The 72,089-nt window shown below is 44.2% G+C and overlaps 2 pseudogenes; both read left to right on the top strand.

Annotated features, from left to right (window-relative positions):
* The first annotated feature begins 27,083 nt into the window (after nucleotides 1-27,083).
* Nucleotides 27,084-54,276, top strand: LOC138423383 (histone-lysine N-methyltransferase PRDM9-like; annotated as a pseudogene).
* Nucleotides 28,317-28,528, top strand: LOC138423237 (large ribosomal subunit protein eL39-like; annotated as a pseudogene).
* Nucleotides 54,277-72,089: the final 17,813 nt, after the last annotated feature.

The following is a 72,089-nucleotide window of genomic DNA, read 5'->3' as shown; positions in this document are numbered from 1 at the left end:
GATTATACAGTGGAAGTGAGAAATAGATTTAAGGGACTATGCCGGGAGTCAGCGTGAGGAATCCCACCTGTGACAAGGTCATGCGGCAGAGATCTGATGGGCAAGGTCGAGTCAGATCTCAGGGCTTCCCCCTGGTATTTCCTGAGCATGTACCCAAAAAAAACAAAGTCTGCCAGCCTTTGTACTCTGCTTTTCCACTCTTCTGACACACTCTGGAAAAAGTCATCTCAAGGCTTTAGTCTTCTGCATTTGAAAGGGTGTTTCAATCCAAAAACCCCTCTGATGGCTTTCTAGCCTGCCTGCAGGACTCGTACAGCTGCATATGTGATTGTTTGAGGCCTGCGGACTGCGGGAGGCACAGGAAGCTTAAAACATCCTAAGAATGCAGGGGCTTCTGAGGAGTCAAAATCATTAGAATAGGACTGATTAAAGGTTTCATTTGTTGAGCCAATACCTGCTGCCAAATTTTCATATCTTTTATTTTTAGATATAGTTGGTATATAGAAAAACAGTTAGTGGACCTGGTATTAGCAACATTAGATCTTTCAGTTAAGTGCTTTCTTTGTTATAACCCACTGCACCTTTGTTCTACAGGAATGTAACTTTATTTAGTACTTTGAGGGTGATGCAGAATAAAGAAAAAACACTTCTAGGGAAAACGAGTTTTCTGGTTGATAGACAATTATCCAGGAAAAGAGCCATAAAAATGTTAACAGGCCTCTTAGCCAGAAGATAATGTAAGCCACCTGAGACCTTTTGTATGCGGGAGGGTATGCAAAAAGAAAGCCTGGTCTCAATGAGGGTCAGGACTGCTGCCCCTGTATAACTCTGCATATTCCATTATTTCTTTATGTACAACTTGGGGTATATAAGCTGATTTTGAAAAATAAAGTTTTTGGAGTCTTGCACCAATGCTGGGCTTCCCCATGTCATTCTTTTCTCCCCTTTTTCGGCTGAATTCCCATCTGGAGCGGGGAGGCTCACCACGTTTACTTAACTTGCCCTGGCTGCTAAGATCAACGTGAAAGGGAGCCTAAGGCGGGGCACCCTTCGATATTCAAGTGGGGGCCGGTGGCCTAACGTAGATGGTGCAAACCTCTTGTCTCAAGGTTTTATTGGTTTTCCCCATAAACCAAGTTATTCAGCCTCCTTTTCTCCATCTAAATTTCCTACTATACTATTTCTTCCTAAATCTAATCTTATATCTCTAAGTAAGTTTTTCCTCGCCTACGCCATCCCCGCTTCGAATCAGCCTGGATCCACTGGGGCTGGACCCCTGCAGGACTAGATCTGATAGACAGAGTACCTGATGAACTATGGACAAGAGACAGGGATCAAGACCATCCCCATGGAAAAGAAATGCAAAAAAAGCAAAATGGCTGTCTGAGAAGGCCTTAAAAACAGCTGTGAAAAGAAGAGAAGTGAAAAGCAAAGGAGAAAAGGAAAGATATAAGCATCTGAATGCAGAGTTTCCATTACAGTGTGCTTATTAAATTGTCTAAAGATGAGGGGAAAAAAAGCAGAGTCTTGGATTTCAGGTCTCACAGGCAGAAAAGCTCCACTTCCACTCTGGGTCTCTGCTGCCTTGCTGGCATGAAGTGGGGCCTCAAAGGAAGATCATTAACATTTTTTTTTAGATATCATGTCTCCTACGGCAGGGTCTGCTATACTATCCCCACTGTCACTAAGGGAGAGAAATAGAGCTCTCCCTTCAGCAGACCCAGACTTCTTATCTACTCTGACAAATATTCACTCAGGAAATCATGGTAGTCCACTGCATCATTTTCTGTTTTCCTCCTAAAATGTTCTGGCCAGTCGTTTTTCTAAAACCTTCCCACAACACTAACACTTACTAGTGTTAGTCGCTTCAGGCGTGTCTGACTCTTTTCGACACCACGGACCGTAGCCAGCCAGGCTCCCCAGTCTGTGGGATTTCCCAGGCAAGAATACTGGAGTGGGTTGCCATTTCCTCCTCCAGGGGATCTTCCTGACCCAGGGATTGAGCTCACATCTCCCACAGTGCAGGCAGATTCTTTACACTTATTAAGGAGCAACTATATCCCAGGTATTGTTGAGTGTTTTATAAGACTAACTTCTTTAAACCTCATGACTGCACACTGCTATTCCCAAGTCAAGCATAGGGATCTGAGACCCTGAAAAGTAGAGATATCACAGACCATTTTCAGAGTTCTGTTGAAGTCTGGGGTTGGGGTAAACCTGGGGTTGGGGACTTCTAGACCAAAGGCTATCTACCATTTATGTGATACCTGACCAGTACACAGCAGATGGCAATGCCCTTACTACTCTGAGTATGTTAGACATCACTCATTTTATTCAGGTATCATAAAGGCATTCTTTTACAGGCTTCTCTTTATCCATTTGACCAGCCTCTCAGAATCAAGTGGTTTTCCTTTCCCCCTACAACACCACAACACCCAGTACTTATGTCTTTCATTTCTCTCTCCTCTTTCTTCTTTTGCCTCTCCTCTTCCTTCTTTCTCAACTCCTCATCATCCTTTTTCCTCTCCTCTTCCTTCTGTTTCCAATGTTCCCTTTGCTGTGCTAAGTGCTATTTTTTGCACTGCAGCTCAGCTTTAACTCAACTTTTGTTAGACATCTGTTTCCTTTCAGTAAAAGAAGAAAAAAGTGAATACACAAAATAACTTTTCTGTATTATCATTGCAAAAATCATTCAAAAGGAAATCAAGCTTGAAAATAGACCTGTTGAGCAGTAAAAGACTGTACATCTTAGCCTCTGTTGAAGAATCCAATAAATTAAGTTTGATCTGGTCTCCCTCTATATAAAATCATCCCTTTTCTTGTACACATAAATATCTGAAAAAAAATGTTATAATCTACTCTGGCCTGAAGAATAATAGCAACTTATTTTAGAATAGGTAACACATTTTTTCTATACAAGTTTCTTAACAAGTATACAAAAAGTAAATAATAAAAGAATCAAAAAGAACAATTATCATGATTTCCAATTTAGACAAGAATGGACTCATTCATCCTCACACTGAGAAAAGAAAATGGGCTGTCATAAACTCTAGAGACATGGCCTACTCAAATTTCTATGGCTCAATAAACATTCCTCCACTGAGCTTGGGCACATAGGGATTTCATTTTGTCCAACATTATACACATCAGTCAAGATAGCCACTGAAGACCTCATATGTTAATCTTCTTTTCCTGTAAAACTCCTCCTGAACTGTCACAGTTAATTTCATCTCCATACAACCTTATCTCTATAAAACTTTTATTTGCATAATGAATGCAATATTGATTATCCTGGCACTTTCTCTTCAATGCAAAAGACATTTGTGAACACATGAATTAGGAGGTAACACCATGACATGTTCTTGGGAAAATTTATCTGAAAGAGATTTTTTAATCTTAATGGTAAGGATGATCCTAGTGGTGATGGTACCAGAAATTTCAAATAAAGTGAGTTTGGAAAAGACTCTCATCAATGATCAGTGATTATATTTGTCTCTTTTCTGCTTTCAACTGGAAACTAACAAATGGAAGCACTGAGAAATAAAGAACCCTTCTCCAACCCAAATGAACAGGAAATAGGCAATCTCCCAGAAAAAGAATTCAGAGGAATGAAAGTAAAGATGAACCAAAATCTTGGAAAGAAATGGAGGCACGGATAGAGAAGATGCGAGAAATGTTTAACAAGGAGTTTGAAGAATTAAAGAATAAACAATCAACAATGCAATAACTGAAATAAAAAATACACTGAAGAAACCATGGTTGAAAAAGACACATGTACCTGAGCGTTCACTGCAGGACTATTTACAACAGCTAGGACATGGAAGCAACCTAAATGTCCATCAACAGAGGAATGGATAAAGAAGTTGTGATACATATATACAATGGATATTACTCAGCCATAAAAAAGGAATGCATTTGTGTCAGTGCTAAAGAAGTGGATGAACCTAGAGCCTATTATACTGAGTAAAGTAAGTAAGAAAGAGAAAAATAAATACTGTATATTAACGCATATATAGGGAATCTAGAAAGATGATACTGAAGAACCTATCTGCAGGTCAGCAATGGAGACAAAGACATACAGAACAGACTTATGGACACGGAGGCATGGGAAAGGAAAGGGTGGAATGAATGGAGAGAGTAACGTGGAAACATATACACTATTATATGTAAAATAGACAACCAGTGGGAGTTTGCTGTATGACTCTACATACTGCATGCTGTAGGGCTCTATGACAACCTAGAGGAGTGGGATGGGGTGAGGGGTGGGAGGGGGGTTTTTAAGCAGAAGGGTACACACGTTTACCTAAGGCTGATTCATGTTAATCTATGGCAGAAACAATACAATATTGTAGAGAAACTATCCTTCAACTAAACATAAGTAAATTAAGGAAAAAATTCACTGGAGGAAACCAACAGTAGAGTAACTGAGGCAAAAGAATGTATAAGTCAGCTGGAAGACAATGGTGGAAGTAACTGAAACAGAGCACAATAAACAAAAAAGAATAAAAAATAATGAGGACACTCTCAGAGACCTACAGGACAATATTAAATATAACAACATTACAGTCATAAGGGTCCCAGAAGAGAAAGACAAAAGGATAGACCATGAGAAAATATTTGAGGAGATTATAGTTGAAAACTTCCCTAAAATGGGAGGGAAATAGCTACCCAAGTCCACAAAGCCCAGGAGTCCCATATAGGATAAACCCAAGGAGAAACATGCCAAGACACATATCAAACTAAGAAAAATGAAATACAAAGAAAAATATTAAAAGCAGGACGGGAAAAGCAACAAATAACATACAAGGGAATACAGGCCCAAAAGGCTACCAGCTGATCTTTCAACAGAAACTCTACAGGCTAGAAAGGAATGGCAGAACATACTTAAAGCGATGAAAGGGTAAAACCTGCAACCAAGATTGCTTTTTCCAGCAAGGATCTCATTCAGATTCAAAGGAAAAATCAAAAGCTTTACAGACAAGCAAAAGCTAACAGAATTCAGCATAACCAAACCAGCTCTTCAACAAATGCTAAAGGAACTTCTCTAGACAGGAAACACACAAAAACAGAGGCCTACAAAAACAAATCCAAAATGATAAATTAAGTGGTAAAAGTATCATACTTACCAATAATCACCTGAAATGTAAAGAGCTAAATGCTTCAACCAAAACACACAGATTGGCTGAATGTATACAAAAACAAGACCCCTATATATGCTGTTTACAAGAAACCCACCTGAGACCCAGGGATGCATACAGACTGAAAGTGAGGGGCTAGAAAAAGACACTCCATGCAAATGGAATCAAAACAGGAGTAGCAATTTCATCTCAGAGAAAAAAAATTTAAAGACTGTTACAAGACACAAAGGATGCTACATAATGACCAAGAGATCAATCCAAGAAGATATAACCATTATAAATATATATGCACCCAAAGTAGGAGCATCTCAATATGCTAACAACTATGAAAGGGGAAATCGACAGTAACACAATAATAGGGGGGACTTTAACACCCCACTCACACCAATGGACAGATTATCCAGACAGAAAATAAGGAAACACAGGCTTTAAATGATACACTGGACTAGTTGGACCTAATTGATATCTACAGACTATTTGATCCAAAAACAATAGATTTCACTTTTTTCTTAAGTGTACATGGAATTCTCCAGGATAGATCAGATACTGGGCCACAAATCAAGCCATGGTAAATTTTTAAAAACTGAAATCATTTCCAGCATCTTCTCTGACCACAACAATATGATTAGACATCAACTACAGAAAAAAAAACCTATTAAAAAAACACATACACATGGAAGTTAAACAACATGCTTCTCAATAACCAACATACCACTGAAGAAATCAAAAAGGAAATCTAAATATGCATAGAAACAATTAACAATGAAAACACAACAATGCAAAACCTATGGGATGCAGTAAAAGCAATAATATGAGGGAAGGTTATGGCAAAACAAACCTATCTCAAGAAACAAGAAAGACTACCAAATAAACAATCTAATCTTACACCTAAAGCACTTAGGAAACAAACAAACAAAACAAAAGAAAAAAACCCCAAAGTTAGTAGAAGGAAAGAAATCATACAGATCAAAGCAGAAATAAATGAAAAAGAAATGGAGACAACAGCAAAGATCAATAAAACTAAAAGCTGGTGCTTTGAGAAGATAAACAAAACTGACAAACTGTTAGCTAGACTCATCAAGAAAAAAAGGCAGGGGGAGGGAGAAGATGCAAATCAATAAAATGGGGAAAGGAGAAGTTAGAGAAAGTAGAAATGTAAAAGAAGTTCCAAAAGATAACACAGAAATACAAAGGATCAATATGATACTATGAGCAACTATATGCCAATAAAATAGACAAACTGGAAAGAAAGACAAATTCTTACAAATGTTTTGCCTTCTAAAACTGAATCAGGAAGAAATAGAAAATAGGAACAGACCAGTCACAAACATGAAAATTGAAACTGTAATAAAAAAATCTTCCAACAAACAGCAGGCCAGGGCCAGCTGGCTTCACAGGCAAATTCTACTGAAACCTTAGAGAAGAGCTAGCACCTATCCTGCTCAAACTCTTCCAGAAAATCGCAGAGGAAGGAAAACTCCCAAACTCAATCCATGATACCAAAACCAGACAAATACACCACACACACAAAAAAGAAAGTTATAGGCCAGTATCACTGAACATAGATGCAAAAATCCTCAACAAAATTCCAGCAAACAGAATCCAACAACACATTAAAAGGATCATACATCATGGTCAAGTGGGGTTTATCCCAGGGATGCAAGGATTCTTCAATATATGCAAATCAATCAATGTGATACACCATATTAACACATTGAAAGATAAAAACCATATGATCATCTCAATAGATGCAGAAAAAGCCTTTGACAAACTTTAACACCCATTTATGATTAAAAAAAACTCTCCAGAAGGTAGGCATAGAGGGACTATACCTCAACGAAACAATGGCCATATACAGTCTATCCACAGCGAACATTATTCTCAATGGTGAAAGCCCTCTTTTCATGTCTCTGCTGTTAAAATGAGGCCATCAATATTAGGATATTTTGCTCCATTGTGCTTTTTTTTTTAGTTACTCTTGCAATGAAAATGAAACACAGCAAGCATTTTCTCTAAAATCAGGAACAAGACAAAGTTCCACTCTCGCCATTAGTATTCAACATAGTTTTGAAAGTCCTAGCCACAGCAAAAGAAATAAAAGGAATCAAGATTGGAAAAGAAGAAGTAAAACTCTCACTGTTCATAGATGATGTGATGCTTTACATGGAAAACCCTAAAGATACCACCAGAAAATTACTAGCACTGATCAATGAATACAGTAAAGTCACATATAAAATTAATATACAGAAACTCCTTGCATTCCTATACACTAACAATGAACAATCAGAAAAAGAAATTAAGGACACAATCCCATTCACCATTGCAACAAAAAGAATAAAATTCTTATGAGAAGACTTCCAGTTCAAGATGGCGGAGTAGAAGGACTTGCACTCTCCTCCTGCAAGAGCACCAAAATCACAACAAGCTGTTGAACAACCATCCACAGGGGGACACTGGAACCTACCAAAAAAAAAAAAGATACCCCATGTCCAAAGACAAAGAGGAAGCCAGAGCAAGATGGTAGGAAGGGCACAATCACAACAAAATCAAGTCCTATACCCGCAGGGTGGGTGAATCACAAACTGGAGAGCAATAATACCAAAGAAGTTCTCCCACTGTTGGGAAGGTTCTGAACCCCAGGTCAGGCTTCCCAGCCTAATGATAGGACAAAGGGACTGGGAATCCCCAGGGAATCTGACCTTGAAGGCCAGCAGGATTTGATTACATGACTTACACAGGACTGGGGGAAACAGACACTCCAGTCTTGGAGGGCAAAAATAAAACTTGCATGCACCAAGACTCAGAGGAAAGCAGCAGTGACCCCACAGGTTGTTGTTCAGTTGATGAGACGTGTCCAACTCTGCGATCCCATATATTGCAGCATGCCAGGCTTCCCTGTCCTTCACCATCTTACGGAGCCCACCCAAACTCATGTCCATTGAGTCCATGCCATCATGGTTATCTGGGTCATTAAGATCTTTTCTGTATAGTTCAGACCCCACAGGAGACTGAACCTAAACTACCTGCTAGTGTTGGAGGGTCTCCTGTGGGTGTGGGTTAGCAGGGGCTCACAACAGGGATGGGACACCAGTCTGGGAAGGTCCCCCTTGTGTGAACCCTCTTGTAGGCCACTATTAACCTAACCACAGAGCTCATAGACCTGAGGGCTGGGTCCCCAAGGACCAAAAAACTACCACAGAGGACGCATAACCCCATCCATCATCAGACAATTGGATTAAAACTTTACTGAGACCCTGTCCACCAGAGCAAGACCCAGTTTTTCTTACTACCAGTGCCTCCCACCAGGAAGCTCACACAAGCCTCTGAGCATCCTCCCTCAGAGAGTAGACAGAAGCAAGAACCACAGTCCCACAGCAACTAATACAAAAACCACATTACAGAAAGGTAATCATAATGAAAAAGCAGAAAGTTTTGTCTCAGATGAAGGGACAAGATAAAATGCCAGAAAAACAGCTAAATGAAAAGGAGATAGGCAACCTTTCAGAAGAAAAATTCAGAATAATGATAGTGAAGATGATTCAGGACCTTAGAAAAAGAATGGACACAAAGATTAAGACGACGCAGGAAAAGTTCACCAAAGACCTCAAAGAACTAAAGAACAAACAAACCGAGGCGAATAAAACACTAGAAAGAACAAGTAGCAGAATAACTGAGGCAGAAGAACAGATAAATAACCTGGAAGACAGAATGGTAGAAATCACTGCCATGGAACAGAATATAAAGAATGAAAAGAAATGAAGACAGTCTAAGAGACCTCTGGGACAACATTAAACTCACCAACATTCACATTATAGCGGTCCTAGAAGAAGAGACAGAGAAAGGACCTGATAAAATATTTGAAGAGATAATAGCTGAAAAGTTCCTTAACATGGGAAAGAAAATAGTCATTCAACTCCAGCAAGCACAGAGAGTTCCAGGCAGGATAAACCCAAGGAGGAACACATCAAGACACACAGTAATCAAACTGACAAAAATTAAAGACAGATAACATATTAAAAGCAACAAGGGAAAAACCACACATAACATACAAGGGAACTCCCATCAGGCTATCAGCTGGTTTCTCAACAGAGACTCTACAAGCCAGCAGGGAAAGGCATGATATATTTAAAGCTATGAAAGGGAAGAGCCTACAACCAAGAATACTCTACCCAGTAAGACTCTCCTTCAGATTTGATGGAGGAATAAAAAGTTGTCCAGACAAGCAAAAGTTAAGAGAGTTCAGCACCACCAAACCAGCCTTACAACAAATGCTAAAGGAACTTCTCAAGACCTATGTAGAGAAAATAAATCCAAAACAATTAAGAAAAATGCAAATGGATTAAATGCACCAACCAAAAAACAGACTGGCTGAGCAAATGAAAACATGTGCATGTATGCACTTTCACTTACCACATCACTCTGCTTGACTCCACAAATTGTATGCAATTATTTTATATTATTAGGTTAAACATGTTCCCATTATGGTATACAACTGTAATCATTTTTGTTTTTTATCTGGCTATTGATTGTGAAAACTGATAAAAATCTTTTACTATTGTGATTCAGTCAGTCAGTCAGGTCAGTTGCTCAGTCGTGTCTGATTCTTTGCGACCCCATGAACCGCAGCACGCCAGTGAATAGTGAATGGTGAAGTCATGTCCGACTCTTTGCGACCCCGTGGACTGTAGCCTACCAGGCTTCTCCGTCCATGGGCTTCTCCAGGCAAGAATACTGGACTGGGTTACCATTTCCTTCTCCAGGGGATCTTCCCAACCCAGGGACTGAACTCAGGTCTCCCGCATTGGAGGCAGATGCTTTAACCTCTGAACCACCAGGGAAGCAGCACGCCAGGCCTCCCTGTAAATCACCAACTCCCAGAGTCCACCCAAACCCATGTCCATTGAGTCGGTGATGCCACCCAACCATCTCATTCTTTGTCGTCCCCTTCTCCAGTCCTCAATCTTTCCCAGCATCAGGGTCTTTTCAAATGAGTCAGTTCTTCGCATCAGGTGGCCAAAGTACTGGAGCTTCAGCTTCAACATCAGTCCTTCCAATGAACTCTCAGGACTGACCTCCTTTAGGATTAACTGGTTTGATCTCCTTGCAGTCCAAGGGACTCTCAAGAGTCTTCTCCAACACCACAGTTCAAAAGCATCAGTTCTTTGATGCTCAGCTTTCTTTATAGTCCAACTCTCACATACATACATGACCGCTGGAAAAACCATAGCCTTGACTAGACGGACCTTTGTTGACAAAGTAATGTATCTGCTTTTAAATATGCTGTCTAGGTTGGTCATAACTTTCCTTTCAAGGAGTAATCATCTTTTAATTTCATGGCTGCAATCACCATCTGCAGTGATTTTGGAGCCCTGAAAAGTAAAGTCAGCCACTATTTCCCCATCTATTTGCCATAAAGTGATGGGACCAGATGCCATGATCTTAGTTGAGCTTTAAGCCAACTTTTTCACTCTGCTCTTTCACTTTCATCTAGAGGCTCTTTAGTTCTTCACTTTCTGCCATAAGGGTGCTGTCATCTGCATATCTGAGGTTATTGATATTTCTCCCAGCAATCTTGATTCCAGCTTGTGCTTCATTCAGCACAATGTTTCTCATGATGTATTCTGCATATAAGTTAAATAAGCAGGGTGACAATATACAGCCTTGACATACTCCTTTTCCTATTTGGAACCAGTCTGTTGGTCCATGTCCAGGTCTAACTGTTGCTTCCTGACCTACATATAGTTTTTTTAAGAGGCAGGTTAGGTGGTCTGGTATTCCCATCTCTCTCAGAATTTTCCACAGTTTATTGTGATCCACACAGTCAAAGGCTTTGGCATAGTCAATAAAGCAGAAATAGATGTTTTTCTGGAACTCTCTTGCTTCTTTGATTATCCAGCGGATGTTGGCAATTTGATCTCTGGTGCCTCTGCCTTTTCTAAATACAGCTTGAACATCTGGAAGTTCATGGTTCATGTATTGCTGAAGTCTGGCTTGGAGAATTTTGAGCATTACTTTACTAGTGTGCGAGATGAGTGCAATTGTGCAGTAGTTTGAGCATTCTTTGGCATTGCCTTTCTTTGGGATTGGAAAGAAAACTGACCTTTTTCAGTCCTGTGGCCACTGCTGAGTTTTCCAAATTTGCTGACATATTGAGTGCAGCACTTTCACAGCATCATCTTTCAGGATTTGAAACAGCCTCACTGGAATTCCATCACCTCCACTAGCTTTGTTTGTAGTGATGCTTCCTAAGGCCCACTTGACTTTACATTCCAAGATGTCTGGCTCTAGGTGAGTGATCACACCATCGTGATCACTCACTTAATACCACTGTATCATGAGTGGTGAACAGAAAAATAACAGAATTCTGTATCACCAAAACTACCATTTAATAGAAAAACCTGTAATCACTTTTTAAAATCCATATGCATATCAGAATTATCTTGGGATTTTTTTGAAAAATACAAATGCCCATATACTGCTTTTTTTCCAGCAGAGCTCTAGATATGTTTCTAACGAGCAGCTATGCTTAAAAGCCACTGGATTATATTGGGACCTTTTACTTTTATCTATTTTGGTTTACTTTTTCTTTTTCATATTCAGTGCTCCCATTTCATTCACCTTACATTTTTCCAATTTTTCCATCTCTTCTTTTTGATGTTCTTTATCAAGCATAGTAGAAAAGCTCTCATACACATATAAATAATATGCATAATATATATATTTAGAAAATTTATGAACTTTTGCCTAACTAAAAAATTTATGACATTTTGATTCCACTTGTTCGACTATGAATAGAATGCTAGATTTCTAATTTTAAAAATAGATATGTAATAAACAACAAAGGTTAACTGTATAGCACAAGGAACTGTAGTCAATATTTTGCAATTACATATAATGGAAATTTCAAAACCAACATATGTGTACTGGCATAAATGAATTACAAAAAAAAGAATTTCACATTTTCAAATGTAGTCATGCTTATCTTTTTGCTAGTTTTTCTAAATGCCCTATGGACACCTAATAACAACATATGAAATATAAAATTTGAAATTTATTTGTGTAGGATATAAGATTAATATAAATAGAAATCATTATATTTAAATTATTAATGACATCATTCAAGATGCTTCTATTCTTACTTTTTTCTGCACTTGATATTCTCAGAAAAATGATAATATGTCTATGATTGTAATTTTTTTCTTTTTGCTTATATTTCTTCTGATTTTTGCTTTGTGTATTCTTATTTCTTTGTTGTTAGCTGTCTGATGGTTTATGTCTACCTTATTTGTGAATTGTTCCTTTTAGCATTACAAATATTCATCTTTGTTTCATTTTAAAATTAATTAATTTAAAAAATACTTAGGAGTAAACTTACCTAAAGACCTGTATGCAGAAAACTCTGAGACATCGATGAAAGAAATCAAAGACAAAACAAACAAATGGAGAGATATACCATCTTGTTGGGTTGAAGAATAAATATTGTGAAAATGATTATCCTACCCAAAGCAATCTGTAGATTCAATGCAACCCCTATCAAAATACCCATGGTATTTTTTCACAGAACTACAGTAAATTATATCACAATCTGTATGGAAACAAAAGACCCTGAATAGCCAAAGCAATCTTGACAAAGAAGAATGGAGCTAGAGAAATCAACCTTTCTAACTTCAGACTTCACTACAAAGCTCCAGTCATCAAGACAGTTATGGTACTGGCACAAAAATAGAAATATAGACCAATGAAACAAAATAGAAAGCCTGGAGATAAATCCACCCACCTACAGGCACCTTATCTTTGACAAAGAAGACAAAAATATACAATAGAGAAAAGACAGTCTCTTCAGTGAGTGGTGCTGGGAAAACTGGGCAGCTACATGTGAAAGAATGAAATTAGAATACTTCCTAATACCATAAACACCAAACAAAAATAAACTAAGTAAACAAAAATAAATGCCAAATGGATTAAAGACCTAAATGTAAGACCAGAAACTATAAGACTCTTAGAGGGTAACATAGACACAATACTGTTTGACATAAACCATAGCAAGATCCTCTATGACCCACCTTCTAGAGTAATGGAAATAAGAACAAAAATAAACAAATGGGACCTAATTAAACTTAAAGCTTTTGCACAACGAAGGAAACTATAAGCAAGGTGAAAAGACAACCTTCAGAATTGGAGAAAATAACAACAAATGAAACAACTGACAAAGAACTGACCTCCAAACTATACAAGTAGCACAGGAAACTCAATACCAGAAAAACAAACAACCCAATCAAAATGTGGACAGAAGACCTAAATAGACATTTCTCCAAAGAATATATACAGATGGCTAATCAACACATGAAAAGATGCTCAAAAAAAAAAAATTAAAAAAAAAGAAAAGAAAAGAAAAGATGCTCAACACTGCTCATTATTAGAGAAACGCAAATCCAAACTCAATGAGGTATCATCTCACATTGGTCAGAATGGTCATCATCAAAAAGTCCACAAACAATAAATGCTAGAGAGGGTGTGGAAAAGGGGGAACACTCTTGCCCTCTTGGTGGGACTGCAGACTGATACAACCACTATGGAGAATAGTATGGAGATTCCTTAAAAAGCTAGGAATAAAACTACCATATGACCCAGCTATCCCATTACTGGACATACATTCTGAGGAGACCATAACTGAAAAAGATATGTACCTCCATGTTCATTGCAGCACTATTTAAAATAGCTAGGACATGGAAGCATGTCCTATAGCATGTCCAACAGCTAGGACATGTCCACCAACAGATGAATGGATAAAGAAGTGGTAATACAAATATACAACAGAATATTACTCAGCTATAAAAATGAATGCATTTGAGTCAGTTCTAATGAGGTGGACGAACCTAAAGCCTATCATACAAAGTGAAGCAAATCAGAAAGAGAAAGACAAATATTGTATATTAACACACATATAGGAATCTAGAGAGATGGTACTGATGAACCTATTTGCAGGGCAGCAGTGCAGTCGCAGACACAGACAACAGACTTGTGGACACAGCTGGGGAAGGAGAGGGTGGGAAGAATGAGAGAGTAGTGTTGTATATACGTAAAATAGATAGCCACTGGGAATTCGCTGTATGACACACGGAACCCAAACTATGACACCTAGAGGGGTGGGATGGGGAGGGAGGTTTTTAAGACAGAGGGGGCATATGTGTACCTATGGAGGATTCATGTTGATGTATGGCAGAAACCGTTGCAGCATTATAAAGTAATCATCCTCCAATTTAAAATAAAAGATTGTAAAAAAATGACAGCTATGGAGTTTCTTCCACTTACTGACTTTTGGATCTATTCCAAACTACTTTGCATCAACCCCTGGGAGAATAGGAAAGCTCAAGAGACCACCTCATAAAAGCTTTGGAAAGTACACATTACAGTAAATGAATGGACCTTTATAAACAGTGAAATGGCTTAAACAGTGGCACCAAATGCAGTGTCAGCGCTGAACTCCATAGGCTTTCCTGAGGGCCTTGCCAGTCAGCCCCACTAAATCTCCCAGCACAAGGAGCAAGGCTTGGGGACATGAGTTATGGAGCTTCCTGGGGATAATGCAGGTCATTGCAAAAGTAATTTTGATGCTCTCAGTTTAAGAAAATAAGAGTCAGAGCTACCTGCTGCTAATTAATACTCATTTCACACACATAAAAAGCTGGTTTCTCATTTACAACTAGCAAGGGGTTAAAAGCAGATAAATCAAACCCACCTATACCTCTCCTCCCTGTTTGATTGTCAACCAACTCTCCCACCCACCAGCCAACCACAGCTCAACTCTAACCTGGCTTAGGAACACTTACCGTGGTCCTGCTAGAGCTCCAGGCCAGGTCAGTAGATAGACTTTCATGATGCCTGCCTAGTTTGCCCCCTACAGAGCCCATGCTCTGAGTTTGTTTTCCATTAGAGTCATGCTGGGAGGGATTGGGGGCAGGAGGAGAAGGGGACGACAGAGGATGAGATGGCTGGACAGCATCACCGACTCGATGGACATGAGTTTGAGTGAACTCCAGGAGGTGGTGATGGACAGGGAGGCCTGGTGTGCTGCAATCCACGGGGTCGCAAAGAGTCAGACACCACTGAGCGACTGAACTGAGTGACATCCCCTCAAACCTATCTGCATTGCCTGATCCATCTTCCTCTCCTCCGCATCGATTAGCAGTTTTCTCCCGCGGTTCTCCAGCTTTACTATCACTAAGTACAACCCCTCTTCAAATCTTTTCTTTCTTTTCTCATCCTCTAATTACCCCTACCTGACAACAGAAATCTCAAAGTTCAAATCAGCTACTCCATGTACTCTGAACACTACACCCCCATTCCCAACCCCGAGAACTTTTCTCAAATTTCCACTGTCCTGATTTCCTTCTTTTCCCTGGTTCACCCTTTATCCCCTTGTTTCACTATGACTCATCTCATCCATCTGCCCAGATGTCTCAATTCTCGCAACGTGTGTTTCAGCCCCTCTTGGAGTTGAGTAAACTCCCATCCTTACCATCCAAGTAAAAGAATCAATAGAACAGCTTAAAACTGTGCCTGGCAAGTAATGAACAGCAAAGAAAAGTTATTTCTTCTCCTCCTCCTCTTTTTCTATTATTATTAGTATTCCTATTTTTTTACCCTGCGAACTCTTTCCCCATCACCACTAATTCCACCCTAATTCAATAACTAAAACCATCACTCAAAGTTCACTGCAAATGACCTAAATCTTAAAAAAAAAAAAAAAGGCAGGGGGAGGGGATGGAATTCCCTGGTAGTCCCGTGGTTAGGACTGAGTGCTTCCACTTCCAGAGGCCAGGGTTCAATCCCTGGTTGGGGAACAGAAGATCCCACAAGCTGCGCTGCATGGTCAAAATTAAAAATTAAAACTTTAACAACAAAAAATACGCTCATAGACTGAGAATAGATTTAATTAATGCCTTGTTGTAAGTGCATATCCTTCGACTTGGCGGGTAACAACAGCATCTACCAGCTTTGCAGACAACTGAAAATACTCAAACAGCATGCATTCATTCCCCTTCCTCTGCGAGTTAGCTGGTGGCCGGGAGGGGTGCGGCCCGGAATGCCTCTCCCAGCGCAGAAGGTGGGCGCCCAGGTGATGTCACTATGACTCTCTCTCTCCCTCCTCTGCGCTCGCCTCCTGGCTTAGCTGGGAGATCTGCAGCAGGGGGCTGCCTCAGGGGCGCTTTGGCCGCTTTTAGGCGCCGCGGAGCACGCAGGAGTCCTGGGAGGGGGCCGAGGCCAAGGTCCAGATGGGGCTGAGGCAGGCGTACTACAGCCTGCAGCTCCGAAAGCTAAGGACCCTGGAGCGGGAGGGTGTAGAAGGCGCGCAGAGGCGGCGGCCCGGCGAGTGCAACCCCCTCGCAAGCACCTGGATGGGGGACCTCCCCTCGCATTTACCTGGACTCGAGCTGCGACGGCGGCGCTGGGCTTATGCTGAGCCAGCCGACCGCTCGGGCTCCTCGAAATCTTCACGTCGACCTTCTCCGGAGCCAGATGCTGCAGGCTCGTGGGAGCATTCAAACTGCGGCTCGCCCCGCCGGGGCCAGGTCCTCTATGTCCCGGGCTCTGCCCTGGCCACGCCCACCACACCCCCACCACGCTCCGGTCACGCCCTCTACGCCCCGCGCTCCGCCCCAACCTCGCCCTCCACGCCCCCGGCTCCTCCCGCACTAGGCGCCCCCCACACTCGACCTGGGCTCCCAGGAAGCGGATGGCACAGAGGACTAAGCACCCTTGTGCCATCGACAGGACTCACCTCAGTGGCTGCGAAGGAAGGGTGTCAGTGTTTTGGGAGCTCCTGTCAACGTGCCAACAAGGAACAACTTTCACTCCCTGACAACTACTTTAGGTTAGTTGAATAGAAATAGAAAAAGCACAGATCTAGCTGCCACACACAAAGACTTAAAGATTTACCCTTAGTTTTAACCAGAGGAAAAAATAAATACATATTCAGCTTGCCTCCACGACATTGCTTCTTCGAGTCCTAGCTTTTAAAAGCCTGGGTAACAAAACACCCTGCATATGCTAGTGAAATTAGTCAGTTCGACAAGGACAAATACTGCATGATATCACTTGTACATGGAATCTAAAAAATATGAGGAGCTACTGAATATAACAAAAGAGAAGCAGACTCACAGATCTAGAGAGTAAATTAGTGGTTACCAGTGGGAAGAGGGGGGCGCATTATAGGGTAGGAGATTAAGAGGTACCAACTATTATGTAAAATAAGCTACAAGAACGCGGGGAATATAGCCAATATTTTATAACTATAAATGGAGTATACCTTTAAACATTTTGAATCTCGATATTGCACCCCTGTAACATATAATGTGTAACCAAGCAAAACCAAATAATGCTGCCTTCCCAGGGACAGACTCCCTCACCCATTTCCTCTGCTTTAGCTCTTCTGATAAGTGCCTAGATGGTAACAGCTGATGTACATTTATTTCCTGAGTTGTTTTACAGATGCTAAAACCCCCAGGTGGAAGATGCTAACTAGTTCACTACTCCATGACCAGAGTACATAGCCTCCAGGTCTACTGGAGCCTAATATTGTTCAGTGGTTTCGTCAAGTGTGACTCTCTGTGACCCCTTGAACTGCAGCACACCAGGCTTCCCTGTCCTTCACTATCTCCCAGAGTTTGCTCAGACTCATGTCCATTGAGTCCATGATACTTAAGGACAATGCCTAACTCTAAGGTAAACTCCTGTGACACGCCCTGTTACCTCGCCATTAACCAGTTGGAGAATTATGCATGGGCTGGTCATGTACCCTTTGGCTTACGTCCCTCACCTTCCCATTGGCAACTGCAGGCTTTTTTTTTTTTTTTTAGTTTTTTATTTTTTAAATTTTAAAATCTTTAATTCAAAAACACCAATACAGTATACTAACTGCAGGCTTTTTAAGCAGTAGCTGTCCAGACTCTTGGTATGGTGCCTTCCAATAAATGCTGTACTTTCCTTTACCACAGCCAGGTGTCAGTAGTTGGTTTTTCTGTGGTAAGGCTCAGTAACAAATGTATATCAACTACACTTCAATTTACAAAAGAAAAAAGATTAATAAAAATCCAGGTATCCATTCTTGGACTCCCCCAAAACTGCCATAAAAGTTGAGTTTTATGACCCAGAAATGGAGTTTGGGATTCTAAAAAGCAGGTTTAGCCCCATTTTTATACAAGCTTTTCACCATGCTTCTTAGATGTCTATGGAATCACTTCACACACTGCAGTATCCCCAACACCTACAACAGTGATGCATAACAGGTGCTCCATAAATATACATGATTCTATTTAATTGACAAGTACTACAATATTTTCAGGGCTTCCCTGGTGGCTCAGCTAGTAAAGAATCCTCCTGCAATGCAAGAGATCTGGGTTAGATCCCTGGGTTGGGAAGATCCCCTGGAGAAGGGAACTGCTACCCACTCCAGTATTCTGGCCTGGAGAGTCGGACATTACTGAGCGACTTTCACTTCACAGTATTTTCAAAATAAACATAGACCTTATTATAAATAAAATATCAGGTCTATCTACAAAATGGCTTTCTTTGTGCCAATTTTGCCTTGCTGGCAAATTATTGTAAGCATAAGTAAGACTAAAAAAGAGACTTAAAGTGTCTTTAGTTAGAAGGAAGTAAAGGTATTCCAGAAGAAAAATTCAGTGAAACAAACACTTGCCACTGCCATATATTAGATACTTAATGAATGTTAAACTCTACATGTATTTTCCTGTGTATCAGATACAATGCTATGCCCACAGAAAATGAATCTGAGTCTCAAAGAAGTTAACTACCTTGCCCAAATTTCAGAGCTACTGAGAAATTTCCCTGAGACTGGAATCCCTGTCCACCTGACTCTACAGTTTACACATTCCTACTTGGTGTTACTGTCTCTCCAATGTGCGGGTTGCTGAATGTCCACGACCTGCAAAGCATTGTGTTGGAAGTTTTGGATGGTCCAGAACTGAGGACCATGTAATCCCCTTTCAAAAGTAGGGTTAAAATCCAGTTGAAAGTGGAAAAATGGTTGAAGGCAGCATACAATTAAAGGCAAACAAGAAGGAAATGGTCAAAGGAGTGCACTGTGTTAAGAGAACTCAAGTAAGAGCCGTCTGCTGTGAGTGGGGAGATGGTAGGAGGAAATTAGAATTATGAACAGGGATAATGCTTGAAATGGATAGGTAAGGTTTTTAACAGTAGTAATGCAGAACAGAGAACATTTTCAGGCATAAACAAAGCTCCAAAGAAGAGAAAGCAATATGTGTACTTAACAAATGAGTGAGCCAGTTTTTTGAAGCATAACAGACTCTTAGGGGAGCAGATTTGGGCCTTAAGGGATGCTGAAGAGCAGACAATAGAATCCCACCATTATAGATATTTGAGCAGAAAATGACACGTGGGAAGAGGCATCCAAGGGTGTTTAAGTGTAGGGGACTGGAACATGCAAAGGCTGAAGAGACCAATTCACAGTTTTTTGTAAGAATCCAGGCCAGGATTGTTGTTGTTGTTGTTTAGTCGCTAAGTTGTGTCCAACTCTTTGTGACTCCATGGGCTGTACCACACCAGGCTCCTCTGTCCATGTATTTCTCCAGGCAAGAATACTGGAGTGGGTTGCCATTTCCTTCCCCAAAGGTATCTTCCCCACCCAGGGATGAAAAATGCATCTCCTGCATTGCAGGCAGATTCCTTAACATCTGAGCCACCTCGGAAGCCCCTTAGGTAGTGTAGCAATATCATATCTTGTTTTAATCACATAAACGTAAGTCAACTATCCTCCCCAAAAAAAGGTAAACAGTAACTGGAAAAAAAAAAAAAAGCCAAACCAAGGATTAATGAGACACAACTTTTGATGGTTTCTTCTGGCACATGCCACTCTAACTTACAACCGTGACCTAGGTAGGAGTAACCCTGAGACTCTGGTTACTGCAGTAACAGGAGTAGGGCATGAAGAAATCCTGCCTCCTTGTGGCCATTTCCCACAACAGCAAACTTAAAAGATATTGCTTACGTTGCAGTGAAATAAGTTTTCTTTTTCTCTTTTGCCTTTTGAGTCCCTTTCTGCTTTAACTGTTCCTAATCTACAGTCTGAATTGATAACTAAGTTTTCTTCTTTTCAGAAAACTAATGTATTGACTGTTTGAAACAATGCAAAAAGGAAAAAGAATACACGATCCTTACGCCTTTGTGGAAATAATTTTTTTTTTTTGGAGGAAATAGAAAAATGGCTTTAATCCCCAAGCTGGCAGAGTAGAGAACACAGTAGGCTCGTGCCTCAGGAACTGTGCCCCCGCCACGGGGAATCAAGGAGATCATATAGTCGGGACTCACAGTCAGAGGTTGGAGATAAAGAGCAAAGGTGTAAGGATCCTGTATTCTTTCTTTCTGCATTGTTTCAAAACAGTCAATAGGCAGGCTTCAGGTAGCCTGGTAACTTGGGTCTGGCATTCCGTCCCAGTAGTTAGGTCCATTATCTTTTGTGGATTGCACTACAGCTTTCTTTCTTTAATGCAAAGAGGGAAAAACAAACTACAAGGGGTGTTTACAGAGAAAGTACTGTAAAGTTAAGCATCAGGATGTGACTAGCATAAAATTAAAAGATAACAGATGCAGAGTGTAGCTCATGCAGAATTAGAGGGTGATAGGTGCGGGATATCCCCGGAGAAGAGCAAGGCAACCCACCCCAGTGTTTTTGCCTGGGAAATCCCATGCACAGAGGAGCCTGGCAGGCCAGTCCATGGAGTTGTAAAGAGTTGGACATGGCTGAACAACTAAATAACAACAACCTAAATTCCAATGACATTTTTCACAGAAACAGAACAATCTTAAGATGTGTGAGGAACCACAAAGGACCCAGAATAGCCAAAGCAAACCTGAGACAGGAGAACAAGCTGGAAGCATCTCACTTCCAGACTTCACATTACATTACAAAGCTACCATAAAGAAGTGTGGACTTGGCACAAAAACAGGCACACAGACCAGAGGCCCAGGATAGAGAACCCAGAAAAGTTCTAAGAGCATGTACTCTTGTTAACTCACAAGAATTAAGGAGCCAAGGCAAAACTGGCCATACACTAGGTTCTCCACACCAAGTCCTTCCCCACCTGGCCCTCTGAAGACAGACACTCCTCAGCAGTCAGCCACACACAGGCACCTTTTCCCCACTTTTCCTCACGTTTCTTCACCTTTTTCTTCAGCAGGACCGCCTACCAGCAGGTCCTGAGGAGACCAGGCTCCTGTCTGAGTGAACAGGACCCCACAATGTCCCAAAGCTGAAGCCCTGGTGGGTCCTGAGGGGACCCAGCTCCCATTAGCATGGACTTGACCACCCCTACCCTTGAGTTCCAGAAACCAAAGCCAGGGCAGGTTCTGAGGAGATGGGGCTCCCATCAGCTATGCTGGGAGCCAAGTCCTCAGGCAGAACACACAACCCCAGGGCAGCTCAAGGAGGTGGGCTCACGTTCCCTGTCAGCCAATGGGAAAGCGCAGATCAAGCCACCCTCACCTTCAGCTGAGGCCCTACCCCCTGGGGGAAGTTCTGCTGCCTCCATGAAACTGGGGAAAATAAAACTGAAACAGAACCAAACAGCCCATGACTTTTCCAAAATTGTTACAGAACAATTAACGGGAAACCATATGAAATGAAATGAGTATAAACACAAACTTTAAAATACAAAACTATCAAAATTACTGAAAAACAAAGAAGAAAATCTTCATGACCTTGGTTTTGGTCTGCAGATCATGAGCTTTGAGGTTAGTCCACAAAAATCAAGTGCATAAAAGAAAAAAATATTGTGGACTTTATAAAATTAAATATTTCTACTCTGAAAGACCTGATTCATAAGGTCAAAAAACAAACCATGAACTGGGAGAAAAATATTTGTAAACTACATACCTAATAAAGCGTCTGGACTCAAAACAGATAAAGACCTCTAAAACAACCCTATAAAAAATTGGGTAAGGATGTGAACAGACACCTGGCCAAAAAAGATATATAGACAGTAAACATCTTACAAGAATTAGATTTAAAAAAATCATACTGTTAAAGAATAACAAGTTAAAATCATGTGATATCACACCACACCTTTTAGGAATGCTAAACTCCATATATATGACAATATCAACTGCTGGAGGGTGAGGAAAAAGAAGTCTCCCTCACTGCTGCTGGCATGTACGTACAGCCACTTTATAACACAGTTGGGCAGTGTTTTCCAAAGCTAAACAATGTAATCCAACAATCATGCTTTCAATATCGACTCAAATGCTTTGAAAATTTATCGCAAATTCAAACGAGGATGGAATTATGCACAGCAGCATTATTTATAACAGCTAAAATCTTGAAAAAACCAGGATATCCTTCAACAGATGAATGCATAAGCAAAGTAGGGTATATCCATGTCAAGGTGAGTAGGATATGCTACCCCAAAATATGCCTCTCTGGCATAAGGATTATTCAGTCTAATGAAAAAAAAAAAAACCAGGAATCTCAGAAAACTAAGAAGTGATTGCCCTTTTGTGAAGGACATTTACAAAAGAGAAATCTCCATATTTAAGGGCTTACCCTCTTTGCACCAGAAATAGAAGGATAATTAAAACTCAAAGAACTTATCAATGCAGAGGTCCTGACTTAAATCTGCAAAAATCATATGCTTCTTTACTGTGTTTTGCATGATAACCTGTCATAATGGGCTTCCCCAAGGTCTTTCTTTTATTTTTATCTGAAATGGTATTTGAGTTGATGGCTTTGGACATTTCAGGAAGTGACTCAGGTTTCCTGGGTAGCTCCCTTATACACATGACATATACAAGTTATTAAACTTCTGTTTTTCTCCTGGTGTTGTCTCAAACTCTGCTACAGTGCTTTTATGAAAAAAAAAACGGGAAAATGAAGCTGGGCTCCTGAAGGCCAGTCCTTCTGGTCTAAGCTACTTCCATCAATGTCACAGTGAAAAGAAAAAAAAAGAGGAATGATTTTCTTTTCTTTCCTGAGAATAAAGAAGATAAAGAGAACACTGAGCAGGCCTGATCCCTCCTAGATTTTACTTCACTGTTCCTTATCTGTAGTCTGCAAATAAATTAGCTTTTCTGTCCCCGTAACTCTGCGTGAGCTACATTCTCCATCTATTTGCCTTTAACTCCATGCTACTTACACCCTGGTGCTTACCTTTACAGCAGACCACCCCTTGCAGTTTTCTTTCTTTTTGCATTTCAGAAAGAAGGCCGCAGTGCAATAAACCAGAGACAACCAGACCTAATTACCAGGCTATCTGATACCAGCTCTGACTTTTGTGTGTTTCTATTGTTGTTGTTTTATAATTTTATTTACTTATCATCTGCTTTTGGCTGTGCTGGGTCTTCGTGCTGCGTGGACTTTTCTCTAGTTGAGGAGAGCGGGGACTTCTCATTGCAGTGTGAGAGCTTCTCATTGAACTACTGAGCCTTTGCTCTAGAGCCTCGGAGCCACGACTGCTGTGTTGCAAATACAGAAGGCCGCATGCCCTGAAGCCTGTGCTCCACAACAAGAGAAGCCACAGCAGTGAGAAATCCTAGAAACAAAACAAAGAGTAGCCCCCACTTGCTGCAATTAGAGAAAACCAGTGCACAGCAACAAAGACGCAGCACAACCAAAAATATAAATAAAATAAATAAAAATCAACATTTTAAAAAATTAGAGTAAAACATAAACAACAAGGATTACTCTATAGCACAAGGAACTACACTCAATATTTTGTAATAACTTAAAAGGGGAAAGATTATAAAGAAGAACAGATATCTATACCTATATCAAGACCAGATCAGCTGGAATGTAACCCATGCTGATGGTGACTGGTTCTGACTTTCAAGACGTCAATCAACTGAAGCTTGGACTCTGCCATGGGCAGAGGCCCTGCATGAACACGCCTGTAAAGTGAAAATCCTAGTCACTCACTCGTGTCTGAATCCTTGCGACTCTGTGGACCACCAGGCTTCTGTGTCCATGGGATTCTCTAAGCAAGAATACTGGAGTGGATAGCCATGCCCTCCTCCAGGGGATCTTCCCAACCCAGGGATCAAACCGCAGTCTCCTGCACTGCAGGCAGATTCTTTACCATCTGAGCCACAACGGAAGCCTCAACATGCCTGTTCCCGTAGATTAAAGCTTCCCTAATTTTGCCATTTGGAGAGAGATTGCTCTGGAAAGCTCCCTGGCATTCTCCATACTTCTGCAAGTAATATACCTTTCCTTCCCATGAGCTTTGGCTGGGTTGTATCTTCTGGCTCAACACCACCCAGAGGCAAACCCACTTTTCTGGTAACATCTTTCCATCCAGACTCCCAACCAGCACTCATGGCCCTGTTAGGGGAAGCACACTGACTAAAACCGCCCACCCTGACCAGGCACCATAGTAATCATTTGCATGAGCTGATTTATGACAGGGGATCCTGGTAAGGAACAGGGAACTAATAGGCCACTACCAAGCAGAAGAGTTAGGGAATGGTCAAAATTTGACACCACATGTCCGACCACCTCCCAGAATCCTTCTCACTGGCATCCATCTTGGCTGAACAAGGTGTGCACCACCAGGAAGGACTCTAAGTCAGGATGATTGGCTAAAGACAACCCGGAAACTAATCCCATCACCATAAAACTTGAGACTGCGAGCCACCTGGCAGAGCTGTTCTCTGGGGTTCCCTTACCGCTACTGCTCTCCATCTGGGTGCTGCTTCCCAATAAATCCTTTTGCTTTGTCAGCACAATTTATTTCCGACTGTTAGATAAGAGCCCAGTTTCAAGCCCTAGAAGTGGTCCCCCTACCTGCAACAGCCCCACTTGATAATTTCCAGTCAGTCATCTTGCTTCCAATACATGGAAATCATGTTATTTTTCTATGAGCAAAGATATGTAAGGGCCAGAAACAGTGTCCCTATTTTATCCTCTGAAGCCAGTAGGTCTCAAGCAAACTCACCTCTGTAGACCCAATTCAATGCCTTGTTCTATGGAAAACACTAGCAGGGCTTTGGGGTTTTATTTATATCTCATTTCTGAAGCCTTTTAATACCTACATTAAACGTACAGATTACTCATCAGTGCCACTTCTACTTTGAGGTTAAAAATCTCCAAGTTTTTTCTAATATACTTACCATTCCATTCGTTGCGTTGAAATGTTTGACCAAATGCTATTTCTCTCGTGTTTCATCAGAATTTAGTTAATTACACAGTTGTCGCCAAAATAAAGCAGTACTCATCACATACAGCTCTTGCCAAAACTGGATTTTACAAGGTAGGGCACAGGTGGGCCAGGAGAAAGCTCAGGAGCACGACTACAGTCTCCTAGAGCCAAGATTCTAATTCAGGGCACTGGACGAAAACATCCACCCTGAGGACGCACCGCCCACTTAAAGTGCAAGATTAAAACGCGTTGCCTGACAAGCTATGAAACCTACCAAGATGCGCCTGCGCGCTGGAGGTCTCTAGGCAGACAAGCACGGGACCCAGAGCAGCCAATCCCCAATCGGTGGGGCGGGACCTTCTGCGCGCTCCGCATCCTCCCAGCTCCTATTGGCTGGACTGCTTCAGTCGCAACGCAGATTGGTGGCTTGTGCCTGACGCGGCTGTACAAGCCAGTTGCTCACCCTTCGCTTCGCCTCAGCCGGGGAGGACTGGATGACGCCTATCGCCGAGCTCTCGCCGGACCGGGGTGGGCAGCGCCGGAGGACAGCGGGGAGACTGACAGGAACAGGCCCTGCGAAACGCTCGTAAACCCTTTGCTTGACATCTTCAAATTCCAGGCTGCTGCTGCTGCTAAGTCGCTTCAGTCGTATCCGACTCTCTGCGACCCCATAGAAGGCAGCCCAACAGGCTTCCCCGTCCCTGGGATTCTCCAGGCAAGAATACTGGGGTGGGTTGCTATTTCCTTCTCCAATGCATGAAAGTGAAAAGTGAAAGTGAAGTCGCTCAGTCGTGTCCAACTCCTAGAGACCCCATGGACTGCAGCCTACCAGGCTCCTCCATCCTTGGGATTTTCCAGGCAAGAGTGCTGGGTGGGTTTCCATTGCCTTCTCCACAAATTCCAGGCTGGAAGGCCCCAAATCCCAACAGCTTTGAGGAACCCAGGTCCTAAACTGAAGGGAACTCGCGTCTCGTCTGCTTCAGGGACAACAAATCCTTTCACCCACAGAAACAAGAAATGCCCTAGTGCTGAGATCCCTAAATACCTGAAGTAACCCCAATTCCCCTCAGCCTGAGGCACCCTAAAAATAGCACCCGCAGAGAGACCAAATTTCCCTAACCTCAGAGTCCCTGAATACCTCAGCCTGGGAACTCTTAATCCCTTCATACTCAAGACCCCAACTATCCTGTAGGAGGGAAACCTAAAGCTCCTTAATGAGAAATCCCCGATTTCCTCAGCCTCAAGAGATTCCAAGTTCTCTCAACCTGAGCATTCTACATCAGCCAAAAGACCCCCCAGTCCCCTTTGTTTGAGGAACCCCAGTTCCCCCAGCCCTGTGACCCTGATCTCAAGTCAAGTGGTTTGCCCCTTAGATGTAGAACACACATTATGCTCAGATTTTCCCAGAGTCCCCAGGCAGAGCCACCAAAACCCTTGGAAAAACATTCCCTCTTGCACTGGAACAGAGCCCTGATTTCAGCCTGACACCAGTCCAGCAGTTAGGAACTTCCAGGTCTCCTTAGGACTCCCTCTGTCACCCACAGACACATCCCTCCTAGTGCCTTTCCTCAGAGGGGTCAAGTTGTAGGGCAACAAAATCTTGCTCACATTAGGCTGGTCTATCACAGCCTATCAGGATTTGTCCATCCCACAAAGACCCCCACCCTGACTTTTCCCACACCTTCCTGCCCCAAACACTCCATCCAAGGAAGACAGGCCTGGCTCTGGACAGTGGTCTGGGCTATCTCAGCGTCCTCCACAGGCACCCAAGGCCATGAACCCTTACATATCCCCAGAGGAGAGCACTGAGGGAGATGCTGGGAGAACAGAGTGGAAGCCCATAGTGAGAGGTGGAGGTGGCAAAGCCAGGCTCTAAGCCAGCTCTATAGGAAGGATGTGGAGCTGGTCCCTTAAAGACCATAGACTGCTTGCCTGCATTGCTGAGTGAACTTCTCTGTGAAGATAGACAGGATGGGAGTGCCTGGCCCTGTCTGGAACAGGTGGGGTGGAGTGGGGCAGAACAGGATACTAGCATCGTCAAGTGCTTTGTGTCCAGGAATAGTTAGGAAATACTCAGTGTTTGTTCAGTTAAGCAGGGCACAGTCAGTAAGGAAAGTCTTCATCCCTGTCTCACAGACACCCAGTGGCATCAGGCTACTCCCTGCCCATAGGTAGAGGAGAAGGCCCAGCTCTAAGGGCTGACTCATATTAGTAAGTCACTGATGAAGTCTATTATTTTCTTTAAGGCCAAAGATGCTTTCAAAGACATTTCCATATACTTCTCCAAGGAAGAATGCGCAGAGATGGGAGAATGGGAAAAAAATCTGTTATAGGAATGCAAAAAGGAACTGTGAAGCACTGATTACTATAGGTAACAGGAAATGCTGGGCACCTGTGAGCCTGGGAAACATGAAACAGGTCTTCAGTCTCCATGTTAACTTGGCCCTCTCTTAGGTGGCTACATCTGCTCACAGGCTCCTTTTGTGTGGAGACTAACCTGGAGGAAATTTTTGTTCTTTTTTATCAATGTGGGGCTGGCCCTGGCAGTGCACAGCTCACCTCTTGCCCTGTTCTAGATTCTCCAAGCCCTACTAATTGGCCTGACTTTGTGACACTTTCCATTGCCTCTATGCTTTGTTCTTCCTTCTTAAAGCAAAAATTTTGCTTCTTTCTGGGTCTCAGGGCCACTCGACTAGCATTCATGCATCACTGCAGGCAGGTCATCAAACCCCAGGTAGATGACATTGAGGATTCTGATGAAGAATGGACACCAAGGCAGCAAGGTGAGGGGCCAGGAGGATTTAGAGGTGTCTTCCTGAAACTAACCTGTGTTTATGTCTTAGCTGCATCTCAGGCATTAGCAAAGAAAACATAATTTTCAGAAAACTAGCAAGATGCATAACAATATATTATACAGTGAGACTATCCATATGAAGTTTTTAAATACGTGAAATAATTAGCCTCCCCTTCTCTGCCATTTTATGTGCAGTTTACTCTGCTCCTCACCATGTCTTCTGACAAGACTTTCAGGATCAAGTGATACCTCACCAAGAAACAAAAGCAGAATCATCCCATTCCCTAATGGATTCTAATGAAAACTGGTAATAAAACCAGATAAAACTCCAAGAGAAGACATTGCAGAAAAACAAAGCTATAGGTCTATAAGGAGCCACACACGAGGTGGCACACATATTTGTGCTGTCAAGGTCACTTGCATCTTACCATATGACTCTGAAAACATCATTAACGCATCCATTTGTTTCACTGAAAAAATGATTTCTCTTTGTGTCAGTGTTTCTGCACTGGTGCTTTGGCTCAGTAATAAATATGAGAACTTTTGTTGAAACAAATTATATATATATAGGCATATATATATAATTATTTGTATATTAAAAATGGAGCAACTGACAATCTCAAAAATATACAAGCAACTCCTGCAGCTCAGTTCCAGAAAAATAAACGACCCAATCAAAACTGGGCCAAAGAACTAAACAGACATTTCTCCAAAGAAGACATACAGATGGCTAATACACACATGAAAAGATGCTCAACATCACTCATTATCAGAGAAATGCAAATCAAAACCACAAAGGTACCATTTCACGCCAGTCAGAATGGCTGCGATCCAAAAGTCTATAAGCAATAAATGCTGGAGAGGGTGTGGAGAAAAGGGAACCCTCTTCCACTGTTGGTGGGAATGCAAACTAATACAGCCACTATGGAGAACAGTGTGGAGATTCCTTAAAAAACTGGAAATAGAACTGCCATACGCCCCAGCAATCTCACTGCTGGGCATACACACCAAGGAAACCAGAACTGAAAGAGACATGTGTACCCCAATGTTCATCGCAGCACTGTTTATAATAGCCAGGACATGGGAGCAACCTAGATGTCCATCAGCAGACGAATGGATAAGAAAGCTGTGGTACATATACACAATAAAGTATTACTCAGCCATTAAAAAGAATACATTTGAATCAGTTCTAATGAGGTGGATGAAACTGGAGCCTATTATACAGAGTGAAGTAAGCCAGAAAGAAAAACACCAATACAGTATACTAACCCATATATATGGAATTTAGAATGATGGCAACGATAACCCTGTATGCGAGACAGCCAAAGAGACACATGTATAGAACAGTCTTTTGGACTCTGTGGGAGAGGGCGAGGGTGGGATGATTTGGGTGAATGGCACTGAAACATGTATATTATCATATGTGAAACAGATCGCCAGTCCAGGTTTGATGCATGATGCAGGATGCTCGGGGGCTGGTGCACTGGAATGACCCAGAGGGACGGTACAGGGAGGGAGGAGGGAGGGGGGTTCAGGATGGGGAACACGAGCACACCCATGGCAGATTCATATCGATGTATGGCAAAACCAATACAATATTGTAAAGTAATTAGCCTCCAATTAAAATAAATAAATTTATATTGAAAATGCCAAAAAATGGAGAATATTAAAAAATCTAAATGTGAATAAGTACCACCAAATTCAGCACCAGAGGAGTAAGGGCTGGCAGGTGGCTTCACTGTGTGTTGGTTAGTGTTTTTATCTTATTTTTGAATTCTGAAATAGAAATTAAAAGAACTGACATGGTTGTGGCAGAGTATTGATGTAAGCCTGAATGAAGGTGGATGTATAGGTTTTCCAGTATAATTCTCAATAGTTTTATGTTTAAAATTTATCATTCTTTTTCTTTTAAAAAATGATTATTTTTGCTAAACATTCTTAATAAAAGGGCAACTAAAGCCACCTTAATTAGACTATAAATTCACCAGAGAACTTTCTAATACTAAGCTCATAATGATTCAGTCACTGGGTTAAATTTCTTAGAAGAGGAAAGATTAACATATTATGTCAAGATACATTATTTATGCATATATATTTAACCACACCACATGATCTTCTTATGCTAAGATGAACCTAATTCTTTGTCTTGATTCTGGGAAAGGGTTTGAAATAACTATTTAGTCTCCCTGATTTTTCCCACATTTCACTGCTGACCAGAGACAGCATCAGGTAAACAAAATGAAGTATACTCATTGTAAAATAGAAGTGAGTAGCTCACTTCCTCTTCTGCTGCTCAGAGTAGAGTTTAGAAGAGTTAATCTGCCTAGACTGGAGAAAACAATTTAGATTAGTTCCATGATTCTCCATATATGGATTTCTATTCTCTTAGTTTTTTTATTATTATTTATTTATTCTTGGCTACGCTGGGTCTTCACTGCTGTGCATCAACTTTCTCTGGTTGCAGTGAGTGGGGGCTACGCTCTACTTGGGTTGCACAGGCTTTTCCTTGTGGTGGCTTCTCTGCTTGCAGAGCGCACACAGGCTCAGTAGTTATGACACACATGCTTAGTTGCCCCACAGCATGTGGAATCTTCCTGGACCAGGGATCAAACTTGTGTCTTCTGTATTGACAGACAGATTCTCATCCACTGTGCCACCAGAGAAGTCCATTTGTTCCCTTAGGTTATTAATAGTAGTGTAAGAGACATGAAAACCAAACATGTCTGCAAAGGTTTTGGTATGAAGAGATACTCTTCATAGGGAACAGGTACCCCACGATTCGCCATAACTCTACACATTTACCCTCTGAACAGTTTTTGTGTGTGTGGTGCACTATTGCTAACTATATACACATTGCTGTACAACAAATCTGTAGAACTTTTTCATCTTGCATGACTGAAACCCTGTACCCATTGAGCAACAATTCTCCACTTCCTCCTTCTCATAGGCCTTGGCAACCACCATTCTATTCTGTTTCCATGAATTTGATTAGACACCCAAGTGAAATCATGCAATATTTGTCTTTTTTTATTGGTTCATTTAATAATATTCTCAAGGCCCATCCCTGATGTAGCATATGACAGAATTTCATTCTTAAGGCTGAAAAATATTCCACTATGTGATGTGTGTATAATATGCATATGATATATTTTATATATAATCTGTATCTTTTTATCCACCAGTGAACTGTGAGGTTGCTTCCACATCTTGCCAATTGTGAATAATGCTGCAATGACCATACATGTGCATATATTTATTCAAGATCTTTTCAATTTTTTATAAATATATACTTAGGAGTTGGATTGCTAGGTCATATAGCAGTTCTGTTTCTAATATTCACAGGAAACTCCATACAGTTTTCTATAAAGGTTGCAACATTTTACACTTCGAACAATAGTGCGTGTGTTAGTGTGTAAGTTTCTCCATATCCTTACCAAACTTGCTAATTTTTTTTCATACTGGCCATCATAAAATATATGAGATAATTTCCATTGCGCTTGTGTTCTGTATTTCCCCATTGATTAGTAATACTGACCATCTTTTCATGTTTGTTGGCCATTTGTGTTATCTTCTTTGGAGAAATGTCTATTTAATTCCTTCTCCCACTGTGTTAGTCAGTTCAGGCTGCCATAACAAAACAGATCACGTGGCTTAAACTGCAGAAATTTGTTTTCCTAGAATTCTGGAGCATGGAAGTTTGATATCAGGGTGCCATCATGGTTAATCAAGTTCTCTTCCTGGCTTATAGGCAGCCTTGATATAGGTATGTGCTTACTAACCCCTTATCAGATAAGTATTTTACAAATATTTTCTACCATCTTTTTCACTCTGTTCATTGTCTCCTTTGCTGCAAAGAAGTTTTAAGCTTAGTAAGTTCCATTTGTCTAATTTTACGTTATTAATATGTGCACTTAGTATCATATTTAGAAATCATTACCAATTAATGACATTTCACCCTTGTTTTCTTCTAAGAGTCTTACCGAGTCTTACCAAGTCTTACATTTTTGAGTTGATTTTTCTACATGATGTAAGAGCTTCATTATTTGCATGTGGATATTTGCTTCCCAGTGCCATTCATTACAGGGATTAAGCTTTCCCCATTGTCTTGACACCCCTGATGAAGATCTTTAGATCATGTATCCAAGAGTTTATTTCTGTTTACTTCTAGCTACCTCTTCCGTTCCACTGATTGATAAATCTGTCTTTATGTCAGCGGGCTTCCCCAATGGCTCAGCAGATAAAAGAATCCACCTTCAATGTAGGAGACACAAGAGACACGGGTTCAATCCGTGAGTTAGGAAGATCCTCTGGAGAAGGAAATGGCAACCCACTCCAGTATTCCTGCCTGAAAAAATACCATGGACAAAGAAGTCTGGTGGGCTAGTCCAAAGGGACACAAAGCCGGACACGACTGAGCAACTTAGCACGCACTTTATGCCACTACTACACTCTTTTGATTACTGAACCTTTGTAATATGTTCTGAAATCAGCAGCCTGCAGTTTTGCTGTTCTAAGATTGTTTTGGTTATTCGTGGGTCCTCTGAGATTCCATGTTAACTGTAGGATGGATTTTTCTATATCTGAAAAAAAAATCCATTGATATTTTTATAGGAGTTGCATTGAATCTTTAAATTTCTTTGGATAGTATGAACAGCTTAATAATATTAAGTCTTCAAATCCATAAACATGGGATGCCTATTTATTTGTATCAGATTTCTTTCAGCAATACTTTGTAGTTTTCACTGTGTAAGCCTTTCATCTCCTTAAGTTTACTCCTAATTATTTCATCTTTTTGATGCTATTATAAATAAGATTGTTGGGACTTCCCTGATGGTCCAGTGGTTAAGATTCCACACTCCCAATGCAGAGCACCTGGGTTCAATCCCTGGTCATGGAACTAGATCCCACATGCCACAACTAAAGACCCCACACGTCACAATGAAGACCTGGCACAAATAAATAAATAAAAATAATATTTTTTTAAAAAATTTAAACTTAGCTCTTGACTATAGCTTTAAAAAAGTTAAAAGTAAATAGGACTGTTTGCTTATTTTCCATTTTGGAATGGTCAGTGAACAATGAATTTTCCATTCAAATATGCATGGAAAGATATTTGAATGTTTATTTTGTACCCTGAAACTTTCTGTGCAAGTTTTTTGTGGAATTTTAAAGATTTTTTCTACACATAAAGTCATGTTTTCTGTGAACAGATGTAATTTTATTTCCTTTCCAAATTGGAAGCATTTTGTTTCCTTTTCTAATCTAATGCCCTGGCTAGGATTGCTAATATTATGTTGAATAAAAGTGTTGAGCATGGGCATCCTTGCCTTTTTTATTGATCTTAGAAGTTTTCAGCTTTTCACTGATGAATATGATGTTAGAGGTAGGCTCCTCATATATGACTTTTATTGTATTGTGGCCACTTCCTTCTATTCCTACTTTGTTGAGTATTTTTGTCATGAAAGGCTAGTAAATTTATTAGATACTTTATGAACATCAGATGAAGCATAGATGAAGTTTTGTGTTTTTTAAGAAAATTATGTGATACTCCTAGTGGAAACATAGTAGTTGATGGTACAGAAATTACTTACTATTCCTCCTTTGGTAATCCTCGTCCTTGTCACTCTCTAGCTCAGAATTCTGTGTTCTTAATTAGAATGCCCAGAGTTTGGAAACATTTACCAACCAAATCACTGATTCTCATCACTTTTTAGGTAAACCTTCTTGGATGACCTTCAGAGTGAAGCACAGTAAACACCAGAAGGTAAGTATTTCCCAAATCCTGTGACAAGAAAATCCTCCTCATGGAGGTAAGAATAGGAGAATACACAGAGATCCTAGAGACCACTGCCTTCCTGTGCTGTCTTTAGTACAATGTCTGATATCATCACCAACACTGGGCTGGAAGAAGCACAAACTGGAATCAAGATTGCCGGAAGAAATATCAATAACCTCAGATATGCAGATGATACCACCATTATGGCAGAAAGTGAAGAGGAACTCAAAAGCCTCTTGATGAAAGTCAAAGAGGAAAGCGAAAAAGTTGGCTTAAAGCTCAACATTCAAGAAACTAAGATCATGGCATCTGTTCTCATCACTTCATGGGAAATAGATGGGGAAACAGTGGAAACAGTGGCAGACTTTTTGGGGGGGCTTCAAAATCACTGTAGATGGTGACTGCAGCCATGAAATTAAAAGACGCTTACTCCTTGGAAGGAAAGTTATGAGCAACATAGAATATTCAAAAGCAGAGACATTACTTTGCCAACAAAGGTCCGTCTAGTCAAGGCTATGGTTTTTCCAGTGGTCATGTATGGATGTGAGAGTTGGACTGTGAAGAAAGCTGATGCTTTTGAACTGTGCTGTTGGAGAAGACTCTTGAGAGTCCCTTGGACTACAAGGAGACCCAACCAGTCCATTCTGAAGGAGATCAGTCCTGGGTGTTCTTTGGAAAGACTTATGCTAAAAGCTGAAACTCCAATACTTTGGCCACCTCATGTGAAGAGTTGACTCATTGGAAAAGACTCTGATGCTGGGAGGGATTGAGGGCAGGATAAGGTGACAACAGAGAATGAGATTGCTGGATGGCATTACCGACTCGATGGACATGAGTTTGGGTGAACTCTGGGAGTTGGTGATGGACAGAGAGGCTTGGCGTGCTGCGATTCATGGGGTCACAAAGCATGACACAACTGAGTGACTGAACTGAATAGCAACAATATCGTGACATTATTTTCACAGAATTTCAAACTTTAAGCATTTTACCTGAATAAACTAACTTAAACCTTAAAACAATCCTACAGTACTTATTGGTAGGTACTATAACTATCACCATTTATACATCAAGAAATTGTGGTAAAGAAATGTTTGATTATATGCCTGAGATCACAGTATCACTGGTACTGCATGCAATCTAATCCAAAGCACCTTCTCTAAACCCCTTACAAGCTACTTAAAACTTCCATAATTCTATAAAGTTTACACTGTCTTATTCATACATCTTTTTATCACTCATTTGAGGGATGGTTTCAATCTCAGTTCTTTTGTGCTGTGCTAAAGTGAGGGATATATTAAGATATCCCTAAGGAAAACTTACAGATACATAGCGAAATTTATAGAGCAGGTGGTCCAAGATGAAGGAGATAGGATCCCCAACCTCAGAGCATCCTACTCCAGTAAGAAAGAGGAATCAACTCCCAACTCTGACAAGCCTCAGATTTTATGACTGAAAACCAACATGTAAGAAAATAACTGAAGGGACTTCACATAGGTAGAAGTAAAAATTCATCACCTGGAACTGATTTCAAATGTTCATTCTTGTAGGAGGACCTAACAGCTCCTTCCTCTGAGCTCTGATTAGGCAACTCTTATACGTGGAATTGTCAGGGGAGTGTAGTCTCCTCGGTTCTGTCTCATCTCATCAAAAATTTGAAGTGATGGACATTAAAGCCCTCAACATGTTACAGCTCTCAGGTCTCAAACAGACCGTGTTATAGCTCTTGGACAGATAAGTGTTACAGCTCTGTGTTACAGCTCAGTTTTATTTAGAAAATAACAGGAAAATACATCCTCGAGGCATGAGGCCATGCTGACCCAAAGTCGCGAAGAGGGGAGAGAGAGAGAGAATGAGCGCGTGGTGGGGGGAGAGAGAACTCCGACCCTTTGGCTCCTCTTTTTATGTTTTTTCCTCCCCCCTGGGCCTGCCCTATGTAAATTGGGCTAGCCAGGAGTGCTGTTTGTTCTACCCGAGGTCCTCACTCTGGTCCTTGGACCTTCCTTTGTTCCGTTTTCGAGGGCTTTTCCCTTCCTTGTCTTTTAGCCACCGCCATTCTGGACTCCTGTTTCCTATTCTAACTACCTAACATTACCCCCTCAAGAGATGGGAGGCCCAATTATTTGGGAGTAGGGGCGTCGAGGTCTTTCTGGCTACTTCCTGCTGAACTGGGACGGCGAGGGGTATTGGGCCTCCCCCTCTTGCTGGTCTTAGGCCTCCAAGAGTCCTTATAGCAGTGTCCATCTAAGGGTGAGTGATATTTTCTGTGGCCGGCTGTAGTTTTATGTATCTTTGTTGAACTGGCACTCACTGCATGCTGTAGCTTGTTGACCTGGGCAGAGACAAAACAGGTTAGACAATTGATAATACATGGAACAATCGTAAGCAGCATCAATATGGCATAACAAGGAGTAGCAGGGGCATTAGCCAATTCCAAATTCCCACTGCCAGGATGGCTCAAATCCCTCCTTGTTCAGGGATCAGATCTATCTCCTGTCTGTTCTGGAGTACAACCCATGGCAAGCTGTGTTGGCTCTTTAGAGCTGTCCTGAGAAATCCTATCCCCAGAAACTAGATTTTGGGGGTGTTCATTAGAATGGCACTCATATACAGTTCTGAATAGGTATCTGAGATTTCCCAGGGGCTCACAGGTATATTGAGTGTCCTCTTCTGTTTTCTTCCACAGCTTAACTCGTGAGTAGTGATTCCAAGTGTCATGTCCTGGTACCTTGACTGCTGTGGGGGTAGAAAGTATTATAGGGTAGAGGCCCTTCCATGTGGGCTGGAGTTGAGCCTTTGGGGACCCATCTTCCCCAGACTTTAATGAGGACTTGAGTCCTTGGAGCATATAGTGCTGACTCCTTAGAATATTTTGGGTCTTGTTTCACACCCCACAAGCATATATCCTGTTGGAATTGTCCAATGGCTGTGGTATAAGACTGGAGGGTTTGAGCCTCTGGATCTAAGAGGAGGTCATTGACATAAACAAAAGGTCTCCCATATTGCATCTCATAAGGACTAAGACCAACCCGTTCCTTAGGGGCAATACGGGTGCAGAGGAGAGCTATTGGTAAATAGCTTCCATCCCAGGGAGGTCTCCTGGGTTATCTTTTTTATCACTGATTTTAAGAATTGGTTGACTCTTTCTACTTTTCCTGAAGACTGAGGCCTCCAGGCACAATGGAGATAATAAGTAATGCCCAGTGCTTTAGAGACCCCTTGGGTGACCTTAGAAGTAAATGATGTCCCATTGTCACTTTGTAATGACCTGGGAAGTTCAAATCTCAGAATGATTTCATGGAGATTTTTTACCACCTCCTCAGCCTTCTCAGTCTGGTTGGGAAAGCCTTCAATCCAACCTGTGAATGTATCTATCATGACTAATAGGTATTTATACCCTTGAGAAACTGGCATCTGTGTGAAGTCCATCTGCCAGTCTTCTCCTGGGTAGGCCCCATGTCATTGGATGGGCTGGGCCAGCTGGGGTCTTTGAGCTCCTTGGGGGTTGTTTAAGTGGCAAGTGGGACAAGGTAAACCACTTGCCTTAGTCATTTGGAAGCCTGTTTCCTCTGAAGGACCTTTCTAGTAATCTTTGGAAGGCCTTTTCCCTTAAATGAGTGGTGGCATGTATGAGTTAACCAACTTCCATTGGAGGTTTCCAGGCAGAAAAAGGAGTCCCTCCTTTTGCAAGCACCCCATATGACCTTCTTGAAAGCCCTCACTCTTAGCTTTAAGAGTCTCACCTTCAGTATATGAAGGAGTTTTTGGCAAATTAGTCTGTGGAACTAAGGTGGCAACCCCTATTAGGTCATGGTTCTGTAATGCTGTTCTCTTAGCTGCCTGATTGGCTGCTTGGTTCCCTCCTGCCACTTCTGTGCTCCCTTTTTGGTGTTCGTTACAGTGGGAGACTGAAACCTCGGTGGGCAGATGGACTGCTTCCAAGAGCCTAAGAATCTGATCACCATATTTGACTGGGGACCCTCGGGTGGTCAAGCGGCCCCTTTCCCAAGAGCAGCATGTGCATGTAGCACCAGAAAGGCATACCTGGAGTCAGTGTAGATGGCTACTCTTTTTCCTTTTCCAGCTCTAAAGCTCAAGTCAGGGCTATGAGCTCAGCAGATTGGGCTGAAGTACTTGGTGGCAGAGGCTTAGCCTTTACGGTCTCAAAATTGGAGACTACTGCATATCCGGCTTTTCCTTTTCCATCCAAGACAAAGCTGCTTCCATCAGTGTATCAGATTTCCTCAGGGTTGGTCAGAGGATCTTCCGACAATCCCTCTCAGGGTTTTGTCCAGCGGTCCAAGATTTCTAGGAAAAAGTGAAAGGGGAGAGAGCCCTCGGGGGTAGGCAGGAGGGTGGCTGGATTAAGAACCTCACAAGGGGATATAGTGAGGCCTGGATTTTCCATCAGCACTACTTGATGTCTGAGGATTTATCAGACATCCATAATGGTCTCTATTTAGGAGTTGTTTCACTTGGTGGCTGGTAAAAACAGGTAGTTTGCCCCCAAAAGAGAGTTTTAAAGCATCTTCTATCATGATTGCAACAGCTGCAAGATTTCAAAGGCAGGGGGGCCAGCCTCGGGCAGTCGGGTCGAGTCTCTTGGATAAGTAAGCAACAGGCTGGAGCTCAGATCCCAAACTTTGAGTTAACACGCCCAAGGCTATTCCCTCTCTTTCATGGACATAAAGTTGGAATGCTTTTTCTGGGTCTAGCAACCTCAAGGCAGGTGCCTGAGTTAAGGCTTGTTTTGAGGAGTTCCCCACATCAGTGGGATTGAATCATCCTGCCCCTTCAAGCTGGGCAATTAGACCATAGTTGGTATCCACATTCTGTAATACCCAGTCAGCCCCAGGAAAGACTGCAATTGTTTTTGAGTTGTGGGGGAGGGCAACTGCAGGATTCCTTGTACCCGCTCAGAGGACAGCCTCCTGGACTGAACTCCCAGGTAAGTGACCTTTGTCTCAACCATCTGTGCCTTAGCACGGGAGACTTTATATCCTCTCTCTGCCAAAAAGTTTAGAACCTGAATTGCATGTTGTTGGGCATTTTTCTCATCTGGAGAGATTAGTAGGTCATCTACATACTGTAATATTCTCCCATTAGGTCCCAGGTCCAGATCTAGGAGATCCCGCTACGGGCCTGTCCAAATAGGTGGGAGCTATCTCTGAACCCCTGAGGTAATACTGTTTAAGTCATCTGTTGGTGTTTTTCTCCTGGGGCCTCCCACTCAAAGGCAAAAAGATACTGGGATTCTTTAGCCAGTGGTATGCAAAAAAAAATGCATCTTTGAGATCCAAGACTGTAAACCACTTGGCACTGGGTGGGATTTCTCCCAAGATTACACAGGGATTGGATACTGTGGGATGGAGGGAGACTACAGCTTCATTTATGATCCGGAGATCTTGAACCATTTGCCAGGTTCTGTCCTTCTTTACTGACAGAAGTGGGGTGTTACATGGTTGATTGGTGGGTACCAATAGCCCACAAACAAGGAATTTATTTATTAAAGGCTGTAGTCCCTCCCAGAAGAAGGCTCTCTTCTGAGGGGATATTTGTTTCTGATTGGGAAACCGAGTGGGATCTCGGAGGATAATGATGATCAGTTCAGCTTGGAGGGCTTGTCCAGGAGTCCCCTCGTCCCACACCTAGGGGTTAATTTTGTCTTCCCATAGTTTTTGGTCCCTCTCTATTGGAGAAGGTGTAATAGGTTCTTCAGTAGTAACCAGAAGCTGTAGGGCTCTAGGGGCTGAAAAACTTCCCATCACAAGGGTGGTCCCCAATTTAGTGAGTATATCTCTTCCCAATAAGGGAGTAGGACACTCAGGGACCACTAGAAACTGGTGGGAAAATATTTGTCCATCCCAGCAACAAAGAAGTGCTCGGGTGAATCTTTTAGTAGTTGCTTTTCCTGTAGCACCCAAAATGGTACAGGTTTGGGAGGAGAAGGCTCCGGAGTAGGAGATCAAGACAGAGTAGGTAGCCCACATGTCAACCAAGAAATTCTCGGACCTACCTGCCACATCCAGTTGCACCCTTGGCTCTAGCCCTGTGATGGTTATCTGTGACAGGCGGGCTAGCTGGAGGGGGCCACTTCAGTCCTGTTGAACCATCGTTGAGGGAAGGCTTGGCGCTTGACCTTGAGGCTCTTGGGTCCCAAGGGCAGAGTGCCACCCAATGTCCCAGTTGATGGCATTTGAAGCAAGTCATTTTAGGAGACTTATAACGGTTTGGACACTCTTTGGCCCAATGCCCCACCTGTCTACAGATTACGCATTCGCTTCATGCCTTGTCCTTTAAAGACTCAGGGTTTACCACAGGGCTTCCCTGGAGGGCGGCCAGCATCAGGGCATGCCTTGTCTTTCCTTCTCTCCCTCTCCTGGGCCTTGGCCTCCTTCTCCTGTTCTCTGTTATAAAAGGTATTGCTGGCTGTGTGGACCATCTCATCTAAAGAGGAAGTAGGGTCCTGCTGCTGTAGCTGTTGTAATTTTATTCTGGTATCTGATGCACACTGGGACATGAATTTGTCCTTTAAAATCACCTGTCCCTCATAAGAGTCTAAGTCCAGATTGGTAAGCTTTTGGAGGGCCTCTTTAGTCTTTCCAGAAGACTAACTCATTGGGCTCCTCAGTTATTACTGAGACTGGGCACAGTCCCACAAATAATAGACTTCCTTCTATTTCCATGGGTGGACTTCCTTAGGGGTGAGTCTTTCTGAAGCTTATCTTACCCAGCACTCTTGCAACCTGAGAGCCAGGCATCCCTGGGTCAGGGTGCAAATCCCCAGGCAGGCTGAGGCATGACAGTCTCCTGGAGATCAAATCCCCGGGCAGGTAGAGGCAGGTTGGCCTCCGGAGAACTCGGTCCCTGGGCAGATCAAGGAGTGATGACCTCCCAGGACCCCTGGACTGGCGAATCCCCAAGTTGGTTGAGGCGTGACAATCTTTCAAGGACAAGATCCCGAGGAAGGTCAAGGCAGGTTGACCTCCTGGGACCCCTGGACTGGAGTTGGGCATCCCCAAGGTCTCCAGCATGACCAGTGCTGGGTAAGATTAAGGGGTTGTAATTTTAACTCATTTTGTTCAGATGGGAATAGATATCATGATGTAAAGCAATCCAAGCCTTTGCCCTGAGACTGGGAGACAGTGAAACAGTCATAAGCTTTATCCTCTTACTACTCTAAGGGATTTAAGTCATTGATTTCTTCCCCTAGTCCTCCATAAGAGCAGGCAAGGGTGTCTCCCCTGGTAAGCTCTGTTGTCATAGACCCACTTTATGTAATAACAGAAGTAATGACAAAGGAGTGGGTTATCTGGCCCTGTTAGGGGCATTAAGGTGTTTTAATAATAGACTGGGTAGAGCAACAACGGGGCAGGTTGCATACAAGGGGGCAGGGTCTTGATTGTAGGAGTTAGTAATTGGCTTAAGAACAAATTTGTTAAGAGGCAACAGACCAGATATTCCATAAGAGTAGAGTGGAGATTTGATCCAGGGGTATGTTTATAACTTTAGGAGAAGGGTGGTAAGGGTTTGGGCCCAAACAGCCTGCAGGGCTAACTCCCAAAGTGGCAAACATTATCCCTGGAAGCCCAATTGCCTTTGAAGGGATGCCACCTGGTGGACTTCTAGCAGGCACTGTGTGCCTGTCGCCCACCCTAGCGGGTTCACTGAGAGATGCTGGTGTTGTACATGCTGTAGGAAACACCGAAGATGAAGGGCTGAATATCTAGAAGGATTGGGTATTATACAGTATTTCCCTCCCAAGGGCCAGCTATTTTCTAGTTGTCCCTCCAGAAGATTGTAGAGGCAACATTGTGGGCCTGGATGGGGCTCAGGAAAACAGTATGAAACAGGAGGGGAGGGGACAGAGCACAACCTTTGAAAGAAGGACACAGCACAAGGGCATAACATAAACTGATTACAATCAATTGCGTCTAGGATGACAAGCCAAATTCAAGCAAACCTTAATCCCCAATCTGTAAACTAAATGACACACCCAGAGGTGGGAGGACAGCTCCACGGCACTGTCAAAAGACAGAGGAGTGGGTGGTTCCCCAATGGCTGGGATGATCCTCCCACTCATTAGCATATTAATTCACTCAGCTGGCAAAACCTAGCCAGGCCACATTCCATGTTCAGAGCCCTCTGCAATAGCCCACATCCTGCAGTGCAGTGTGCTTCTCTCTGAATCCTAACAAATCCACCTCTTACCAATCACTTTATCTCTCACTGAATTTTTGCAATGAGACATCAGAGCCTGAGCTTCATTAGGTTCTGAAGCCAGGCATCCTGGATTTTGGCCGGGCTCCGAGTCCCAGGAGAGAGAGCTAAAGGACAGGAGGAAAAAGCAGTGGGAAAAACATGCCAAGGAATCCCCTTCATAGCCTGCCGGAAAATCCGCTAAATAGCTGACCTATGCTCACGACTTTCATTGGCCTGATCCTTGGCACAAAGATTAAGGACAGAAGAACCCCCCACCGGCTTGGGTAATGGCTAGTGGGGCTCAACAGGTAGTGCCTTTGGAACATACCAAAGAGTAGCCTCTCCAGAGTCCCTCAGTTGAGCCCACTGCCACCCACCTGTTCGCGAGGGGGTTTGAGGAAACAAGAAGCTGTAAAGGAATTAAGATTTTGTTAGGCATATGTCCCTCCAGCCACAGGAGCGAGGATCTCCTACCTTAACTGGAGGTCTTCTGGAATCTGAGACTGAGCCATGTGAGCTTTCTGCTGAGTTTGTTTTTCGCTGTCCCGGTTTCCAGCATGATGGGCCTCTTGTCACTTCCCCTGCGCTGGGTTTTCTTCGCATTCCGCTCTACCTCAGGAGCTTTCGCCAAGTTGGGCTCCTGCTGTGCTTGGCCTCGTCCTTGCAGGGGACCACGCTGAGGTTGTTTCAGCCAGGTTAAACCCAAGTCACGGCACCATAGATGTCAGGGGAGTGTAAGAGATTACCGAGGAGATTTGGTTCTGTCTCATCTCAACAAAAATTTGAAGCGATGGACATTAAGGCTCTTGGCATGTCACAGCTCTCATACAGACCATGTCATAGCTCTCGGGTCTCGAACAGACCATGTTGTAGCTCTTGGACAGATCACTGTTACAGCTCAGTTTTATTTAGAAAATAACAGGAAAATACATCATCGAGGCGTGAGGGCATGCCGACCCAAAGATGCCAAGAGAAGAGAGAGAACGAGCGCGGGGGGAGAGAGACGCCCCCAGCCCTCTGGCTCCTCTTTTTCTCTTTTTTCCTCCCCCTCGGCCTGCCCTATGTAAATTGGGCTAGCCAAGAGTGTTGTTGGTTCTACCCGAGGTCCTCACTCCGGTCCTCGGACCTTCCTTTGTTCTGTTTTTGCGGGCTTTTCCCATCCTTGTCTTTTATCCACCGCCATTCTGGACTCTTTTTTCCTATTCTAACTACCAAACAGAATCATTTGTTTAGCCTGCCCCTGTGTCACGAGCTTTGAGAGCTTAGGCGCTATCTGTTAATTCTTAAAAGTTCAGGCCCAGCTAAAAGCCCCTGAGGGCTCTCTGAATGTTTTCTGAGTGAGTGACTCCATATTTAAACATTCATCTAGGAGGAAGAAGGTCAAGGCATGCTGAAGATAGTATCTGTGAGCCGGACTTCAAATATAGAGACAGCTGAGGGGGTAAATTGATAGCAGGGATGGACTCTCACATTCATACTGTATCAAATAGCTCACAGACATTTTGTTGAATGTTATTAAACTTCATGTCCACTATAACATCAAGAATTAGCATGTATACCAATTTATGGATCAGGAAACGGAGGAAAACCAGCTAGTTGTACAACCTTATTCAAGCAGAATTGATGGGACCAGCTACTTTAATTCCAAACATGGCGATCTGCAACTTTCAGCTTATTTTCTTTATTGTCTATGTATGTTTCTGCCAATCGTCTTTCTTCTTCCCAAACTCACTGCTTCGTCACCTTATTTTCCAGATGTGTTTTGTCCCCTCTGTACTTTTCCACACTGCCTCATTCATCAAAGAGGCACTATTTAATAGAAACCCCGCCCCACCCCGGTTTTCTCTGAGCCCTTACCCTCTTCTTTCCTGACCTTGTGGATTCTCCAGCTATTCTCCCTGCCTTGCTCTCACTTTTATGGAGAAAGTTGAAGGGAAAAAACCTTAAGATATGAGTTCTAGTTTTGATTCACTACCCACTTAGGTCCTTTATTTACACTTCAGTGTTCCGATCCCCTTTCCACTCCTCCCCCCGCAACACTGGATATTTCCAAGAATTGTCAAAGTATTAACTTAAATCATGCTTGGGAAAACACTTCATAAAGTCCTAAAGAACTAAAGAAATGTATGTTGTCTTTTACTATGTGACTCTCACACAGAGAGAATGTCCAAGGCACTAGTAAGTAACAAATCTAGTTTGAAGGAAATGCCAGGAGCATCAAAATTGCTGAAGACACGTGGCCCCAAGCAGGCCCAGATACCAGTGCCCCCTCCCAGAGAACCAAGTATCTCTGAACAGCACCCTAGACAAAAAGTGGGAAATAACTTGGGTACTTCACTTCCTCTAATTCCTCTAGAAAGGCTAATAACTATGGCCCAGGTATGTAGGGTAGACTTTGGGTAGGTATGGATTTAAGCTGGACTGATCTGAGACCTAAAGTTAGCACTGTGGCCTTTGGAAAGGAAAATCTTACATATTTTCTGAGGTTCTGACTGCTTATCTGTAAACTGAAAATAAGCAATCTTCTTATTGCTTTCAAACACACTGTAAAGTGTTTGAAAGCATTAAATTAAATATAAAAGTATTGACACATTGAAGTTGTTCAATAAATCTAGCTGTAATAACAGAACCATGCTTTGTTAGTGTTTATGCCCAGGCCTTTGCACAATGCCTTATCTGTAACGTGCCCTCAACATATATTTTCTGAGTAGATGTGTCCGTGAACTATTTTCTAAGTAAGAACGTTGGGAAATTAAACCTACTAACAGGAAGTACAGGATGCTAACATTAAACTGGGCATCTTTAGTCAGTGTGTAGCCTCAGTCTCTCTGAACCAGTAGTTAAAGGGAGAAAAAACAAAGTATAGAGAAGGGACTTTCCTGGTGGTTAAGTGGTTAAGACTCTGTGCTTCCACTGCAGGAGGCTGGGTTCCATTCTGAGTCAGGGAACTAAGATCCCATATGCCATGCAGTGTGGCCAATAAATAAATAATGTAATATTAATGAATAAAAATATACACATAAAAATTTTTAAAATAAATGTAAAAAAATTATTAACAAAGTATACAAATGAGCAGGTGGGCGATACCACAGTTTCTGATCAAACAGGATCTAACTCTCCAGACCCCACCAGCTTCTCTTCTCCAACTCAGAACTCAGAAGAAAGGAGACTGAAGTGAAGATATACAGCCTACGAGAAAGTGAGGCATGTGTACCAAGTGAGCCCCAGGATGACTACCTCTGTGAGTGACCCCATGGGCCCATTCACGGAGAAGGGGTTATGAGGCCTTGGCACAATAAAATAACCTCACCATTTGGTCCCCCAATCATCCCTTTCCTCTTATGACTTGAGGTACAGGATCAAGGCCAAATGCCATGAGCGCCCCATTTCATTCTGAAGTTCTTTATGACCAGCAACATCACTATACCTCCCCTCATCTCCGTTGCTCTCACCTCCAGATTGTGAGAAGTGCGAGAACTTCATTGACAGCTGTGCTGTCACGGGCTCCCGACCCTTGTAAAGGACTGTGCAGTGGAGAAAGGGCATGCCAATCACTCAGCCCTCAGTCTGTCCCCTGGGTCAAGTATCAGACCATCAGGCATCCCTGAGGCTGGGCTTGGAGTGTGGAACAAGGTGTCTGATCTGCTGCTAGGCCTGCACTTTGGCTCCTACGTGGGCCAGATCACAGACGATGAAGAGGCTGCCAAGAGTGGATACTCCTGGCTGGTGAGAACACCCCTTATCCCCTCTCCTCTGACCTCCAATCACTGGTGCATGTGGCGGGGGACCTCATGTCTACATGTGAGGACATGGATGAGGATAATATGGCCAGCCCTGTGTACTGTGTAAACTGTGCATGAACACGGGACTTCTATCTAAAGATGAGAGGAGAGGTGGGAGCACAGTGGTACAGGCACACAGAAGTGGCTTTTCCCGTGTAGAGTCCTTGCCCTGAGTGCACCAACAGACTCAGACATGGAGGTGATGATTCAGGAGCTTACCACATGGTCACAACTGACAACTAATTCATGGAGGCTAAAGAGCACTGATGATAGCAGAGGGAAATAATTCTTCTGTTACCTCCCACCAAAAGAGAGAAGTTTTAAACCCTTTTTCTGACACTCAGATCACCAAAGGGAGAAACTGCTATGAGTATGTGGATGGAAAGAAGAGGTCTTGGGCCAACTGGATTGAGGTGAGTGCAGTGAGCCTGCAGGTATAAAGGTCGCTCCTCCAAGCCCACACCCTTTTCCTTCTCAACTAGCCTCCTTCAATAGCTTTCACATCTTTCCTCTTTTTCCACCATACTATGTTCTTTCCTTTAAAAAACAATAGAATCAAAGAAATAAAAATGTAGTGAAAGTGAAAGAAAGTGAAGTCACTCAGTCATGTCCGACTCCTTGCGACCCTGTGGACTGTAGCCCACCAGGCTCCTCCATCCATGGGATTCTCCAGTCAAGAATACTGGAGTGGGTTGCCATTTCATATGCCCTCAAAATGTAAGTCTCTATGCTCAACAAAACTGGGGTACTTGAAAACAACTTGAGGAGTCTAGATTCACCAGGGACACTTTAAACTCACCTAACTGACCCTTACCAACCACTTTCTGTGTTCCAAGACAGTAGAGTTCATTACTGAAGCAGATCACACAACCCATGTTCTTTTGGAGGACATACTTCAGATAGAAATTAACCAATTGATTTTAGGAATATGTAACCTTAATTTTTCTACTTTTGAAGAACTGTACAGTGTCAGGATAACCTAGCATGAGGGACCTTGAGCCCATGAGGGCAGCAACCTCCCCAGGCTAAGCTCTAGTGAGAAGTGGGCCCTGAGGCCTGGGAAGGAATGGGGGTCAGGACCTTTCTCTGAGGGCCTTTCATCAGGGGAGGCAGAAAGTATATATTACTGTTCTGTGTCTCAAGCTAAGTCACAGCACGCTCCAAGTTTCCACAGGAAGGGGTCGGCAAGCGAATGGGACCCTATATACATGTGGGGAGACTGGAGAAAGGCCTCAGAAAAGAAGGGAGGCTGGGGTGAGTGCTAAGGAGTGTATGCTAGCCTAGAAGTACCAAGTTCTGTGGAATGAAAGAGAACTTTGAGTTTAGAGGAGCTAGAGGTCACCAGTCTTATGGTCAGTCCAGGTGAAGACAAATGTGGAACTGGGCTCTGGAAAATGGCTAATTAGGTAAGGAGAGAAAACTGTTCCAGCCAGGAATAGGACCGGAAATAGGATCTGGAGATAAGAATTCACATGGTGTGGCCAAAAGTGTGAACAGAAAGTCCCCAGGAGGGGTGGCGGGGGGTGTGGCAGCCTCAGAGACTGAAGGCCAGGCGCTGGGATCAGGTCTGACAGCTGGAGGAGACTCATCACTTGTGGTTTCTCTTTCCTGGCCTCAACTCCAGGTATGTGAACGGTGCCCAGGACAAGGAGCAGAACCTGGTAGCCTTCCTGACTCACAGGCAGATCTTCTACTGAACCTGTCGGGTGGTCAGGCCAGGCTGTGAGCTGCTGGTCTGGTACAGGGACACGTACAGCCAAGAGCTCAGCATCAAGTGTGGCAGCAGGTGGAAGAGTGAGCTCACGGCCAGCAGAGGTGAGCGCTACTCTTCAAGCACCCCACCCCATCCTAGGGAGCTCCCTGGTCTGACTCTGAAGCAGAGTGCAATCCAGTGTAAAGTCACCCTGCCCCATCCTAGGAAGCTTCCCTGGTCTGGCTCTGAAGCAGAGTACAATCCAGTGTAAAGTCACCCCACCCCATCCTAGGGAGCTTCCCTGGTCTGGCTCTGAAGCAGAGTACAATCCAGTGTAAAGTCACCTCACCCCATCCTAGGGAGCTTCCCTGGTCTGGCTCTGAAGCAGAGTGCAATCCAGTGTAAAGTCAGTCAAGTCTCAAAATGCCTCAGAAATTGATTCATTTCATATGACTTTTAGGAAAAAATTATATTAAAACTTTTTGTTCTCATTTTTAATATTTCATGCAAAAAATACATGACATCACATTCTGCTGAAAGGCTTAGAGGCAAAAAGCAAATTTTCTAGCACCTACCAGCTCTCTCATCTTTAGCTGTTTCTTCCTCATTTCCTCCACATTTCTAAGTGACAGGTGTGCAATGATTTGCATTCAGTCACTGTTTCAGTTCATTGTCACGTGAGTTCATACTCTGTGCCAGACTGGGCTCCATGCCCTGAAATAGATAGAACCACCTTCTCGGGCAACATAATTAATACCAGACAGGCTGCTGGTTGCTATGAGAAAAATCAGTCCAGGAAAAGGGCCTCGGATCAGTGTGAGCAGCGGGTGGGGTGTGGCAGAGGATGGTGGGGCAGGGTCTCTCCAGAGGTAATACCTGTGGGAAAGGATTCAAGGCAGGGGATCAGCCAGTGCCATAGCCCCAGGATCGAGAAAAGAGGCCATGCCAGTGGTTGTAGGAGGAAGTACAGAGGGAGATGAAGGAGGATGGATGGAACATGGAAGCCTCAGGGCCCATGTCTATTTGCAGGCACCTGGAATCTTCCAGGGTGACGGAACAACAGTGCAGCTTTCAGCTGCAAGTGGCATGTTCTCTGTTCTAAGAGGATGCTTTGGTTCATTTTGGGGAAGGGACAGCAGTGGGGAATCCCTTCAGAGGTCAGTTCATTACCAGATGAGAGGGGACAGTGGGCTGACTAAAGACGCATGGGAGTCAGGGTGTGAAGAATGGCACCCCACTCCAGTACTCTTGCCTGGAAAATCCCATGGACGGAGGAGCCTGGTAGGCTGCAGTCCATGGGGTCGCTGAGAGTCGGACACGACTGAGAGTCTTCACTTTCACTCATTGGAGAAGGAAATGGCAAACCACTCCAGTGTTCTTGCCTGGAGAATCCCAGGGATGGGGGAGCCTTGTGGGCTGCCATCTACGGGGTCGCACAGAGTTGGACACAACTGAAGCGACTTAGTAGCAGCAGCAGCAGGATGTGGAGAGTCTGGGTGGAGATGTATTTTTAAACAGGATTTCCTAGTACATTTTAAATGGACTAGACTGAATGAAATAAATGAGATATGAATACTTGTGAGGCTTGAGAAAAAACACATCTTTTATGATTTATGGAAAACTGAGAGAAAAGCAATTCATGAACTAATGGGGGCAACAGGAACCCGAGACCTCTAGTCCATGGGACCTGGGCCACTCGGTCTCATCCAGTCTGAATCCCACTTCGTGTAGAGACCCAGACACAAAGGCTGCTATTTCAATGAGGACCCTCAAATTCAGCTTTACTTGCACATGCTAGAACATCACCCCCTGTACTGCCTCCCATATTCAGAGAGCTCCAGGACAGGCACCCCTAACTTAATAGACCTTTTCCCCTCACAGGGAGCCACTCAGGATGATTCCACCTAAGTCATCAAGAGTCTTATCTCTCAGGAGGATAAAATACCTGTGACCACTGTGACATGAATTTTCAGATACTTATACGTAGGGAAAGGTCCCTGCAGATCCACCTCTATCAGGAGAAACACTGCTTCTGATGCTACTGGAAGGTCCCTAGTCTGGGGAATATGAAGAAAAGGTCCTTGACACAGGCTTCCTGGATTTCTGTAGAAGATGCAGAGAATAAGAATGGAATGGAAAAGTGGACTGTAAAGGCACACTTGGTGGGAGACAGATCTTGCACTGTCAGCACTAAGATGATTAGTGGGGCAGGCCTTCAGTTCAGTTCAGTTCAGTCGCTCAGTCATGTCCAACTCTTTGTGACCCCATGAATCGCAGCACTCCAGGCCGCCCTGTCCATCACCAACTCCCAGAGTTCACTCAGACTCACGTCCATCAGTGATGCCATCCAGAGATCTCATCCTCTGTCGTCCCCTTCTCCTCCTGCCCCCAATCCCTCCCAGCATCAGAGTCTTTTCCAATGAGTCAACTCTTTGCATCAGGGGGCTAAAGTACTGGAGTATCAGCTTCAGCATCATTTCCTCCAAAGAAATCCAAGGGCTGATCTCCTTGCAGTCCAAGGGACTCTCGAGTCTTCTCCAACACCACAGTTCAAAAGCATCAATTCTTCAGTGCTCAGCCTTCTTCACAGTCCAACTCTCACATCCATACATGACCACTGGAAAAACCATAGCCTTGACTAGATGGACCTTAGTCAGCAAAGCAATGTCTCTGCTTTTGAATATACAATCTAGGTTGGTCATAACTTTTCTTCCAAGGAATAAGTGTCTTTTAATTTCATGGTTGCAGTCACCATCTGCAGTGATTTTGGAGCCCCAAAAATAAAGTCTGACACTGTTTCCACTGTTTGCCCATCTATTTCCCATGAAGTGATGGACCGGATGCCATATCTTAGTTTTCCGAATGTTGAGCTTTAAGCCAACTTTTTCACTCTTCTCTTTCACTTTCATCAAGAGGCTTTTTAGTTCCTCTTCACTTTCTGCAATAAGGGTGGTGTCATCTGCATATCTGTTATTGATATTTCTCCCGGCAATCTTGATTCCAGCTTGTGTTTCTTCCAGTCCAGCGTTTCTCATGATGTACTCTGCATAGAAGTTAAACAAGCAAGGTGACAATATATAGCCTTGATATACTCCTTTTCCTATTTGGAACCAGTCTGTTGGTCCATGTCCAGTTCTAACTGTTGCTTCCTGACCTGCATACAGATTTCTCAAGAGGCAGGTCAGGTGGTCTGGTATTCCCATCTCTTTCAGAATTTTCCACAGTTTATTGTGATCCACACAGTCAAAGGCTTTGGCATAGTCAATAAAGCAGAAATAGATGTTTTTCTGGAACTCTCTTGCTTTTTCGATGATCCAGCAGATGTTGGCTATTTGATCTCTGGTTCCTCTGACTTTTCTAAAACCAGATTGAACATCTGGAAGTTCACGGTTCATGTATTGCTGAAGCCTGGCTTTGAGAATTTTGAGCATTATTTTACTAGCATGTGAGATGAGTGCAATTGTGTGGTAGTTTGAGCATTCTTTGGCATTGCCTTTCTTTGGGATTGGAAAGAAAACTGACCTTTTCCAGTCTTGTGGCCACTGCTGAGTTTTCCACATATGCTGGCATATTGAGTGCAGCACTTTCACAGCATTATCTTTCAGGATTTGAAATAGCTCAACTGGAATTCCATCACCTCCACTAGCTTGTTTGTAGTGATGCTTTCTAAGGGCCACTTGCCTTCACATTCCAGGATGTCTGGCTCTAGATGAGTGATCACACGATCATGATTATCTGGGTCATAAAGATCTTTTTTGTACAGTTCTTCTGTGTATTCTTGCCACCTCTTAATATCTTCTGCTTCTGTTAGGTCCAGACCATTTTTGTCCTTTATCGAGCCCATCTTTGCATGAAATGTTCCCTTGGTCTCTCTAATTTTCTTGATGAGATCTCATCTTTCCCATTCTGTTCTTTTCCTCTATTTCTTTGCATTGATCACTGAAGGCTTTCTTATCTCTTCTTGCTATTCTCTGGAACTCTGCATTCAGATGCTTAAATCTTTCCTTTTCTCATTTGTTTTTCACCTCTCTTCTTTTCACAGCTATTTGTAAGGCCTCCTCAGACAGCCATTTTGCTTTTTTGCATTTCTTTTCCATGGGGGTGGTCTTGATCCCTGTCTCCTGTACAATGCCACGAACCTCATTCCATAGTTTGTCAGGCATTCTATCTATCAGATCTAGGCCCATAAATCTATTTCTCACTACCACTGTATACTCATAAGGGATTTGATTTAGGTCATACCTGAATGGTCTAGTACTTTTTCTTACTTTCTTCAATTTAAGTCTGAATTTGGTAATAAGAAGTTCATGATCTGAGCCACAGTCAGCTCCTGGTCTTGTTTTTGCTGACTGTATAGAGCTTCTCCATCTTTGGCTGCAAAGAATATAATCAATCTGATTTCAGTGTTGACCATCTGGTGATGTCCATGTGTAGAGTCTTTTCTTGTGTTGTTGGAAGAGGGTGTTTACTATGACCAGGGCATTTTCTTGGCAAAACTCTATTAGTCTTTGCCCTGCTTCATTCCGCATTCCAAGGCCAAATTTGCCTGTTACTCCAGGTGTTTCTTGACTTCCTACTTTTGCATTCCAGTCCCCTAGAATGAAAAGGACATCTTTTTTGGGTGTTAGTTCTAAAACGTCTTGTAGGTCTTCATTGAACCGTTCAACTTCAGCTTCTTCAGCATTACGGGTTGGGGAATAGGCTTGGATTACCGTGATATTGAATGGTGTGCCTTGGAAATGAACAGAGATCATTCTGTCGTTTTTGAGATTGCATCCAAGTACTGCATTTTGGACTCTTTTGTTGACCATGATGGCTACTCCATTTCTTCTAAGGGATTCCTGCCCGCAGTAGTAGATATAATGGTCATCTGAGTTAAATTCACCCATTCCAGTCCATTTTAGTTCGCCGATTCCTAGAATGTTGACGTTCACTCTTGCCATCTCCTGTTTGACCACTTCCAATTTGCCTTGATTCATGGACCTGACATTCCAGGTTCCTATGCAATATTGCTCTTTACAGCATCAGACCTTGCTTCTATCACCAGTCACATCCACAGCTGGGTATTGTTTTTGCTTTGGCTCCATCCCTTCATTCTTTCTGGAGTTATTTCTCCACTAATCTCCAGTAGCATATTGGGCACCTACTGACCTGGGGAGTTCCTCTTTCAGTATCCTATCATTTTGCCTTTTCATACTCTTCATGGGGTTCTCAAGGCAAGAATCCTGAAGTGGTTTGCCATTCCCTTCTCCAGTGGACCACATTTTGTCAGACCTCTCCACCATGACCCGCCCATCTTGGGTTGCCCCATTGGCATGGCTTAGTTTCATTGAGTTAGACAAGGCTGTGGTCCTAGTGTGATTAGATTGACTAGTTTTCTGTAATTATGGTTTCAGTGTGTCTGCCCTCTGATGCCCTCTTGCAACACCTACCATCTTACTTGGGTTTCTCTTACCTTGGGTGTGGGGTTATCTCTTCATGGCTGCTCCAGCAAAGCACAGCCACTGCTCCTTACCTTGGACGAGGGTTATCTCCTCACCGCCTCCCTTCCTGACCTTTAACGTGGGATAGCTCCTCTAGACCCTCCTGCGCCCATGTAGCCACCGCTCCTTGGACATCTGGGGCAGGCCTTAGCAGCTACCTGACCAAAAGCTTCCTCTTTCAGCAGAACCAAAGCCCAAAATCCACCCATGTGCCTCCTGCTCCCTTTCTCCAGTCAGAAATTCCTCAGGCAACATGTCGAACGCAATCACCCCTCTCAGATCCTCCTGAGGACATCTGCAAGAGACCGTCTCCAAACAAAGGATTCCTGCCCAGGCAATCAAAATCATGAGCAGCAATATTGTGATCCACACAGCTAGAGTGACAAACCTGAGGATGGAGAGGTCAGGGAAAGGCCCCAACCTTTGCTGAAAAGCATAAGGCTGAGGAGGGTTTCAAGGGCCTCTTCCTACTCACCCAAAGGACAAATGGGGGATTCCTGGGTAAGCGAGAAAATGATGGAGGAGCCCAGCACAGGCCAGAAACTGAATACAGAGGGCACAGGCAAATTATGTATGGGGGCAGGTGTCTTTAAGAATTATAAGAGTTAAGCATGGAGAGTGTGGGCAAGGCTCCAAGGATAGGTCAAGTCTCATCACACACCAGAGGATACACAATGGGGAAAAGCCCTATGTTTGCAGGGAATGTGGGCAAAGCTTCAGTGAGAAGTCAATTCTCATCAGACACCAGAGGACACACACAGGGGAGAAGCCCTTTGTTTGCAGGGAGTGTGAGCGAGGCTTTAGTCACATTAAGCACCAGAGGACACACACAGGGGAGAAGCCCTTTGTTTGCAGGGAGTGTGAGCGAGGCTTCAGTCACATCAAGCACCAGAGGACACACACAGGGGAGAAGCCCTTTGTTTGCAGGGAGTGTGAGCGAGGCTTCAGTCACATCAAGCACCAGAGGACACACACAGGGGAGAAGCCCTTTGTTTGCAGGGAGTGTGAGCGAGGCTTCAGTCACATCAAGCACCAGAGGACACACACAGGGGAGAAGCCCTTTGTTTGCAGGGAGTGTGAGCGAGGCTTCAGTCACATCAAGCACCAGAAGACACACACAGGGGAGAAGCCCTTTGTTTGCAGGGAGTGTGAGCGAGGCTTCAGTCAGAAGTCATATCTCATCAGACACCAGACGACACACACAGGGGAGAAGTCCTATGTTTGCAGGGAAGTTGAGTAAGTCATTACCAATAAACCACATCTTAGCCGCAGGAGGATTACTGTAGCCATCACATACTTCAACTCTGAGGGGGCCTCAGAGGAGGTCTATGACCCGTTATATTCCCCAAGACTGTGATGAGAGACTTCCCTGGTGGTCCAGTGGCTAAGACATCATGCTGCCAATGCAAACACCCATGTTCAATACCTGACTGGGGAACTAGATCCCACATGCTGCAACTAAGACCCAGTGCAGCCAAATAAATAAATACATTTTTTAAGAGTGTGATGAGCACAGAATTAATTGATTAAATAGGCCCTCCACTTTCATGACAGGAGAGGAGGTAGATAAACAGCAGATGATTTCTTAAGTGTTCTGGAGAGGTTCATGCCAATTCCCTTCAATGGGTTTTTTGTACTCCTGTTTTAATAAATTTTGTCTCCAAACAAATCTGCAGCCTAGACTATATACCTCATTCCCACCTTATTACTGAGAGCAGTGGGGTCCAGTGGGACCTGAACCACTGGGAAGGCATAAGTCAGGAGTCAACTCAGTTAGGTCACTGCACAGTCAGCTCCTGGGTCCAGGGAGAGGATCTAGGGTTTGAGACAGACTCACCAGGGGGGACTTCCCTGGTCTCCTGGGAAATATGGTCTTTCCTCCTAATAGACCTCCATCCTCTTTTGGCCTCTCCTGGTTGCCCTCTGGTTTCCTCTGACTCCTTGTAGCCTCAAAGGTGAAGGTCATGTGCACACATGTGTATATGTGTGCATGCATGTGTGCCTGGCTAAGTCTGGGCCATCTGTTTCTCCCTCACTCTGTCTTTGCTGCTCCCTCAGGTCATAACAGCATCTAGACTCCAGATTCAACCACAGTGGGCCAGTTCTCAGCTCTGCTATCACCAGCTGTGTGACCTGGGGCAAGGTGCTCAGCCTCTCTGTGCTTCTAGTCTCATGTGTGATATAGGATGGTACCACCAGCATCTTCAGTTCAGTCGCTCAGTCAAGTCCGACTCTTTGTGACACCATGGACTGCAGCACACCAGGCTCCCCTGTATATCACCAACTCCCAGAGCTTGTTCAAACTCATATACATTGAGTCAGTGATGCTATCCAATCATCTCACCCTCTGTTGTCCCCTTCTCCTCCTGCCTCAGTCTTTCCCAGCATCAGGGTCTTTTCCAATGAATCAGTTCTTCGTATCAGGTGGCCAAAGTATTGGAGTCTCCAGCTTCAGCATCTGTCCTTCCAATGAATATTCAGGACTGGTTTCCTTCACAATGGACTGGTTTGATCTCCTTGCAGTCCAAGGGACTCTCAAGAGTTCTCTCCACCATCACAGTTCAAAAGCGTCAATTCTTCGGCACTCAGCCTTCTTTCCAGTCCCAACTCTCACATCCATATCTGACTACTGGAAAAACCATAGCTTTGACTAGAAGGACCTTTGTCAGCAATGTCTCTGCTTTTTAATATGCTGTCTGGGTTGGTCATAGCTTTTCTTCCAAGAAGCAAGTGTCTTTTAATTTCATGGCTGCAGTCACCATCTGCAGTGATTTTGGAGTGCAAAAAAATAAAGTCACTGTTTCCATTATTTCCCCATCTATTTGCCATGAAGTGATGGGACCAGATGCCATGACCTTAGTTTTCTGAATGCTGAGCTTTTTCACTATCTTATTTCACTTTCATCAAGAGGCTTTTCAGTTCCTCTTCGCTTTCTGCCATAAGGGTGGTGTCATCTGCATATCTGAGATTATTGATGTTTCTCCTGGCAATCTTGATTCCAGCTTGTGCTTCTTCCAGCCCAGCATTTCCCATGATGTATTCTGCATATATAGGGCTTCCCTAGTGGCTCAGCTGGTAAAGACTCTGCATGCAATGCAGGAGACCTAGGTTCAATCCCTGGGTTGGGACGATTCCCTGGAGAAGGGGACAGCTACCCACTCCAGTATTCCAGCCTGGAGAATTCCATGGACTGTATAGTCCATGGGGTTGCAAATAGTTGGACACAACTGAGCGACTTTCACTTTCACTCTGCATATAAGTTTAAATAGGCTGCTGCTGCTGCTAAGTCGCTTCAGTCATGTCTGACGCTGTGCGACCCCACAGATGGCAGCCCACCAGGCTCCGCCGTCCCTGGGATTCTCCAGGCAAGAACACTGGAGTGGGTTGCCATTTCCTTCTCCAATGCATGAAAGTGAAAAGTGAAAGTTGCTCAATAGGCAGGGTCACAATGTACAGCCTTGAGGTACTATTTTCCCAATTTTGAACCAGTCCATTGTTCCATGTCCGGTTCTAACTGTTGCTTCTTGATTTACATACAGATTTCTCAGAAGGCAGGTATTCTCTGGTATTCCCATCTCTAAGTATTTTCCACAGTTTTTTGTAGTCCACATAGTCAATAAAGCAGAAGTAGATGTTTTTCTGGAACTCTCTTGCTTTTTCGATGATCCACCAGATGTTGGCTATTTGATCTCTGGTTCCTCTGCCTTTTCTAAATACAGCTTGAACATCTGGAAGTTCTCAGCTCACGTACTGTTGAAGCCTCTCTTGGAAAATGTTGAGCATTACTTTGCTAGCGTGTGAGATGAGTGCAACTGTGCAGTAGTTTGAGCATTCTTTGGCATTGCCTTTCTTTGGAATTGGAATGAAAACTGACCTCTTCCAGTCCCGTGGCCACTGGTGAGTTTTCCAAATTTGCTGGCATATTGACTGCAGCACTTTCACAGCATCATCTTTTAGAACTTGAAATAGCTCAGCTGGAATTCCATCACCTCCACTAGCTTTCTTAGTGATGCTTCCTAAGGCCCACTTCACTTCATATTCCACAATGTCTGCCTCTAGATGACTGATCACACCATCATGATTATCTGGGTCGTGAAGATCTTTTCTGTATAGTCCTTCTGTGTATTCTTGCCACATCTTCTTAGTATCTTCTGCTTCTATTAGGCCCATACCATTTCTGTCCTTTGTTGTGCCCATCTTTGTATGAAATGTTCCCTTGGTATCTCTAATTTTCTTGAAGAGATCTCTAGTCTTTCCTATTGTTGTTTTTATCTATTTCTTTGCATTGATCACTTAGGAAGGCTTTCTTATCTCTCCTTGCTATTCTTTGGAACTCTTCATTTAGATGGGTATATCTTTCCTTCTCTCCTCTGACTTTAGCTTCTCTTCTCAGCTATTTGTAAGGCCTCCTCAGACAACCGTTTTGCCTTTTTGCATTTCTTTTTCTTGGGGATGGTCTTGATCACTGCCTCCTGTACAATGTCATGAACCTCCATCTAACAGTTCTTCAGGCACTCTATCAGCTCTAATCCCTTGAATCTATTTGTCACTTCCACTGTATAATCATAAGGGATTAGGTCATACTTGAATGGTCTAATGGTTTTCCCTATTTTCTTCAATTTAAGTCTGAATTTTGCAATAAGGAGTTCATGATCTAAGCCACAGCCAGCGTCTTGGTCTAATGTATAAGCACAGGCAGAATCTGGCAGAGGCTGGCTGAGAACGCAAGCCTCGCCTTTGGCGTCCTCTGTTACATCCTGCATGTCCTTCAGTGCCCACTTCTTCCATATCTTCAGAGCTAGACACAGGAGGGGCCATTCAGGCACTCAGCTGCCTTAACAAGGAGGTGTGAAGTCAGGAATGCTAAGGGAGGGTGCCCTTCCTTCCCCCTACTGCCATTCCTGCTGAGCCGGGCAGCCTCTGAGCCCCTCCACACAGGCAGGCAGTGCTGACTGTCACCCACCCTGCCAAGAATGGAGCCTGGAGTTGCCTGTGCAGGAACCAGGCAAGTTGAGTATCTCAGAACATCCCTGACCACCCCCACCCCACCCTCTACACGGAGTGTCTTGAAGCCCACACAGTGGCTTCTCTAACACATGAGCCTTATACCTGAGCTCTCGTGCTTCGGTCAACTCTGTTGTCACTCTGAAATTCTTAACTATGGAGTATTTTACCCTTACATTTACATTTTAAGAGTGAAATCTTATGGGCCATGGGGTGCACTATAAGCAGAGCAGATGCGTTCAGTTCAGGCCCCGGGGCCCCAGCAGTGGAAGTAAGCAGGATGCACGTGGGGAAGAAGCGGACACAAAGCCTCTCGCCTGGGTAAGTGAGGGTGCTGACTCAGACAGGAAGTCGTGCTTGCTTAGACCCAGAACTGAGTTCCAATACAGAGAGGAGGCGAAGGTGTTTGTAAAGAGTGGACGACACCCTCCCATCTGAAACGAGCTCTGCCCTGTCCTGATCCTTTCAGGATCCGTTCAGGAGGTTTAAGTCTGCCTAGTCGCCAGAAGACACCAAGGGGAGCATAGGCTAGGGTGGGAAGGAGCAAACCCCAGGACCAGGGGCAACATCTCTCAGACCCTTCCTTGTGCCAGGCTTGTGAAGCATCTCTACATGAACCTGTCAATAATAACCTCCCGCTATTATTTTCTTGTTTCTTTCATGCTTTCTTAAAGGAACACGTTTGTCTGTGGCTTCGTTTCCCTACGGGAAGGGAAGCAGTATAAACTCTCCACCTCCTGCAGCTTTCAGCAGGAGCCACAGAAGGGAGAGTTAGGGGTGGAGCAGGCAGAGGGGCTTCAACTGAAATATGGTGGGAAGGGGGACCCAGAAACTTGCAAGGGCTTCTCACCTGCACCTCTCACCAGAGCTGGGCCTGGAATTTCCTGGAAGGCTGAGCAGTTCAAGGGTTTTCTCTCTCCTTTCCTCTCCCCACTCCTGGGCCAGTCCACAACATCCCCAAATCTCCCATCACCCACCCCGCACAGGCCCTCCCTCACAGAAGTGAGATGACCTGTATGGTGGCAGCAATGGTGTGTGACCCCAGAGCTTGAGGTCTCAGCTCACTTCGAGCAAGGGGGCTTGGTGGTTTACACACCGTCCCAGCCCCAGGGAGCAGCTAGCAGCCACAAACCACGATCTGAAGAGGAGCCAGGGGGAGCGGGGTGGGGGCGGGGGGCAGAGAATGGGGATGTGAGCTGTCTAAGGCCCTGTCCTGTCCCCACAACACTAGCCCGGACTCCACCTGGCATCGTGACAGCCCTGCATGGGCACACAGGACACCAGCAGTCATGGGACAGGATGGCCAGCTGCCTCCACTGCACACTCCACTCTTGACTGCAGCAGTCCCGCCTCCACTGCATGATCCATTCTGACCACAGCAGTCCTGCAGCTGTACCAGCCCCACCTGCTTGCTGCTCTGCTTCGCTGCCATGGCTCAGGGACCCTGGCTGAGCAGGTGAGGGTGAAGCACCAGAGGGTAAGCCTGTCTTCAGCCACCAGATCCGTCCTGATCGCCGGGCCCATGAGCCCAGCCAATATCTGAAGCCAAGCTGCCTTTGGGAGAATGACACCACAGACGCTCACCTCAAAGCTCAGACTCCTGAAAACTTACTCAACAGGCTGTTTTTAGTCCTTTTTTAAAGTAGGAGGTTGGCGGGTGGGGAGTGGGGTGGGCAATCTCCTTGGTGGTGCAGTGGTTAAGAATCCACCTGCCAATGCAGGAGACACAGGTTCAACCCCTAATCTGGGAAGCTCCCACGTGCCATGGAGCAACGAAGCCTGTGCACAACTACTGAAGCCCATGTGCCCTAGAGCCCATGCTCTGCAACAAGAAGCCACCACAATGAGAAGTTCGAGCACACATAAACTAGAGGGTAGCCCCCATTCGCCACAACTAGAGAAAAACCCACACAGCAACGAAGACCCAGCATAGCCAAAAATAAATAAATCTTAAAAAAATAAATTTAGAAGGTTGCAGCATTCCCTGGTGTATCCAGTGGCTAAGACTCTGATCTCCCAGTGCAGGGGAACCCAGGTTCAATCCCTGGTCAGAGAACTAGATCCTCTATGCTGCAAATGAAGATCCTGCGTGCCAGAACTAAGACCTGCTGCTGCTAAGTTGCTTCAGTCGTGTCTGACTCTGTGTGACCCCATAGACGGCAGCCCACCAGGCTCCTCCATCCCTGGGAGTCTCCCGGCAAGAATACTGGAGTGGGTCGCCATTTCCTTCTCCAGAACTAAGACCTAGTGCAGTTGATTAAATAAATACTTTAAAGTAGGAGGCTGTTCTTCTGTCACCAAAAGAAACTCCTACAACATTTCAATAAACTTAAAGATCTTATTTTGCAACTTCTCATGGTTGATAGCAAAAATTTTCTCATAATATGCAGTTGGTCATAAAAAAAGAAACTTAGAAAATACGGAAACCAAAAGCCACCCACAAATGTGTAGGCAATACCAATTACTATAGCATACGGCCACCATACACACCTACATGTTTTTGTTCCACAAGAGCTTTGAGCCTCCACCCACCTTCCCACCAGCCTCTGTTCTACTCACCAAGAAGATTGCACTTTGGCCTCATGAATGAGAAGTTTCCACTCAACTCAGAGGGAGGTGGAGGAGAGGAGGCTGTGAGGTTGGGGGATTGCTGTCCAGCCTGTAGTGAGGAGAGAAATGTCGAGTGCCCTACTCCAGGTCCAATAACTTCAGGGGACCTCAGGGAAGATGCCTAAGAAAAAGCCTCTCAAACACCTTCCCTGCAGTTTCTGTGGTTAAAACCTGTCTCATGTCTTGGGGTCGGGCTATAGGTTAACGAGCCTTCTCTTGTTAGACGTGAACAGCGTTTCTACAGAGAACCTGTCACAATCTTGGCCTAGGTTGGTTCTCTTGTTGGACATGAAAAGTGTTTCCACAGAGAATCTGTTGGAATCTTGGCCTATGTTGGTGCAGATTCAACTTGCAGTATATTCAGGACTCAGGGCAGTTACTTCTCAAGCTTCCTGTGTTCAGGACTACGGCGCCTCCTCATGGTCACAGAGCCTTCTCTTCCAGAGGAAGGTGTTTGGCAACATTAACCATAAGAGACACATACTAAAGAGGAGAAAGGCCATGGCAGGCAGGGCTGGGTGTTCTCAGGGGACAAAGAGACCTTGGACACTCCAAGCTGGAACCCTGCCCTGCCGGCTTCTCTTTCTTGCTGGGTGTGCAGTTTTCTACTTCTGGTTGCCTGCCAGTGAGGGGCTCTCAAGACGCCTCAAGCTGGGGTGGACAATGGGCATGCTGGATGCCAGGGAACCCAAGATCCTGCAGCAGATCAGTGCAGTGTGGACAAGGGCTGGCCTCACTGAACGGTTAGGCCCTGTCTGTTCAAGACACCCTCTCCGGACCTCAGGTGGAGGTGCTGCTGTTCCCAGTGCTCTCCTGGGTTTCAGGAGGTAGACCTCCTGCCCAGAGAATGACAAAGGCCAGTTCCCCAAAGTCGGTGCAGGGTGAGCAGAGCAAGTGCTTGGGTCTCACAGGGTCCCTGTGAAGAGTTTATTCCTGACCAGATCTTCCTTCTTGGCTGGTTCTCTTTCTGTGTTATCTTCACATCAAATCTCACAAGGACAAGGCAATCCAGGTGTTCACAGCATTACTGGCCCAGGTGCCAATGACCCTCGTTACGGTGTTTATCATGGACAGGGAGAAATGGTGGCTGGTATGACACTCCCCTGGAAGAGAGAAGAGACCTCCCCTAGGTTGTGTCCCCTGTGTGACTTCAGAGGGTACTGGCATGAGGGGCACCATTTCCTTTTCTAAATATTTCAGACAACCACCAAGTTCTTTTCAGTTTTTGGTTTCAGATCTTTTTGATATGATCCATTTTCAAAGTCTTTATTGAATTTGTTACAATATTGCTTCTGTTCATGTTTTGTTTTTTTGACTGCAAGGCATGTGGGATTGTCATGGAGTCCAAGCTCACTCTGCTTGCCACACGACAGGCCAATAAATCAAAGGCAAGGTGTTGAGGCAAAGAATATGACTTTACTTGGAGAGCTGGCAGACCAAGAAGTATTAATTTCTTCCTTCCTGTAGCCATCCACAGGTGGACAGGTCCTGAACAAAAGCAAAAGGGCAGGGTTACCTGAGGCAGGCCATTACGTATGGACAGTATCCTTTTAGTAAACAAATCAACAGGAAGCAAAGGTTAAAGTAAAAGATCCAACATGGAGTCAGGTTTATTCTTCCCTACAATAATTCCCCACTTTCAGGGTCCATTCCACAATCTTATGGAAAAAGGGGTGATGCGCATTCTAATTGCTTCATCAGTTGTATCTTTTGGGGAATGTCCATCATCAGTGCCAGTGTTTTGAATGTTGACATTTGTCTTTTGTTGTTCTTTGGAAAGTGTCTACATGTGTAGACATAAAAATATTTACAATCTAAGTGTTGAGAGTTATGTTTTATTCAGAGAGAATCTTTTAGGACTTCAGACCCAGGAAGCAGCATCTAAAGTTAACGAATTAAGCACTTTTGTATTTATGGAAAGATGCAAGAGTCATTTCACTGAAATCATTCCCTCTGATACACACCTCACCATCGGGGACCAGCATCCTGCCTTCTCCTTCCTGAATTTCCTCAGGGTTCACCATGGGGAGTGACTGCAGTCTAGTGGCTGGTAGAGGGCAAGTATTCTCCTCCTTCCTGAGTTTCCTCAGAGCTCACCACAGGGAGTGGCTACAGTATTATAGCTGCTAGAGGGCAGCTATTCTCCTTCCCAAGTTTACTCAGGGCTCATCATGGGGCGTGGCTGCAGTCTGATAGCTGCCTGAGAGCAGGAAGGGGAACCTAAGTCTTGAGGGGGACTGTCTCAGCTGAGAGAACAAGATGTCCTATGGTTCCAGACAATCTTCCAATCTTCAGGATTCAGCATTCAGCCTGCAGGATCCGGAGTCGCCAGCTCAGTCAGGTCCATGCTCTGCATTTAATTGCTATGTAGGCCTGACACCTACACTGCAGGAAGCCCTTTAAATGTGCATCCTGTCCAGCAGACTCTCAGCCACATCCTCCAAGCCTGAACAAGGCCCAGTTTTGTTAAAGATTTGCTTTGCTGAGAGGGTCTCACGGTGAAAAAGGTCCCTCTCCTGCTCTCCCACATCTCACACCTGAGTGGGGAGAAGGCAGGGGCTTGAGGCACAGTGCCTCCAAGCAAGGAGGGCAGAAGTTCACCCATTGACCCTTGTGTCCATCCTTGGGAGCATGGTATCATGTCACTTTCAGTGGCAGGGGACCAGTGTCCCCAGCTCAAATACTCTCAGTGACCTGCCTAGCCTGGAAGACTAGTTCCTGGGATGTGAGACAAAGTTGGAAAGTAGCTTCTCACTGGGCTGGCCTTCTCTAGACCTAGCTTGGGGACAGCAAGAGTAGGACAAGGGGGCCCCCAGCTGGGACAGCCACACAGTGCCTCTCGACAGTCTATGGAGACTGTGTGGCCACAGTGACAACAAGCCCGCATTCACCCAGCGGGTGGCGTCTGAGAGATCTGTGACAGAGGAAGCCCATCATCAGATAATGGAGGGTTTTAATGACACATGGCCACAAAACCAGGAAAAATATGAAGAGTCTGAGAAACTAAAGTATGGATATCAAAGAAAATCTTACTCCACTGAAGGTTCTCCTTGAGATGAGCAGGGGCACCTCCAGGACTGCAAAGGCTTTTGTGGTTTCAAGCAGTAGAGATGCTGGTCCAGAGCCAGGCAGTGGCAGGGCTGGGAGTGGGGAAGGCAGCTTCTCATAGCAAGGGGGCCAGCCCTTCTGTGATTGTGGGGCTACCACTATCTGCTATCCACGGTCACCCACTGACCGGGGTCACTCACTGGTGGCCCTGCCCCATGCATCCCTCCTCCCCACAGCTGCTCCCACTCCATCCCTGCTCAGCTGCCAGCTGCCTTTTCATGCTCCCAATTCCTGCCCCTGAAAACAGGAATCAGACTGGCCACTCCGATTCCATGACCAAACTCTCCCTCCCAGAGCACCATCCTGTTCACAGACTCAGGCCCCCGAAACAGAGCTTCTCAGGAAGTTTCTGTTGGTGCCGTGTCCATATACCCAGAGTCTCCGACTGACACCTGGGACTGAAAAGTACCAGGTATTTCATAGGAAAGGAAGCTGGGAGAGGGTGTTCTCCTTCCCCTCCAGGCCTGCGACCAGCAGCCACTAATGCTGCCTCCTCTGCCCCCACACTGCTCAGCAGGCAGATGAGCTATCTGATCACCTACGTGAGGCCAGGGCCGTCTCAGGCCCTGTCAGCGGACTGAACACGAGAGGCTTGGTTCTAACAACCAGGATACATGCCCCCAACCCCTCCACCTAGCCCTCACCAGCCACTTCTCTCCTCTGGTTCATGTGCTCAGCCTAGTTCCTGCTCTGTGACCACTGTTCAGGCAGGACTCCCCTGACAAAGGTAGGAAAGAAGGGAGGACAGGAGGGGCCTGGGAGCAGTGCATGATGGGAAGGTGGGAGTGTGGAACATCACCCTCCTCTTCGGCACTTAACAGTTTCCCAGTCCCTGAAGTTAATCACATCAAAGGGAAACCTGTTCCCCTATAGTGACAGTCACATAGAAGGACGCCCTAAAGATTTCTGGAAGAATAAACAAACCATGTGGAAACTATGCTAATACTATGGTGAAGTATTTGAACTGGAACTTGCATCACTTTATGTTGTTTTATCATCTTCCTCATGAGGAGACTAAAAGGGGATACATTTAATCTTAGACTTTATGTTAGTTTGCTTTGTCACACTGGCTGATACTATCAGCTCCCCTCCCCTTCACCCACGCAGGAACCTCTGTGATGCGAGTCTCAGCAGCGGAAGCAAATGGCAGTAATGAAGATGACAACACGGACAACTCAGCCGTTGCCGACACCCTCAGCCAAGACCCCTAGATGCCATGTCACATCAGTTAGCACATGGATACCACCAGCACGCCACTGCCGGCTGGACCCACAGCCCAGGGGTTAGCTGGGGGCCACCCAGTGCTGCAACCACATCTACATTTGTCCCCGCCGGCGAGGCACAGGACACACCAGCCAATCAGAACAGGCACCAGCGATAAAGATGTAAACAAGATGTGACACTGTAAAACCCCTAGAAGAGAACACAGGCAAAACATCCTGTGACATAAATCATTCCGTTGTTTCCTCAGGTCAGTCTCCCAAGGCAATAGAAATAAAAACAAAAATAAACAAAGGGGACTTAATCAAACTTACAAGCATAGCAGAGGAAGTCACAAACAAGATGAAAAAGACAACCTACAGAATGGGAGAAAATATTTCCAAATGATGTGACCAACAAGGACTTAATTTCCAAAACATACAAACTGACCAAACAGCTCATACAACACAAAAACAACTCAATCAGAAAAAGGGGAGAAGAACTAAGCACACGTCTCCAAACAAGAAATACAGATGGCAAATAGACACATGAAGATGTTCAGCATCACCAAGTATTAGAGCAATGCAAATCGAAACTACAATGAGCTATCACCCTCATACCCACCAGAATGGACATCATTAAAAAGTCTAAAAATAATAAATGCTGGAGACGATGTGGAGATAAGTGGATTCCCACTGTTGGTGGGAATGTAAGTTGGTGCAGCCAGTACAGAGAACATGCTTGAAATTCCTCAGAAAACTAAAAACAGAATTGCCACATGATCCAGCAATCCCACTCCTGGGCATATACTTGGAGAAAACTGTAATTTGAAAAGATACACATACCCCAATGTTCACTGCAGAACTATTTATAATAGCCAACACATGGAAACAATCTAAACGTCCATCAAGAGATGAATGAATAAAGAAGATGGAGTACAGATACAATGCAATCAGTTCAGTTCAGTCGCTCAGCTGTGTCCGACTCTTTGAGACCCCTCAGTTCAGTTCAGTTCAGTCGCTCAGTCGTGTCCGACTCTTTGCGACCCCATGAATTGCAGCACGCCAGGCCTCCCTGTCCATCACCATCTCCCGGAGTTCACTCAGACTGACGACCATCGAGTCCGTGATGCCATCCAGCCATCTCATCCTGGGTTGCCCCCTTCTCCTCCTGCCCCCAATCCCTCCCAGCATCAGAGTCTTTTCCAATGAGTCAACTCTTTGCATGAGGTGGCCAAAGTACTGGAGCTTCAGCTTTAGCATCATTCCTTCCAAAGATAAAAAAGTAAACTGCAATAAAATGGATATAACCAGATATTATCATACTAAGTAAGTCAGAAAGACAAATACCGTATGATATCAGTTATATATGGAGTCTAAAATATGACACAAGTGAACCTATCTATGAAACAGAAATGGACTCACGGACACAAGAGAATAGACTGGTGGTGGCTGAGGCAGAAGAGGTTGGTAGAGGGATGGAGTGGGAGGCTGGGGTTAGCAGGTGTAGCTTTTCTAAACAGAATGGATAAACGAGGTCCTACTGTATACCACAGAGAACTATATTCAGTATCCTATGATAAAGCATGAAATAATATTTTTTAAAAAGAATGTATGTATGTGTATAACTGTATCACTGAGCTGTGCAGCAGAAATTAACACACTGTAAACCAATTATACTTCAATTTTAAAAAACACTGATTAAAAAAGAGACGATAGCCAACTACAACAGATACTCAATCCACGAGAACAGACTTCCCAACAGTTAGAACATGGACCAACCAGTCAGAAGAGAGGTCTACTGCAGACGTGGCCCCACAGCTGCCCCCAGGCTGGCTGTGAGCCCTGGGCACCATAAGCGGGAAGCATCGCTGGAGGAAATGAGAACTGTACCCAAACAACTCCTCCTCTAGCTTCAAAACGAAGTGGCTCTGCTTCCCCTGATCACATAACTGAAGGGACCCCAGGATGCCCTGGCTTGGTGCTGGGACCAGGAATATACTGGTCAGATCCCAATACAGGGGAAGCCTAGGAGGGCAGTTCTGGAGTGTGGTGGGCCAGGATAAGCAATGAGGAGTGCAGCAGCTTGTCCCTTTCCTCGAAGATCAGACACAATAGCACCCAGGAGGGCAGTCACTGTTCTACTGGAGGGGAGGCCCCCAAGTTTTGTGTCTCTGCCCTCTGGCTGATGCCCAGTACTGACTCCCATGTGCCAGTCTGCAGAGCATTTCACACACATCCTGCCGGCTCAGCTGCCAAGCCCCAAGGTGAAGGCTTGTGATCACGGCTGTTCCCACAGGCACCAACAGCACCAACCCTCTGGCTCTTGGCCTGACTGCAAAGTCCAGCTGAGGCCAGCAGACATCCCATTTGCTATGCTCCACAGTGGCCCCTTTGTCAATAGTAAGCAGCAGTGTCAAGATTCAGGCCAGCGGTACTCAGCCTGGCAGACTGCTTGAATCAACAGGAAAACACTGACCCATGAACACTACCAATGCTGGGCTAGGAAGTGACTGAAATGGGCAGACAAGTGCAGAGAGCAGAGTCCACAGCACAGACAAGGTCCAGCTGTCCCCCAGCACAAAAGGGGCCCCTTCTCTGGCCAAAGCCCTCGGGATCCCCCAGCTTAAGAATAAAGAGGCTTCAGGCACAGGTGGTGGGAAGAGACTCAGAGCTGCTTTTTAAATCATGCAGGGCAAGATAACACAGGTGAGTGAAGACCAGAGGGAGTTTACCGTAAAAAGAGAGTGTCTGGGGGAACAGACAGGCTTGGGTGGAGCTGAGCCATATGGGGGCTGCGAAGCTGGGCTTAGAAACCCTATGTCTTTCTCCCATCTCTGGCTCCTAATCTATGCAACCCCCACTCAGCAGCCTGACACCATCTGTCCATTCAGATGCATCTTCACACTCAGACTGTCCATTCATTCAGAGGATATTTGTTTAGCACCTGCCTCTGGCCAGGCTGTGTTCCAGGTATGGGGACAGCTGTGAGACAGACAGACAATAACCCCAGTCCTTGGGGAGCAGAAATTCTACCAGGGGCTAAATACACCCCTCCTAGGGCCATTGCCTCCTGCCTCTCTCTCCTCAAACCACTGGCTGGCCCTCCCAGAGCTCCAGCCTGCAGACACTTTCCATCTGAGCATCCCCCCTCCTCCAAGGAGGCCAATCTCTGGACTCACTGCCCGTCAGCTCTGGCACCCTGTGCCCTGTGTTGTTCTCAGAGCACACCACCATCTGAAATGGCCTCCCCATCATCGGCATCACCTCAGTGTACCTGGCAAAGTTATGTTTGCGTTGAAGGAAGTTCCCAGCTGCCTTCACACTCTTTCTGTTGAGTTCCTACCACAAATTCCTGTCACAGTGGCCTGGAAAGACTCCCTGAACAAGTATGGAGCAGGGGCTTGGTGGTGCCTGAGCAACTGGACCTAGAGTGGTCAGGGTAGGACAAGGACCTTGCAGCTCCAGCTCCGACCCGGATGATAGGCAGACCAGCTTCCTTCTCCCTGGGACCATGAGGGGACGAGACTCTCATCACTGCTCAGGGTCACGACTACCCAGGAAGGGCTGTCAGTTCCGTGGTACCAAACACCCTGTGTGCTGTTACGCATTTTACCTGTGTGATCTCAACTCTCTCAGGCAGAATGCTTGGGCTATATGCTTGGACAATCAATAGGAACAGTTTAAAAATCACTTGAGGTAACACAGTTTTCAGTTCAGTCGCTCAGTCATGTCCAACTCTTTGCAACCCCATGAATCACAGCATGCCAGGCCTCCCTGTCCATCACCAACTCCCGGAGTTCACTCAAACTCATGTTGATCAAGTCGATGATGCCATCCAGCATCTGCCATCCTCTGTCACCCCTTCTCCTCCTGGCCCCAATCGGTCCCAACATGAGGGTCTTTTCCAATGAGTCAACTCTTCGCATGAGGTGGCCAAAGTATGGGGTTTCAGCTTCAACATCAGTCCTTATAATGAACACCCAGGACTGATCTCCTTTAGGATGGACTGGTTGGATCTCCTTGCAGTCCAAGGGACTCTCAAGAGTCTTCTCCAACAACTCAGTTCAAAAGCATCAATTCTTCGGTGCTCAGCTTTCTTCACAGTCCAACTCTCATGTCCATACATGACCACTGGAAAAACCATAGCCTTGCCTAAATGGAACTTTGTTGGCAGAGTAATTTTCTGCTTTTTAATATGTTAGATAGGTTGGTCATAACTTTCCTTCCAAGGAGTAAGCGTCTTTTAATTTCATGGCTGCAATCATCATCTACAGTGATTTTGGAGCCCCCCCCCCAAAAATAAAGTTTGACACTGTTTCCCCATCTATTTGCCATGAAGTGATGGGACCAGATGCCATGATCTTAGTTTTCTGAATGTTGAGCTTTAAGCCAACTTTTTCACTCTCCACTTTCACTTGCATCAAGAGGCTTTTTAGTTCCTCTTCACTTTCTGCCATAAGGGTGGTGTCATCTGCATATCTGAGGTTATTGATATTTCTCCCTCCAATCTTGATTTCAGCTTCTGCTTCTGCCAGCCCAGCATTTCTCGTGATATACTCTGCATATAAGTTAAATAAGCAGGGAGACAATATTAAGAGACTCCTTTTCCTATTTGGAACCAGTCTGTTGGTCCATGTCCAGTTCTAACTGTTGCTTCCTGGCCTGCATATAGGTTTCTCAAGAGGCAGGTTAGGTAGTCTGGTATTCCCATCTCTTTCAGAATTTTTCACAGTTTATTGTGATCCACACAGTTAAAGGCTTTGGCATAGTAAATAAAGCAGAAATAGATGTTTTTCTGGAACTCTCTTGCCTTTTCCATGATCTAGTGGATGTTGGCAATTTGATCTCTGGTTCCTCTGACTTTTCTAAAACCAGCCTGAACATCAGGAAGTTCACGTATTGCTGAAGCCTGGCTTGGAGAATTTTTAGCATTACTTTACTAGCATGTGAGATGAGTGCAATTGTGCGGTAGTTTGAGCATTTTTTTTGGCATTGCCTTTCTTTGGGATTAGAATGAAAACTGACCTTTTCCAGTCTTGTGGCCACTGCTGAGTTTTCCAAATTTGCTGGCATATTGAGTGCAGCACTTTCACAGCATCATCTTTCAGGATTTGAAATAGCTCAACTGGAATTTCATCACCTCCACTAGTTTTGTTTATAGTGATGCTTCCTAAGGCCCACTTGACTTCACATTCCAGGATGTCTGGCTCCAGGTGAGTGATCACACCATCATGATTATCTGGGTCATGAAGATCTTTTTTTGTACAGTTCTGTGTATTCTTGCCTCCTCTTCTTAATATCTTCTGCTTCTGTTAGGTCCATACCGTTTCTGTCCTTTATCAAGCCCATCTTTGCATGAAATGTTCCCTTGGTATCTCTAATTTTCTTGACGAGATCGCTAGTCTTTCCTATTCTGTTGTTTTCCTCTATTTCTTTCCATTGATTGCTGAGGAAGGCTTTCTTATCTTTCCTTGCTATTGTTTGGAACTCTGCATTCAAATGGGAATATCTTTCCTTTTCTCCTTTGCTTTTTGCTTCTTTTCACAGCTATTTGTAAGGCCTCCTCAGACAGCCACTTTGATTTTTTGCATTTCTTTTCCATGGGGATGGTCTTGATCCCTGTCTCCTGTACAATGCCACGAACCTCTGTCCATAGTTCATCAGGCATTCTATCTATCAGATCTAGTCCCTTAAATCTATTTCTCACTTCCACTGTATAATCATAAGAGATTTTATTTAGGTCCTACCTGAATGGTCTAGTACTTTTCCCTACTTTCTTCAATTTAAGTCTGAATTTGGTAATAAGGAGTTCATGATCTGAGCCACAGTCAGCTCCTGGTCTTGTTTTTGCTGACTGTATAGAGCTTCTCCATCTTTGGCTGCAAAGAATATAATCAATCTGATTTCAGTGTTGACCATCTGGTGATGTCCATGTGTAGAGTCTTTTCTTGTGTTGTTGGAAGAGGGTGTTTACTATGACCAGGGCATTTTCTTGGCAAAACTCTATTAGTCTTTGCCCTGCTTCATTCCGCATTCCAAGGCCAAATTTGCCTGTTACTCCAGGTGTTTCTTGACTTCCTACTTTTGCATTCCAGTCCCCTAGAATGAAAAGGACATCTTTTTTGGGTGTTAGTTCTAAAACGTCTTGTAGGTCTTCATTGAACCGTTCAACTTCAGCTTCTTCAGCATTACGGGTTGGGGAATAGGCTTGGATTACCGTGATATTGAATGGTGTGCCTTGGAAATGAACAGAGATCATTCTGTCGTTTTTGAGATTGCATCCAAGTACTGCATTTTGGACTCTTTTGTTGACCATGATGGCTACTCCATTTCTTCTAAGGGATTCCTGCCCGCAGTAGTAGATATAATGGTCATCTGAGTTAAATTCACCCATTCCAGTCCATTTTAGTTCGCCGATTCCTAGAATGTTGACGTTCACTCTTGCCATCTCCTGTTTGACCACTTCCAATTTGCCTTGATTCATGGACCTGACATTCCAGGTTCCTATGCAATATTGCTCTTTACAGCATCAGACCTTGCTTCTATCACCAGTCACATCCACAGCTGGGTATTGTTTTTGCTTTGGCTCCATCCCTTCATTCTTTCTGGAGTTATTTCTCCACTGATCTCTGGTAGCATACTGGGCACCTACTGACCTGGGGAGTTCCTCTTTCAGTATCCTATCATTTTGCCTTTTCATACTGTTCATGGGGTTTTCAAGGCAAGAATCCTGAAGTGGTTTGCCATTCCCTTCTCCAGTGGACCACATTCTGTCAGACCTCTCCACCATGACCCAGCCATCTTGGGTGGCCCCACATGGCATGGCTTAGTTTCATTGAGTTAGACAAGGCTGTGGTCCATGTGATCAGATTGGCTAGTTTTCTCTAATTATGGTTTCAGTGTGTCTGCCCTCTGATGCCCTCTTGCAACACCTACCCTCTTACCTGGGTTTCTGTTATCTTGGACGTGAAGTATCTCTTTACAGCTATTCCTTACCTTAGACAAGGTCGCCCCTCCCGACCTTGAACGTGGAGTAGCTCCTCTTGGCCCTCCTGCGCCCGCACAGCTGCCGCTCCTTGGATGTGGTGTTGCTCCTCTCAACTGCCACCCCTGACTTCGGACACGGGCT

The sequence above is a fragment of the Ovis canadensis genome, chromosome 18 (assembly GCF_042477335.2).
Source record: "Ovis canadensis isolate MfBH-ARS-UI-01 breed Bighorn chromosome 18, ARS-UI_OviCan_v2, whole genome shotgun sequence".
Lineage (NCBI taxonomy): Eukaryota > Metazoa > Chordata > Mammalia > Artiodactyla > Bovidae > Ovis > Ovis canadensis.
This window is presented reverse-complemented; position numbering and strand designations above follow the sequence as displayed.